The 72,089-nt window shown below is 36.8% G+C and overlaps 4 protein-coding genes, 1 long non-coding RNA gene and 1 other non-coding gene across 8 annotated transcripts; 3 read left to right on the top strand and 3 right to left on the bottom strand.

Annotated features, from left to right (window-relative positions):
• Nucleotides 1-507: 507 nt before the first annotated feature.
• Nucleotides 508-6,083, bottom strand: LOC5565444. 3 transcript variants are annotated; one of them, XR_002502624.1, is made up of 3 exons: nucleotides 5,831-6,083; nucleotides 633-1,183; nucleotides 508-525 (listed from the first exon to the last, which is right to left on the bottom strand). It is a non-coding gene; the product is annotated as an uncharacterized LOC5565444 (long non-coding RNA). The 3 variants fall into 3 exon arrangements; XR_002502623.1 differs by having other exon boundaries at nucleotides 519-537; XR_002502622.1 differs by lacking the exon at nucleotides 508-525 and having other exon boundaries at nucleotides 546-1,183.
• Nucleotides 6,084-11,300: 5,217 nt separating this feature from the next.
• Nucleotides 11,301-12,790, top strand: LOC5565445 (peptide methionine sulfoxide reductase). Its single transcript, XM_001649747.2, has 4 exons — nucleotides 11,301-11,439; nucleotides 11,510-11,709; nucleotides 11,781-12,041; nucleotides 12,334-12,790. Exons 1-4 carry the CDS (start codon nucleotides 11,428-11,430, stop codon nucleotides 12,566-12,568), a joined length of 708 nt encoding a protein of 235 aa, XP_001649797.1. The 5' UTR covers nucleotides 11,301-11,427; the 3' UTR covers nucleotides 12,569-12,790.
• Nucleotides 12,791-28,270: 15,480 nt separating this feature from the next.
• Nucleotides 28,271-29,305, top strand: LOC5565443 (peptide methionine sulfoxide reductase). Its single transcript, XM_001649748.2, has 4 exons — nucleotides 28,271-28,430; nucleotides 28,487-28,647; nucleotides 28,705-28,965; nucleotides 29,027-29,305. The coding sequence occupies exons 1-4, from the start codon at nucleotides 28,428-28,430 to the stop codon at nucleotides 29,259-29,261; spliced, it is 660 nt and encodes a 219-aa protein (XP_001649798.1). The 5' UTR covers nucleotides 28,271-28,427; the 3' UTR covers nucleotides 29,262-29,305.
• A 9,216-nt stretch (nucleotides 29,306-38,521) lies between these two features.
• LOC5565451 (gonadal protein gdl) lies at nucleotides 38,522-39,541 on the bottom strand. The gene is made up of 3 exons (XM_021854803.1): nucleotides 39,252-39,541; nucleotides 39,023-39,183; nucleotides 38,522-38,964 (listed from the first exon to the last, which is right to left on the bottom strand). Exons 1-3 carry the CDS (start codon nucleotides 39,464-39,466, stop codon nucleotides 38,687-38,689), a joined length of 654 nt encoding a protein of 217 aa, XP_021710495.1. The 5' UTR covers nucleotides 39,467-39,541; the 3' UTR covers nucleotides 38,522-38,686.
• A 4,770-nt stretch (nucleotides 39,542-44,311) lies between these two features.
• Nucleotides 44,312-44,384, bottom strand: Trnas-aga. The gene has a single exon. It is a non-coding gene; the product is annotated as a tRNA-Ser (tRNA).
• A 6,043-nt stretch (nucleotides 44,385-50,427) lies between these two features.
• On the top strand, nucleotides 50,428-67,771 carry LOC5565452 (MAPK regulated corepressor interacting protein 2). The gene is made up of 5 exons (XM_001649750.2): nucleotides 50,428-50,691; nucleotides 50,882-50,972; nucleotides 57,062-57,189; nucleotides 66,474-66,533; nucleotides 66,602-67,771. Exons 1-5 carry the CDS (start codon nucleotides 50,640-50,642, stop codon nucleotides 66,784-66,786), a joined length of 516 nt encoding a protein of 171 aa, XP_001649800.1. The 5' UTR covers nucleotides 50,428-50,639; the 3' UTR covers nucleotides 66,787-67,771.
• The last annotated feature ends 4,318 nt before the right edge of the window (nucleotides 67,772-72,089 follow it).

The following is a 72,089-nucleotide window of genomic DNA, read 5'->3' as shown; positions in this document are numbered from 1 at the left end:
ATAAAAAAATCAATTATTACAAAAATCTTTGGTGGAGTTTCAGAAAAAAAACCTGGTGTAATATAGGGAGCCGGATCTTATTCTTGGCACTTTTGATTCACTTCGGCAGTAGGGTACTTAGGAAGCACTGAGCTCATATTTGACCAGCATATGCGTCATATTGAAGTGCTTGTTATTGAAAAGTTTCAGACAAATCGGCCGAGAAAAACACCCCATGCCAAAATGAATCACGGAAGTGCCCAAGTAGCAAATTCTTGGACGAATCCCTAGTGCGCTTGAGAGATGCTTTTAATTAAAATTTACATGAAGACATCTTTCAACTTCATATGCATTTCTTTCGTTGTTTTGACTTCACTCCAGTGTTCATTGAATTGCTACTTCCATCTTTCGATCATCTCACGCTCATCTGTCAAGATGTTTGCTGCACAGTCTGCTCGGGAATGAAGCTTTTGCGGGATACATGGAGCTTTCAACCAATCCACTGTCATTTTGAACAGAGACTCCTCAATCAGGTATTGTGATGTACTAAAAAAAAGTCTGGTAAATTTGTTCTACATTAAGAATACATAGCAATAAATAGTCGTTTATTTACATCGCATTGAAAAACATTGGCAAACTATTCCTAGACTTACATGTATGAAAGATTCAGATACCGGTGAACCATCGTAGGTACGTTGTTTCGAGAAAGAATAAAACCTTTTAGTTTCGTTGGTCCGGTTGTGATGTATCGATTGTTTGCATTGTACTTTATAAACGTTCGCTAAAAAAAATCACATTAGGCGTTGATTTTATGGTTTTGTTTTGTTTTTTCGGTAGTAATGATGCTTTGTTAGCAAAATCCGCACATTTTAGGTCATGTATATGATAAAATTTCCAAATCATTGTATAGTACGAAGCATGTGCAAGACGATGGCGTAATTTTAAATGTAACGATTAATCCATGAGATTCTAATATTGTGGCCGGCACTTGAATACTGCTTAACCCAAGCCACTCGTTTAGTTGAGCTTGTCCTTGACGGCATCTTTGATTGAGTCGCCGGTCTTGTGGATGTACTCGGACAGTTCCGGTGCGCTGTCATCCACGTTGACCACTCCGAAGTAGATGCCGGCAGCGATCGCAGCCGCCAGTAGGATTCCCACAAACAGCAGCGAGATGAAGACGCTCATCGCACATTGGCAGCAGCTGGAATTGAGATTGATAAAGGGGTTTATTGTAAGGATATCTTGAAGCAGCTGATTAAATTTTTGCAATGTGGTGGTTCTAAGCTCAGTTATCTTTTTATTTCGCTTTATACAATTACTAAGTAGGTAGTTTAGACTGTGGTTTTAGACCATAATCATCAATCATAATCAGAATAAGTCTTGCAAAATTGTTTCATTTCAAATATCATTAAACATGAGTCTTGCTCACAAACTACACACGCGAGCTCAATAAAAAAGCTATGAGTAATGCGCCACATAACCTTGACACAGAAAATTAACATTAAGGCTCGATTTCCCGGGAGGCTAAAAAAATAGAAGTTGAATAGTACCTGTGTTGACCATTGGCACTGTATTTTCTGTGTTTGTCACAAGGCTACATTTACCGGTTGGTTACAAACATACATAGGTATATCCACTTGCACACGCCAAGCTAGCCAGCAACAAGTGGTAGATTGTAGATAGACGGTTGTTTCATCCTTTGTGATAGGCATATGGTACCATTTTACGCGTAAACCAACCTACACAATAAGGACAAAATTTGATAACGATATTCATTTACAGTCAAAAATCATCCTGGGCTACCCTCCAGTAAAGAACATTAATGATTTATCATAAAATCAATAAAGCAAAAAATTAGGAGGAACATTATTTTTTTTTTTTTTTTTTTTTTTTTTTTTTTTTTTTTTTTTTTTTTTTTTTTTTTTTTTTTCTAAGGCACTCCGTGCTCATGGCCACTACTGTGCCGGAATCAGTTTTTATCTGTATCTTCCTTACCGATACAGTTCTATTTTTAACTAATCTATATTTACATCTGCTTTCACTCTCTTCCGCTCTTTTTTGCTCTCACACCGAACAGGTAGGAGAGTGAGAGCTGTTGGTCCAATCGATTTCCATAAGCCATAGTCCATTGCTCTCGCGGTGGTTCGTTTTGCCGTGTTCCTGAGTCGTTTGAGGCTAGCTGCCTGCGAAGTGGGTCAAGTTTGTCTCAGTCACCATCTGAAACTGACGGAGAATGGATGTGCTCCCCTTCTAAGCACAGTCCTCCGTGCGGCGTCTTCTGGTGGCTGGACGGGTTATTTTTTGGAGGGGCTGGGAATTGAATCCATGACCTTCCGCTTATGAAGCGGAAGCGTAACCTCAAGGCTACGGACCCCCCTAGGAGGAACATTATGTAAAACTTTAATTTATAATGGTACATTTATATCACATTTATAATCCACTTCTAACTTTAAAAAATAGAACATATAGTGGTGAAACTTGAAAATATACAAAAGCTTGGTGAAAACATCATTTGGGTTGAAGTTCCTGGTTTTTATATAAATATAAATTTATGAACTTGTAGAGAAATGTTAAATTTAAGTTTCATGCAGTACTGGACAGCGTAAAGTACGCCTTGGCCGTTTTTCATATACATTTGTCTGGATGTCGGTATGTTAGTGATCTGATTGACTTCAAATTTTGACTACAGCTCATATATAACCTGAATTTTACTCAGCAGGAAATTCACAGTATTTCAAATATAAGCTTTCTTCTTTCACAAATCTACCATTTCATGACGAACGGCAATTTCATTAAAAAACGTTATTCTACAAACTTGTTATCAATTGATCAATTTGCAGAAGAATGTACTGCTTTGAGTATGTCCATTTATTAAATTAAATGGCATTTAAGACTTATCGCAAGATCAAAACTTTGCCATTTTTTTTATCCAAATTAATATTATTAAATTTAATTTATTAATTTTATCATGATAGCTCAAAAGGTTGTGAATGAAAAATTGTGTATTTCATGCTATGCAAATATATTCAAGCTGCGTTGGAAATTTCTGGTCAATCTGAGTTCTAGTAGCCGAGAACCAAGCCTCTAAATGAGTACTTTATTCTTCCATGAAACATCGTTCCCTCATCTAAGCGCAACATTTTTTTTTTCATTGAACTCAAAAATTTCTTCAAACGCAATAACTTTTTAAAGGTTTCTTTACAAAAAATATTTCAAGTTCAAAGTTTATCGGTTCGTCGAGCAAAAACAGACCGATTGTATGTAATAGAATGACGAAACGGCTAAGGAAAACGCAGTTCATTAAAGAATGATCATGTGTGTTGCTTATCGGTTAGAAATACGTATGATAAGTATGGATAAATCATGATTCCCCGAATATAAACCACCGATCGAAAGAACCTGCCAAAGAACCGCCAAACAGTATTAAAGATTTGACTCGGAAAAAATGCGACACATTGTATTGGGTGTAACCTTTCATCGCGTGGGTAAATATTAATTAAATTTTAATACTAGTTTAGAGTAGTTTAGAGTGTTATGTTTATGTGTGCAAAATTTTATCGCGATCAGTCAAGTAATTTTTAAGATGTCTTTGAAACCAGAAAAGCTACGCCACCAAATCTTGGGCGCGGTGATCGATAATCCTGGTCAGTCGCACAGATGGATCGGGAAAAGGCTTGGAATCCACCATTCCACCGTATCCCGCGTTGTGAAGATGTTTCTGGAGACGAAGGCCATCGAGCGGAAATCGAAAATGTAATACCCAGAGAAGGCGCAGAAGATGTGGCAGTACTTTAAGAATAACCCGAACCTTTCCACCCGAGACGTGGCCAAAAAGGTAAATTCGTCGAAGTGGTTCGTCCAGCAGACCATGAAGCGGACTGTGCTACGTGTTTTAAGGGCAGGAAGGCGCCAAACCGGACAAGTGAAACACGGTGGCCAAATTGCATGCGCGGAAGCTGTACCATGAGTGGCTGGTCGAGCCAGGCTGTCTCGTCATGGGATTTCCATATATTTTATAAAGATATGTCTTCTTAGGCTTGGCAAAACTGATGCTTCGACCCTACATGCTCCCTCTTACTTAGAGCAAAAATAGACCGATTATCAGTAAATAAAATTAAAGATATTCATAGATGAATGATAGTAAAATATGAAGTGAGCAATAGAAGAAGTTCTGAGAAAATCTGAAATTATTCCCTATGCATCAGATCTAAGTTCTGTAGGAAATCAAATTATATCGCTTGTTGTAATCTTGGTTAAATTTTTAAATTTAACAAAGGAAAGACTGAAAGCTACTGAATTGTCTGTAAGGAGTTTTAGGAACTTTTTAAGAAGACTTCAAGAGAACGCCATTGACAATTCTTATACTAAATTCTTGAAAAACTTTCTGATGGAATCCCTAAGAATTCAATCGAGAAATCTCTGCAGGAATCGTCATAGGATCTGTTTTATGTAATATTTACAGTAATTCCTAGAATAATCCGGAAGGGAATGCTTAAAATATACAAGGGGAATTTCTTGAGGAATCCCTGCCTAACGAAATGCTTGCACACTTGGCCAGGAACATAATTTAGCCAGACAAAACCTCTAGCGCTTTAGGAGTGCATTTTTTCAGGCTAGTGGCTTAGGAGACTTATTTTTTATTTATTGTTCTTTAATTTGATGAATTCAGATATCTCAAATATATCACCTACATTGGCTCAGAAGTTCCAGGAATAAACTTTTTCAACTATCTTAGATCTTTTATCATTTAGTTAATCAAGACAATTTCCCGTTTTGATGATCAGTACTTTGCTTCTGCTTGGGTGTTTTAAGATGATATTTCCAAGATGAAAATTGTATCTTGTTGAAAAATACTGAAAAGCTCATTGAATTAATTTTCTGAAGGCGCGCTGAACAGTATGAATCATTTTTTTCTTCGTCAAAGACTTCATCGCATCGTCAAATAAGTAGAGGTGCGTGCCACCTATATATCTTGTTCCTCGCACCAAGGCTATTTCCATGTTGATTCCGGCATAAAAGTGTCTGTCATCCATTTCATCCGTTTCAGCTACGGAGTGCTCACTTTATCACTTGGGAGCCGCCTATTTCCATTGTCGGTATACCTCCACAGTCTTGTATATTTCTTGTACAAATAGTGCGATATCCATACTTTCTTGTTGCTTGTCATATGATCAATGAAGAATGGAAGGGGGTGAGACATCTGTGACGCCAGTCAGACTGTCTGCAACCAAGTTTTACGAGGAACTACAGACTGTGAAATGGGGATGATGATAAAGACGGAAGACCAAACATTCATCTCAACAAGGCAGTATAAATGGGATCCTGTCATAAAGGTTCAATCTGATAAACGGCATATAAATTTCATGAAAATGCGATAACACAATTGAATTTTGACAAACTATTGAAAAACAAACGAATTTGAAATAAATCAATGACCAAGTTTGACACGAATGCCACAATAATGGTAAAGTGCCGTAAATAAATAATTATAATTATAGGTAATAATAATGACCAAGTTTAAACAAGGTCAAACTCTATTTAGATTGATAAATGCTACGGATGCTTGGTTTATAGTAAGTCAAATCAAATACCGCTCAACTAGCTCACTTAAGTGCAGCTTCCGATCCGACACTCGAATTTATGTGTGCATAAACAATTTGCAGTCGAGTTACCAACACTATCTGAGCAAAAGAGTGCAAAATGCTTCACTGTTTATTGCGTTTATGATGGTTCGCCGCTAAGCTCCTAATCGAATAAGAGACCAACTTTGGCACATGTTCGGTAGTCCAAACAATGCAAAATGTTGGGCGTTGTTTTGCTGAAGTTTAGGCTAAATTTAGTTTCTTACCAACAAACGACACTTCCTGCGATACACTTGCACATCGTGGCAAACGATTGATTTTGTTTAAATTTGCGGAAATAAACTTTTCACACAAACTCGTTTGGGGAATGTAGCACAATAATGTGATGTGTGTTTATCAATCAATGCTAATTTGCCTCTGCGATGGGGGCAACAAGGACACTCCACTCCGGACACTACCGGCAGGTTGTATTCGCGTGAATATCAAGGCGACGACTGACTGGACGATGAATAACCGAGAAGTCCGCTGCGTGTTCAGTTGGACGGAACCACTTTATTTACTGATGAAATGGCACTTACACCAATGTAAGTGGATGAATCGAGAGGGTAACTAACGGGCGGCCAAAGGGATTTAAATTCATTCGAATGCTCTTGTTTTGAGGGGTTCTACAGTGTTGTAGCTTTTTAATATAAATTAAATACAATTGATAAATGAATGTAAGGCTTGAATTTCGCAAAATATATTTTGAAAACTTTGCGCAGCTTTGCAAACTGGTGTTTGCCAGACAACTTTAATTGTGATGATAATGTAGGAAAAATGGATTTTCTTAGAACCTTTATACATTTTACACCATTTAGGCATAGCATAGCATAGCATAGCATAGACTGTACATGTCAATGGTTGCTACTCCGTGATTGATCCGAGCGAATATGAAATGGTTTGGACCTGGTTGAGCTTGTTTCATGCTTTTATTTTAAATCTGTCAAATATGTATGACTGCACATTTAAGCGTTACAACGGTGAGACGTAAATATGATATTTTAACAAACTATGGATGGTAAGTCACTCTATCTAAAGCAGTGGTCACCAAAGTGCGGCCCGCGGGCCGCATGTGGCCCTCGAGAAGGTTTCGTGCGGCCCGCGAATGGATTTCGAATATTATTGTGATGTGGCCCGCTTGTTATCCATAATGTTTATTCATGCTGATGTTTAATCCTTTAGTCTTGCAACTTTGTCATTGAAGTCATTGAAATCATGTAAAATGTTTCTGCGTTTATCCATTTTCATGGCATAATGAGTGATATGAAATTGACTTTGACTCATTCAAAGGTTCAAAATGTCTGACAAACCTAAATTTTATTAAAATATTAAAAGGAAGGCTAAGGGCCAGCAAAAAGTCTTCAAATCTCTAGATATCTCTCTGCTCAGTTTAAACAATTGAACCAGGATCTTGGTGTCCACAGAACGCTAATATTATTACAAAGATTTTTTTATTTTGACTTTCAAAATGTCTCCTATGTAAATCTTTGAAAATTGTGTTATTTGAAATATTTTAATATGGATTGCTTTTTGAATGGTTGAGGAGCCCAAACGCAAAGAGATGTACAATATTGGACAATTCATTTGTAACTTTTTCGACCTTCCATACAGAATGGTCAACTTTTGTGGGATAAATCTCAGTTATTTATAGTCCGAAATGAACAAAAATTACACAGCATTTCGGACATTACTTAAGCGTCAACATTTTCAAAATTTCAAAAATCAAAACTCAAGAGATCGAAAATAATATCAATCCGATTAAAGAAAATTTCGCAAAAAAAAATTCAACGATTTATCTCAAAATATAAGAGACCTACACAAATATCTTCTGCATAATTGCTAATCTCATATAAATGTACAACTTTGCTGAAGATACTATCAATCTATTACGTCAATTTTTTGGTTTGTGTAAGTATTGAAATTTGTCGACAAATGTACCGTTACTGATTTTAACTCGTAAAAGAAAAAAAAAGGTTACAAATATGTGTTCAAATTTAAGTTATGTTAAAATGTCATATAAATCGATCCTTAAAATATTAGATAAAACACTCTGAAGTAAACTGTTTTGTATTATTAATCATTAAATAAAGTTGAAAATACATAGTCCAATACTGTAAGTGATATATTAATCGAATTTGAGTAAAGTGTACTAATAAAGCTCTGTTCCAAGCTTTTAAAAAGTATTTGAAGGTGAGTTTTTTCGTCATGAATTATTTTATATTAGCTAACATAATTCAATAAAAACATGGCATTGTTTCTCAGTCACTTGTATCTTTGCTTTCAAACCCTTCTGCTTTGATCATAAAGTTCCCAGAAATGTATTATCCGTTTTCATAGAAATAGTGATTTTTTACAATCCCATTGAAATCTGTTAAAATTAATCCTTATAAATCTTGCGGCCCGCGACTTGTTTTGTAAGCGTTGAGATGGCCCGTGTTATCGGTTACGCTGAGGACCACTGATCTAAAGCAATAAAATAGTACTTCTCAGTGTGTTGGAAACAGTACTTTTCAATACTATTTTTGTACTATTGATCCCCTTTTGATCCTTGTTTGGAGCCGTGCTTTCGATTTTTCGTTGGACCCGTTAGTGAAAGCTAGCGGTGGTAATCCTTTATGTCCTGTCTTGGAAAAAAAACCCTTAGAAGGATTCTTCTGCTTTCGGTAATTCACTAAACATGGTTGCAACCACGATCAAAAGGAAGGGTGACTGAGCACCCGCAGTCCAAGTTGGTTTAAAATTTACCAATAAAATTGTTATTGGATTACGTTTCTCTAATATTTAAATCCAAATATGTTTTTAAATATTTTTAATTGGAATACTCGTTCTCTGAATGGTACAGAGGACAAGTTGTTTAATTTCATAACAGCTAATAACATACAGTTATTACTGAAAGTTATTTGAAATTTGTTTCCGAAATTTAAAGAGATCCAAACTTTTTTGTTTATCGTAATGATCGACTTCATGGTCATCATTAATAGGCGCATAAAACATCATTTTTTTTAGTCATTTGAAACCAAAGTTTTTGAAACTTTGGGTGTTTCTATTGAAACACAGCTGGGGAAATAAACTTTCATAGCCTTTTCAAAAGCTGACTTTCATAGCCTTTTCAAAAAGGTAGCTGTTGGCGCGACTATTCACCGCGCACAAAATCGTCATGATTGACGATCTTCAAACATTAGGCAGCGTTAGAACGATTAAACGGGGGTGGATCGACAATTGATGGCTGGGGTGCACTGACTTGGAGGGAAACAGCACTGGCGAGAAACTAATTCCCGACGCCAGAGATATAAGATACAGCTTGTGTATTGTGCGATAGTCGAACTATCAACTAACTTTGTTGTTCGTCGTAAATTTCTCTTTCGTGTCGATTTGTATGTGTGTAATTTAAGTGCAGTTTGTATGTTTAAAACAATCGTAATGATGGTACTATAGACTAGATGAGTATGTGTAGTGATTACAATATTAAGGTTCATGTCATCTCCAACAGTAGCAAATTAATTTGCTTCAATTTTTTTGTCATTGGTAACTTTAATTCAAAGCATCGCCCATGGAATAATTCGTGAAATAATTCTAACGGCAGAATATTATGTGATGAGTGCTCTTCGGAATATTTCTCAATTCAATACCCTGACAGCCCTACTTATTCTTCCTCTACTAGAAACTCTTCTACGGTTGATTTGGTCTTAACCGACTCTACTCAACTGTGTAGCCAACAAGTTACTCACGCTTATTTTGTTTCTGATCATGTCCCTGTTACATTTCAAATATCACATGAAGCGATTCTAAATCATATCAGCTCTACTTTCAATTATTTTCAAGCCGACTGGAATACATATGAAACATACATCGATAGTAATCTTGATGTTAAGATTTCAATGCAAATAAAATTTAATATTGAAAATGCTCTCGAAACTACTTTTTTGCAATTTTTCATCGTAATAGGCTGATTTTCATCACGCCAATCTGTCATGAAACGGCCTACTTTCCTGCACTGAAGTATGCAGTGCGGGAATAGGTATTACGCAACTGAAACCAGTGTTGTAATGTAACTGTTTATGTTGCGTAATGAATCATTACACAACAATTTTTCAGAAATTGTAAAATTGTGGTGAATGCATTCCGATATTATCTCTGATACCCTCAAGTGGTCTTCTACGAAATTACAAAAAATGTTGTACGTAACTCGTTGCAGAAACCGATTTTTACAGTACTCGTCGTAATTATCCTACTCGGCAAGCCTCGTAGGATAAATTTACGACTCGTGCTGTACATCATTCTGCAACTTGTTCCGTAAACTACTATTTTGAAATTTCTCATCGTAATAGGCTGCTTTTCATCACGCCAATCTGTTATGAAACGGCCTACTTTCCTGCACTGAAGTATGCAGTGCGGGAATAGGTATTGCGCAACTGAAACCAGTGTTGTAATGTAACTGTTTATGTTGCGTAATGAATCATTACACAACAATTTTTCAGAAATTGTAAAATTGTGGTGAATGCATTCCGATATTATCTCTGATACCCTCAAGTGGTCTTCTACGAAATTACAAAAAATGTTGTACGTAACTCGTTGCAGAAACCGATTTTTACAGTACTCGTCGTAATTATCCTACTCGGCAAGCCTCGTAGGATAAATTTACGACTCGTGCTGTACATCATTCTGCAACTTGTTCCGTAAACTACTATTTTGCAATTTCTCATCGTAATAGGCTGCTTTTCATCACGCCAATCTTTTATGAAACGGCCTACTTTCCTGCACTGAAGTATGCAGTGTGGGAATTGTCATTACGCAACTGAAACCAGTGCTGAATTATTCATTACGCAACGCTTTCTCATTACGCAGCTGCTTCAGCTACGTAATTAATCATTACACAACATTTTTTTCAGAAAGATTTTATATTACACAACATTTTGTAGAATGATGGTTAACGCATTCCGGCATAATTTATCATACCCTCAAGTGGTCTTCTATGAAATTGCAAAAAATGTTGTACGTAACTAGTTGCAGAACTCGGCAAGCCTCGTAGGATAAGTTTAGGACTCGTGCTGTAAAAATCATCATTCTGCAACTTGATCCGTAAACTACTAATTCCATTGTTATTGCAATTCAAAATGTGAAGTAAAATTCGAATCCGTGATTATAGACGATAATGACGTGAGAAAAAGGCAATTTAAACGCACTCGCGATCCTGCTATGAGAATGATATGGCATGAGTGGATTTTTTTGAAGAAATTAAAAAAAAAGGTTACAGTTTTGCTAAGCGAATGTTTATTTTTAAGTTCCAGTAAAAATATATATGTTTATAGAATTATCGTGTTTTCTTTATTTGTAGATCAGTATCATGAACACCATAGACCTTAAGTTTCATGCAACATTTCAAACAATTTGAGGGGCAAGGCTTTTTCCCCTTATCACTATAAAATTTCACCCATACACATAATCAATGAGTCCATACGCTGTATTGTTATGCTTTTCGTGCTACTTACGGAATGTAAGATGTAAGAACAGTCGTCGAGAGAGCTAAGCTGGCATTTCGTTTGTGAATGTTGGGGAGCATTCCATCGTAGCAGCGCAACTCTTGCTCTCATGGCCGAAGTTCTCTCAAACTAGTGGCTCACTGATAACGATAGCTATAGGTAGGTATGCCTGAAATTGACCGACCGAACCCCCCAGTTGTGTATAAATTGGAGCCGCTACGTCCGATCGGTACTCAATCTTCTTCAAGTTCTTGGAAGTAAAGGACTGACTACTTTTCCAAAAGTTATATATTTTTGAACTACTTCACTTTGTAATAAAAACTTTCAAGAACTTTGCATTCAAAATGGTCGCAACGGTAAGTTGTTAGCCTTTTTTTCTGGAAAGTCTAATTCGAAGAAATAATCGAAACTTGTATCTTCTCGCAGCACAATCTAATTGCCACAGAGAGGGTGGAGAAAATCGAGACTCAGCCATTGCATCATGTGAACATCCCGTACGAAAAGGCCACCTTCGGTATGGGATGTTTCTGGGGGTGTGACTCGTTGTTCGGAGCTACCAAGGGGGTTCTGCGAACTTGCGTTGGATACTCTGGAGGTACCACTCCAGCTCCGGTCTACAGAAACATGTAAGTAGAGAATTTACAGCGATCATAGTGACGGTTGATTAGAAAGAAGTTTTTGTTTCTTTCAAAAATAGGGGTGATCATACCGAAGTGATCGAGATTCACTATGATCCGACCGTGATCAACTTTTCCGATCTGCTGGACCTGTTCTGGAACAACCACGAGTACGGTTTGACGACCCGCATCAAGCGTCAGTACATGTCGCTTATTTTGTACCACAACGAGGAGCAACGTCGTATTTCGGAAGAAAGTCGTGCCGAGGAGCAAATCAAGCGAGCCCCGGAGAAGATCATTACCGAAATTGCACCCGCTGGCATTTTTTATCCCGCTGAAGAGTAAGTATCATTCTCAATCAAAGTTGGCTCTGCTGCGCTTCGAATTCACGACCAGGGCCAAGCTGCTTTGAGTTGCTACGGCAACGGCGCCGCTCACTAACATTAAACAAATGGCTTTACTCGCAATACAGTTAGAACACAGTCGAGCACGTTTTGGTTAGTGACGTCAGTAATTCGAAGCGCTGCCTGAGCCAATCACGTGCTATGGTCTTGCCGATTTTTTTTTTGTTTTGTCTGCTGGAATCCCGCTTGTAGCACTTCCTGATTTTTGTATTATTGTTTGTCATTCCAGCTACCATCAAAAATACCGTCTTCAAGGTCATCGCGATTTGGCGAAGAGCATTGGCTTGACGCCCGAGCTGCTTCACAAGTCCCATGTGGCGGCGCGTTTGAACGGATACCTGATTGGCGTCGGAGGTCTGGAACAGTTCGAAAAGGACACCGACCGGTTGGGCCTGAATACCGATCAGGCGCAATATGTGCGCGATTACGTGCGCGAGAATGAGGGAGGCGGCATTTTCTGCTGAGATGATTGACGATGCCCTGTGGAAGAAGGGTGTGATTATTGCTTTTATTTGACTGTTAGCGTTGTGGATAATGTTTTTATAAAATGTTATCGAGATTATTACGATAGGTTTAGGTTTATGGAACTAGGTTAAGTAGTCAGTTGTAAATCAATCCAATGGCTTCAGTGGATGGAAATTGCTGTCAAAACTGAATGAATGAAATACACATCTCTGTTTTAATTTAAATACTTGTTTGTTTGGAAGCATGTTGATGTTGACCAATCTTAATAATCTCCAATTTACGACAACTACGTGAACAAGTGCAATGGTGTGAATTTCGCTTGATGTATTGGGCTTTCCTAAGCTTTGTGGTACCGTCTGTGGCTATAAAGCAAAGCTGTGGATGTCTGGGCTCGATTCCCGGGATCTTTTCGTAAAGGTTTTTTTTTATACATCCTTGAGCATAAAGTGTTGTCATATACGTCCCAGCTCTCGATTTGTGCACATCGAGAATGGTAAGCTAATCCCAAGCCTCATTCATTAAATCTCTGTGCAACTTCGATTGTTCTGGTCAATCACGGAGTAGCAACTACGAATTGTACGGTCATTTATGCTTATGCTTATGCTATCAGCTTCATCCTCAAAGATTTAACAACCAATTTCGCCTTTTAAAATTTTAAATATGCATGATTTTTCGAGATGAATTAATTGATTCCAACTTATTGTTTCTAGTATCTTTCATCGAGTTTTCAAACCATAGCTATGCATAGGCTGGTATATCTTTCTGCTTTCAATGGCTAGAATAGAATACCCAAAAAGTAAATATGGAACATATTTGTTAGGTATTTAGGAGCTTCTTTGAATAAATCATACAAATCGGAAGAGTTGTCTCCAAGAAATGACTATCAAATGATGTTTTCTGATAGAATTATCAAAATTCTGCTTATTACTCAAAAGCGGTTCTATTAATTCGACTTTTTTCTTCACAACAGACTCTAATCAAAGTAGGACTGCCTTCAAAAGCGAATCAACGAACATGAGAAAACGAATCTGTAGCATGAGATATTTACGTGGGTTGTGACTACGCATTGGTCCCCCCAAGAAATTTTTGAATTAGGATAAATGCGGTTGCAAAAATATATAAAAACGAAAAGTTATCAACAATTGATATTGCCGATAGTAGGGTCAATGCTGAAATAATCCATGATAGTTGCTCCCAAACAGTTTCTGATAATTTAAAAAAAATTGAAGGGAAATAGCAGAGCTGTAAGCGATCCGGTAATAAAATAATAGTGACTGCTGTGAGTAAAATGATCAGAACAATGGCTTGTTAAAAGTGGCTGTAATACTACAAGAATCTTATAGTTGATAACCCCAAAGAGAGTCAAAAACGTAGATTTGAGTATGGTACCTTATTGCTTGTTTTAACAAATACGCGTATTTCGACTATCACTTCGCCTTCGGTGTGAGTTATTCGCTGGATATTCCACTTTTTTAATTACCTTCATTGAGATTCTAATCATAGGGCTCGAATACGTAATAGAGCCCAAATTTATGCCTAGACAAAAAAAAAAAAAAACTACCGTAATTTCGGGTGAATCTGATCATTTTTCTTTCTAAAATGTTGCAAATACCAAACAACTGAATGCAACTGAAAATGTAGCAAATACCAAACAACTGAAAACTAGTACGACGGTGAGCTTCGTTGGCTCATATACCTAAGTTTTTATACAGATGTGATTTTAGTGCTGAAAATTATCTCTAAAAAAATCTAGATGTCCCATTTCGTGGTGAAATTGATCACTTTTTGAAACTATTATTGTTAGTTTTGAAACCATCTTTACTTACTTAATTTGGGCTTCCTGGATCTAAATATGCTTGCTAAATTCTTACCAAAGCAAGATTTATGAATAAAAAAAATCAAGAATTCCACAGAAAACGCCTAAATGTAGGCAATTTCCAAAGGAGATTCAATTATTTCAACAACATGAGTAAATTGATACGAATTTCGATGATAGAATCTGTTTTGGGGATATATTTCAGCATCTTTGACACAATCGTTGACGTTGACACAATCTCCAAATCCTAGTTTAAAACTAGAAGTTTATAGATGTCTGTCAATATCTCATGGAAAACGATTATGGAATTTAATATTAAATAATCTTAAATATATTATATTTGTGTTTTGAATAACCGTTATACTGTGTTGAGTTTCAGATCTACATCTAATCTTAAGCGTACAAAAAATTTAACACACTATCAAGTTTACTACTGGAGTACTTTACATGTGATGAAAATGTTGATTTGTTTTTGATTTTAAACCGTGTATAGTCGGTGTACCATATATGGTTCAGAAAGACTAGAGTAGGGGATATTTTGAGCTTGCAAAGGTAAGTAAAAGACTATCAATTCTGATCTTCTTTTTGGGTTATTTGATACAGATATTTCATCGAATAGTTATCGAATACTGCAGGACATGATGCAAGAATCATGTTGTTATGAATGCTTGGAGTACGTTTTCCTAAAAAAATCACTAAGAGATACTTGAACCGATTTAAGCACTTCAAAAAATATCTTCGACTTACATATTTAAAAAAGATTCATTGAATAACTAGTAGAGTGGTTCAAAAAATCGTTTTTGCTCCACACCGCTCATTCGATTCTAGATCAAATTCTGAATGTCTTTCCAAGATTTTTTTTTTTTTTTTATTAACTAACATGTCAGCAATACTATCGTTTTCATTATTTTCTACCATCAACAAAACTTTCCGATGTACCTCTTTAAATAACGAGAATCGAAAATTTTCAAAACGATCAAGTGATTAGTAATTCCCAATTGCAAATGTTCAATTATCTTACGTTCATTACTGGATTCTGAATCAGTTTTCACTAAACAGCCACCATCCATATGCATCGATATACTACTGCTTTTCAAATCTTATATACACAGAAAAAAATATTTAAATTTCAATGTGATGTAAACTGAAGTCTACTGTAAAAATAAATCAAATTCGTGTGTTGTTACAGCATCATGTAAATTTAAATGAATATACATTCAATTTTCAATTAAAAATAGTTGAATATTACATGGTCGTGTAATTTTAAAGTGAATTCGATTGAAAAATAATGGATTGGTCGTTGAAATTTAGGTTTATTTTGATGCTCCAAATATGTGCATGAAAATAAACTTAAATTTACAACATATTTTTAGCTGTGTATCTTCATTTGATTGGCTTTCCACTCTTGACGAGTTCGCCATTATTTGGATAACAGTTTGACGATCCTGAAGACATTTTTTCATTAATTCCAAAACTTTAAACAAATGAATGAAAATACAGAGAAAATTACCTCCTCTATTTCCCTACGACATAACGTAAAAGAGGTGATATTATTTTTCTAAAATTCAGGAGAGATATGGATGATGTGCAAAAAAAGATGTGAAATTAATAATTCTTCAAAGAGTATAATATTCCACTTGAATGAGTGTCTTCTTCTACGACTCATAATGCCGTTTTCAGATTATCTCATACCAGCACTTTCGCCCCCCTTCTGGCTTTTTTACCCCCCAAATTCAATAGGATCCTAAAGCCCTGTCCCAATTTCAGTGCCAAACGCTTAAGTTTAGTCCAAAAACACATGTTTACTCAATTTTCTAATGTTTTCCGTTGGTTTATGCCCAAAAAACATTTTTTTAGACTTTGTCACATCCTTTGGCTTAAACTCAAATTTTGGGTGTATTTTGTTTTCCGTGTCCCTTACGAAATGTCAGATAGGAACAACCCCAGTGGTCGAACTAAAACCCCTGTGGTGTTTTTGTCGACTAAGCGAACGTCAAACATGATCAAAAGTGTCAAGGTTCGTTTATGGACCAAATTTTTAAATTAAAGTTTAAACATGATATAGCCATTATTTGAGCGAGAAAAATTGCTAAAGTAGTTACAGTAACATGCTTTTTCGTGTTATAAAATAAAAACAAGATTTCATTAAAAATTTTAGGACCCAATTTTACAAATTTTCGCCCCCTCCCTGGGCATAAAAATCACCTCCAGGAGAGCGAATCACTGGTCTAGAGAAACTACGTTCATTTACTATAGGTTGCATTGATTTTTGTGCTCTATTAGTATGAAACAAAATCGTGTGATACGGTGATCAATTTCACCCAAGTTTACGGTACCCTATTTATCATAGATATTATCCAACCTAATTTTGTCCAATTACAGATAGCAATCTAAACAATTGATCGAAACTTCTCTAGTGTCAAACAAATGTTTATCTTTCAGTTCAATAACAGTTAACAGGTTTGACCTCGGGTGCTCCATACTTAATTAAAACGAAAACCTTATAATTTTCACCCCAGAGCAATACATGATTGATTTAAATTAGTATTGCTAATATCTTCTTTAATCTAATGGACATCTAGGTATATCTCTCTGATATCAATTATTAGACTGAATGGCCAGTTTGGTTCGAAACATCATCGGTGGGAAAATTGGACCAATTTTTAGGTTCTGGTGATCACCTTATAACTCTTATTTGCAGCAAAGATGGTTAAACGGAAAAAGATGATCGACTCTTTATTTTGCCATACATTTTGCCGACGACACGCTATTCAAGTAACACTACTGCCATCTGTTGAGTCAAAAGCGCGTAAACATTATATTCAGCTAAATTTAAATAATCGTGCAATCAAAAATCGAAAAGTGGAAGAAATCAAAACAAACACGCTTGAAAAATGTTACACAGAAGTGAGTACGACTCACATAACATCAGGCTCTTCTGAACCAACACAAAATTTGAGTAATTTTTATACATACTACAAAATCTCGCAAACTCTGAGATAACGCTCTAAAAGCCATTGGTAGCCACGTGTGTAGCTCGTTGTTTCTGAGCAAAAGAAAGAATAAGCATCCAAACCAACAACACGGGCAGATAGATAACGATCTCTTCTTCCCCATAGCGTTGTTAAATAGCATGAAAATCCATTCAAATGCTCAGAAACAACGAGCTACACACATTGTTACCAATGGCTTGTAGGGCGAGAAGTTATGCGAGAAATGTTCATGTGCTGTTTTTTCTTCTTTTCCCGCATTTTATGCCATTTAGAGATGATTGGCAATATCGGACATCCTCGTTTGAGTTGTGTACCTTTTTTCAAGCGTGAATATCATAAACGAACACTTTAACATCTGGTGGTCACTAGCAGAACGTTGCATATTAGTTGGCTTTTGACTCACCAGGGCGGCACTATTCATGTCGCCTAGAAAAGATGGAAGTCGGTTATCTTTTTCCTTCTAACCATTTTTGTTTGCAGGCAAATGACCTTAACTTTTATCCACCTACTTATTATATTAAAATTCAAAATAATGGTATTTCGTCAATTTTTGACGGATTGTCTTCCTTTTAGCTCCGAAGAAATAGAATGGATGTCTAGTTGTTTGATGGGCATTGGAATTTTAGGAATTATCCACAAGTCCGGATTTATTTCGGTGGGTCCCTGGATCAAATAGGTTAAGGTTAACCAGTGGCTTAGCTAAGGTTTTCGGGGCCCGGTGAGGTATCATATTCGGAGGCCCTTTTAAAATAGGGGTGTGCGTTGCTAGGCTTACATACAATTAACATGTGACTAGTCAACATGGCTGGTATGCGACTAAGTATCTTAAAATATGAAGTTAGAGATCTCATGCCTGAAAGCCGTAAAGCCGTAAAAAGATACTGAACCACGTTTCAGTAAGAATTCCTCGGAGAATCCAACCAGTCATCTCTCAGAGGGGCTTTCTAAAAATTTTGTGGAGATTTCTAGTGACGTTACGCCAAATATTACTTCCTTGTGACTTGCTCCAAATATATGCTCCTTTGCGACGCCTATCCACCTATTCATTTGCAAAAATCTTCTATAGATTCCCTTTACCTTTTGAGTCGCATGACCGCTTTAGCCATAACAAAAATAATATAAAAATATATGTATTTAATGATTTCCTGAGAATGAAAATCAGGTGTTTGTTCCTTCAGTTGGTGAGGTGAAGTTTCCTTCAGTTAATAACTCGAAGATTTCTTCATGAGTACATTAGGCAATCCCGTAACAAACTTCAGTAGGAATTCCCCTCAGATTATCGTTCGGAATAGAAGAATTCATCCAGGATTTATTCCAAACTAGTGGTCCCGGCAAACTTCGTCTTGCCATCAAGTAGGCTGCTGAAAAACGTCATGGACGTCCCACACAAAACAGGCAGTTCCGTTCGCTCCCGTTTTTTCTAACTTTCCTGTGAACATCTTGAGTTTTTTATACACACAAACACGTCGGAACACTTCAGGATCATATCTATATGATAAATTTCAAAATCCGATAGCCCGTTCTCAAGTCATTTCGTGACATACAAACACCACTCCATTTTTATGTATATAGATAAACCCTCTGAAATTACCCAAGGAATTTTTTCAAAGATTAATTTTTCGAGGAAATGATCTTTCTCGGTACCGTAATTTCGGGTGAAATTGATCATTTTTCACGGTTTTTCTTGTCTGTTTTCTATAATGTTAACAATGCCAAACAACTAAATGCAGGAAAACAAATACAATGGTGAGCCTCATCGACTTATGTACCGAAATTTTCTAACAAATGTCATTTTAGTGTTAACAAATATCTCTAAAATAAAAAAATCAGAGGATCTCATTTCGGGTGAAATTGATCACTTGTCAATGCTATTATTGTTAATTTCCTAAACAACGCTATATGATAAATTTGAGCTCCCTGAATCCGAATATGCTTGTAAAATTCTTAACAATGCAATATTTATATAAATAACGAATAGTTAAATTACAAGAATTACGCGGAAAACGCCTAAATGTATGCAATTTCCTAAGGAATTCAATGATATCTAACAGAAATTCAATTATTTCAACCATATGAGCAAAGTAGTACGAGTTTTGGTGATGAAATCTGGTTTGGGGATATATCTCATGCATCCTCACAAACTTTCAGGTTTATACCATGTTTGAATCCTTGCTTCTAAATAAAAGTTCATAGGTGTTTGTCAATACTGCACCGTGCATGATTTTGAAATTTTACGTTATTTTCATGGTAATAAACATTCTTTAACGCAAAAAACTTCACTACACTTAATTCGACAATAGTTACGACAAGCAAAGTTCATTTACTGCAACTTACATTGATATTTGTGCTCCATTACGAATAAATAAAATCGTGTGATACGATGATCAATTTCACCCTTCTGATCAATTACACCCGATTTTACGGTACTCATCCAGTGATTCTTACATGGAATTCAGCTGTCTTGGTAGTGTAATTCTCAAAACACACCAAGCCGTTCCCACAGGGGACGTTTAGCCACAAGGAAGGACGTTTCAAGTAATACTGTTTCATATGGTATGCCCTCTTTAACATCTAATCCAATTTATCTCACATTTCCTTTACGGTACCTATCCATCTAGTATTCATTGCTTTCTTCTCCATGCTCCCTCTTACTCCGAGCAAAATGTTGACCGATATGCCGATAAACAAATTCAAAATATAATTATCACGGTCGATACCTTTGTATGTAAAATTTCAGAAATAACTTGAGAGTTTCTTCCGGGTTTTTCTCTATTTCCTCTTATTTTCCTCCAGAGTTTTTTTTTTATTTTGCGATATAGTCATTACTAGAAGATTTATCAAACAAAACCATGCAACATTTCTTGCAGGGTTTTCTATAGGAAATCCCTGGAAAATCTCGAGTGGAATTCTTGAAGGAAGTACAGGTACAATGTCTGTAGCACAGGATTTCCCAACCGGTGGTCCGCGTATCCCTAGGGAGTTCAACTTCAACTTTTAACTTTCATAGCGATTTTTGAAACCTATTTTGTGGATTCTTGATTTTTTTTTTCGTTAGTGGCTCCTAAATACCTACTAGCAAGTTTCTTCAAATGTTCAAAGCAATTGATGGACACTTAAACTTGTCTTTGTAAAATTTCTTGGCGGAAACTTTGGAAATCTTTGATGGAATCGTTAAAATTGTGTGAAAATAGGGTAAGTGTACCAGTTATAGACAAAGTGGTTCCCTATTTCGTCATACGTGATTACTTTAATGTCTTCAAATCTTGAATTTTCTTGTGTGTTGTAGTAGTTAGATTTGAGATATATCTTGATGTTAAAGCATTCGAAAATACTTGAAATGTGAAAATTTCCAAAATGTCCCATATGGCCAAATAAGGAACCACTATGGCCATAACTGGTACACTTTCCCTATTTCGTGATTCTCGAGGAAATCTTTATCCAACTCCTGTGAGTTCGACAAATTGCTGTGGGAAATTGGAATTCCCTAACTACCTGACTTGCAAGATTTTTTGTTGCATTTTGTTAAGATCTTTTTTAAAAGTTCTTTATCAGTCTCTAGAGGATCAAAGCAGAATGGTTGCAGTATTTGTGATGAATTATAGATATGAGTTTTGGGTGCATCTTGTTGAATCATTATGAGACTCTCCATAAACTTCAATTTCAAGTTTAGGGGGTTCCCGAGATGTTTGAAGAACTTTGACACGCGGGCCATAATTGTATCCCATTTATCCACCTGCATTCATGCAACACGCATGACATTTATCGTTCGTGGAAGATAACTAGCCATGAACGAAAACAAGACAGACACACACCACCCACTGTATGGCGCCGATCACTGTGCGCCAACACTTGTAACATTCGCTGACCCACTCTCATTCTGATGAAGAAACAGTAGCGAATATTTTCCATTTTCTTTGCTATGTTTGCAATCAAAGCGGTGTTCAATGATCCAATAGATTAGTTTGTTAAAGGCTGCATTACCAGAAAATATGAAAGTTATGACCAATTTTATGCAACACTTAAGTCACCCGAATGGCTCGATAATGTTGCAGTCTGTATGAGTTGCTGCTCTTGAATGCTCTCGTGCCACGTACCAAACGAGAGAGTGAATATTTACATTCATAGGGCTCTCCGATTGCGATGTGCCACGAACTGCTACACTCTCCGAATATGGTTCGATCGGCTTATTCTGATCAAAATTCAACACTGTCTTAAGGTAAAGGTTCAGTGAGCACGTAAACATAATGTTGCCACCCACTCGAGCCACCCGCTAAAGCCGCCTCTCGAGCCACCCAACAAGGCGGAGCACAATGTTATGTGCATCGGCCAAAAATAAAACATCATATTTCATATATACCTCCACCAACAAAATTATGTAGGTACACGTTTCATACAAAGGAATTATTGTCGATATGAATTCATCAACAACTTCATAAAAACTCAAAATCACAATTTATTTCATTTGGTAGTGAAAACATGTTTTTTGACCAAAATTATAAGCATTTTTCACACCATGCGTGTGTTGTTTACTATTTTTGGCAGTTTTCTCCTCTCTTCTCTCGCTTCTCACGGACGGAGAAAGTTGCCATCAGTATGCATTTGAATTCTACAGTCAATTGTACTGTATAATATCTTATATTCATTTTTGCTGTTAAATTGCGTCGTACATTGTTTTTCTCACGCATAAAAATGTTTTGCAACACTTGAGACATTGTACACCTTTTGAGTATTATGAAATTGTAAAATACGTGTCTGTAGCAAGTGTATGAATATCCAAACCATTCTAATTGCAAACAAAAAAACTGGCATCACTTCCAATCAGTGAGAGCGGCGCATCCGAATCATAAACAATGTTGGCTCAGTAAATTCGCGTTCCCGTGCTGTTTTCGAGCACAAATTGACTAATATAATTGATTTATTGCTCCCAGGAGCATCGTGCGTGAATAATCAAAGTGTTTCAAGTATCGCATTAGATTTTTGAATTGCTACGGTGAGTAGAAATACGATTAAAAGTGAGTTTTAGAACGGGCACCGAAAAGCCAGCAAACAATATCTCGGTGCGTGAAGAAGAAGTGATTCGGAAGTGCGTGGTATTTTACAACACAAATCACAGCATTAACTACGTATTTGCATTCAAAAACTGGTGATTTGTGAAAAACATATTATGGAATGCTTTCAGTTAAGAAACCACCGCTCTACAATAAGGTTAGTAACTTCAAATAATCATTTTTTTTGTGATCTCTCTCCAAAACACTGTGAGAAGTGTGGGAGGAGGGAGCGGAAAGCGAAGTGGGAAGTAAGGTGCCATATTAGAGGCCATTTTGGTACTCATGGGGATATGTCCTTAAACCCTGTGGAATAATCCCTGGTAGAATTTATGAAACAACTTTTGTGATAATCTGTAAGGGTTTTAAATTTAACGAAGGAAGAAGTGGTTCCAAAAAGATACAAAGTAATACTGATAAAATAACATGAGAACATTTCATGTTTAATTTCTCAAAAAATGTTCTACAGGAATTTTTTCAACCCTAGAATTCTTATAGGCATATTACTCTGAGATGGTTGCTACTGAAAACAAAATGAAAGAAACTTCGTAGGAAATCCTGGGATAATTTGCGGAGTATTCACATCGTTAGACAGGTGAACGATTTCCTGTAGCTAATTCTGAAGATTTTCAAATGTAATAACTAAGAGAGACACTAGAGGAATCTTTAAAATAATTGCTGGATGTATCCCTGGAGGAGTCTTTGCATGTTTTACTAAAGCTTTTCTGTGATGAATCTGTAAACCTAAGGAATATTCGCTGGAGTACAAATATTCATTTTGAAAAAAAAAATGTAGGCCGGCTTGGTTTCGAATATGGCGTTCCTGGCTTTCTTTGGCTTCAATTATAGGGGGCCTCCGGATATTTGATGATTTGATGAGTAGTTTCTATTATGAATATCATTCGAAAACATAATTAGACAAGTAGACCACCTTTGGTCTTGGGTAATTTCTAGGTGCTTTATCAAATCTCAGTGGATTTTCATAATTTCAACAATAAAAAAAAACTAAACATTCCTTAAGATCTTTTTCTATACAGAGAAAAATAACAAAGTCAAGATTTCCTTCCTCGAAGGATGATTCAAAACAATTTCTAAGATTCTGATTTATGACTGATTTAAAGACTTAGTGTTCAAGTCTACGGAAATTTATTTGCAATTTCTAAATTTATCATCGCATAATTTTCAGAAAAATCTCCTTAGCGTTCTAGCGTTTTTTATTTCATAAGAAAATAATTGCTTGCTCAAAATTTGAAGCTTTTATCTAATTTTATTCTAACGTGGTCCAGGAATATAAAAACAAAATCCCCATTAAATATTTTTAAGGAATGTCTCTAGAAATTTCTGCAGCAAGTTATCCAAAAACTGGTTTGAGAATTCAAAGATTTCCTCAAAAGTTCTCTCAGCGTACATGCATGACAGGTAGATGTGTTTTAATTTTGAAGATATTTGAAGTTGATTTTGTTTAAAGTGTTTAATCTGGCAGAAATTACAAAAGAATCCTAGGGCATTTTCTGACGCCTTTCCGTAAGACTGCTATGAATCTTACAAAGGATTTGTCAATAATCCATGAATTTACCATTTTATATGAAAACAGCATCTTATTTGCACCATATTTTCTACGTCTCAACTTTGAAGGACAATTTTTGCACCCGGCACATTCCGCGTTTTCTGTTTGTTTGCAAAATTGGACTATTTTTGTCCAATCATCATGACCGGTGATCCAGGCCGGGCGCGCACGTTATCAATAATGGCGAAACAATGGCGGCCATGTGTTGGTGGATTTGCGTACGTACTGTTCGCGTTCGTGCGCCCATATTGGTCGTCTTTGTGCCCGTCGGAAGCCGTTATCAGTGCCGGTTTTTCTGCGACTCATTCTTATGGTGGACAATTGCAAAATAGAGGGCATTAAAATCACGACGTGTGCGCCTGCTCTAGTGGAATGGTCTTCTTAACTATTTCGATATTGAGAGCACTATGGTAATCTGTATCCACGCCGGTGCTCTCAACGAGCAGCGTCCTAGTGAAAGCAATTTGTTCAAACTCAACCGGTTCAAGTGCAATGTCAGCGGCGCGTGTGAATTCATTCAGTTTAATGTGTAGCGGGAAATAGGTGTAAAATGCGCCGTCGGGGTAAAACGCACCACTCGCAATATCAACGAGGCTTGCCGAGGCAATTCAAATACTTATACAAAACTAACAAAGCTATCCGGCATGCTGTCCGAAACTGAAGAACAGGATATGTTTGACTAAAATTGTAAATTATCCACATTTAGTTCAAATATGGCCCAAAATACATTCATACATTTAAATTGTGATTATATTTAGTCATGTTTGCGTGATTCAATAATTTGTTTAATAGTTTAAATCATTTTAATTAATTCTAAATTTAAGGCGATACGTTATTAGTAGATGAAAAACCGAATAGTACTATACCATTTATTTCCACTAGAGTTTGTATCCTTTGACAGATACGCGTGTTTCGACCTCAACTGAAAGGCCGTCTTCAGTGTCGTATACTAAACTCGAGTCGAGTCGAGTCTAGTACACGACACTGAAAACGGCCTTATAGTTGAGATCTAAATACGCGTATCTGTCAAAGGATACAAACTCTAGTGGAATTAAATGATATAGTACTAAATTCGGGTTTTCATCTTCTTATAGGTATTCCCCTGAACAGCTCGAAGATTTATCGATTTTGTTATTCTACGCAAAACTGATGCCTATAATACCTTCCGTTTCTCTAAATACAACATGATTTCTCCATTTTTTAACGATGTCCGGAATTGAGTACTGGGGACCTCTTCCTATTCAAAGGGTTTTTTTTTAAATGCCTAGCTGGATTTTATTACAACCCATCCGCTTAGAATTGTGCTGCGCGTTATTATTCGCTGTTTATAACAGTTACATTTTTTGTCTCAATCAAATGACAGGTTTTCGTAGTATGCGACTTCCCTGTAAAATCAATTGGAGTAACGTATTCGACGAAATTCACAGTTAAACTTGAGTTCTTCCTTAGAGGGCGCATATTACCCCGTCTTCCCCTAATAATGCATCCTCAGACTCGCGGGAGATCTGACGTAACTGCATGCGGCGGTTAGAGGCGGTAAAGCTAAGTAGCCTTAGGCGATAGTAGCGTGCGCGCCGGTTGATCGTAGTCAGCTACCTTTGATTGGCGATTAAGACGACGATGACGAATGGCTTGCTACGATGGATTGATAGCGTGGTGGGAAATTTCATTCATCTACCGTTTTTGGGGACGTTTTTTAAGGCTTCCGGTGGACGTATTTAGACGGGAGTTCGGCCATTACGATGATTGATTTGGATTGTTTGTTATGGCGTTTCGATTAACTGAGGTCATCTAAGAATGATTAAAATAAGCGATTCTTGTAGTTTTAGATATCTTAATTCATAGGGAATGATTTGGACAACCGTCTGGTGAAATTTCAATTCAAAATTACTGTAATATACACAGAAAATTACGGTTAAAAGTCATATTTGAATGACTTGCGCGCCGTATCACTATCAACAACCGCTACGAGGAGATTCCCTCGATGAGAGAACTAGTAAAGCGGTGACGTCTACCGTCTGAGAGTAGTTGCGATCAGGTCTTAATGTTTTATCAAATGATAAGGGCTTTCCCTGTTTTAAGTTGAATGGGACTTAGATTACTCCAACGAGACTTTCGTATATTTTGAGTGCTACTTCAAACTACGTATTTGGTAAAAAAAAAACAGAAATTTACCACAAGCATTCTGATTACAGTCGAAGCTCGTTATAGCGACATCGCAAGGGACCGTCGATATATGGAGATGTCGCTTTAAAATCGTCGTTATAAAGAGGTTGGATGTCGTTATGGGGCATGGAGGAATAAAACGACCATAATATGTACTAAAATAGCTAAACGAATGTCGTTATATTGAGTAACTATTGAATATAACACTAATGTCGCAATAGAGAACGGTCGAAACAGAGAAATGTCGCTATAAAAGTTGAACTTAGTATGGGAATTTGAAGGGACCATTGGAAATGTCGTTATAGAGAGATTTGTCGCAATAAAAGTTGTCGTTAATTCGAGCTTCGACTGTACTTGGACTTTTTTTATAGCAGGACGTGAAGAACGTAACCCAAGTAACCATTAGTCCGTTAATTCGCCTTTTCATGTTTATAGGGCTATTGTACGGCAAATATATGGCATGTTAGCTGTATAGCTTTATAATAAACACTTTATTTCGCCTGTGTACGTATATAGTGCAACTATACATCTGACTTGCCATATATATTTGTCGTATAATATCCCTATATTGACATGCAGCCGAATTTAAGTGCTATTTGGTTACATGGAAAAACCAAGAAGCAGTAAGAGAAGTCTCCTGATTATATGAGACTTCCATGTTGCGGACATTATAAATCCAATTACGCCAATAACGGTCCGAAATACCTTAATCATAATGTAGATGTCCTACATACGCAGACGTCTGCAGAGTTGACCACAGAAATGCTGTGCACAAAAAACATCGAGTGTCAAACCCATTAAATTTAGGCATTCTTCTCTTTACCGAACGTATCAAATCCCTTTCTCCGCACGCCCTCAGCTTTTACCTTTATCACCGATGCAGTTTCCTGCCCTCTGCTTTTGTTTGTGAGAGCGCTCACAGATTCCACAGCGGAAGAGAAGAGTTCGCGTTCGCGATCACTGTTTAGATCGTGTTTACGATCGGAAGCTAAATTTCATTCACCTCGCTATTTTGGGTGGCTTTTTTAAAGCCGCTATGGGACATAATGGCACGAAAGTGGCACCAATGGATTCGGGATGCTTCAAAGATTATCCTAGTGGTCGATTCAGGGTATGTTGTCTAGGAACCACCTTAAAGTAGGGTTGGAGACATTTTGGACATATTGGCAGAATCTGGGCAATTCGGTTAGTCAATGAAACGAATTTGAGGTAAAAATTGTCAAATTTGGCGCTAAAATAGGGCTTTGAAGTTCGGGCTTGAATGACTTGAGTCCAACGAAATCTGAGACTCAATTTACGAGAAGCGGAGAACGCACGCGGGCGCGGTTGACTCAGCTGAGAAGAGCGAATGTATAGTTTTAGTTCGGTTGTTTCCAACTCGCGTGCACGCTACGTCATTCTCGTTGCTCTGTAGCATCAGGTGTTTGTTGTTTCACGCGAATTTGGGTAGCAAAATAAACGCCAAAAGTTTGGAAATAAAGTCAAACGTTTTTATAGTTTTTTAGTGGTTTTTAGTAAACTTTTTGTCTGTTATTCAAGTTCAACCTTAGCTCTTAGAAAAGCATAATCTTTGGATTAAAATTTTAGGAAAAATTTTACATCATTTGAAAGATATCAATCGCACGAATCCAAAAATATTACATTTTTCGAAATCAAACATCAATCAGACGTCAAAAATCACGATCGAAAATCAATTTAAATGATTCGATCATTCGCCGTTAAGTGCACCAAGTTTGTTTTGGTTTTTGTCTTCTTTAGCGAATTCTTCCTTCGCCGCAGCCTACTTGGTTCGGTCGCATGGCTTTGCTCTCTCAGCTTTCCCATACAGCGACATGTGCCCGGGGCCGGCAAATATCGAACACTCTCGCGCTTTTAGTGTTTGATGGTATTAGGCTAAATATTCAAAAATGACGACGGAAAACAATTGAATTCATTGAGGTCGAATCATTTTTCGTGTTGATTACTTGTACTTGTGACAATACTATGTTAAATGATAGATTTGAGTACAAGAAAAGTGATGTTTTGAAATAGTTTAATTCATAAATTGCGCGAACTCAGCTCTGCGCACCAAAATTACCCGGCTTCGATTAAGCTTACCAATACATTTCTAAATTAGTTCATAGACTTGGAGGGGATGAGTCTGACAGATACTTTGTGCCGATTAACTTGCTGCTAAGTGTCGCTCAATTTCTGGAAACTTGCGTTTGTTTATGTTTTTATGTTGTTTAGTTTGATTTGCTTGGATTAGTAAATAACTTTGAGTAGTTTAACATGGTAAAGTATGTTCTATTCCCTAAGAATCCTCCTTCCGACGTAAATTCGTATTTCAGGCTAAACTATTGCACCATGTGGACACTCCCTTCGAACAGGCCACTTTCGGAATGGGTTGCTACTGGGGCTGTGATTCCCTGTTTGGAGCTACCAAAGGCGTTTTGAGGACCAGAGTCGGTTATGCCGGTGGAACCACTGAGTCCCCGAGGAGCAAACATGTGTAGGTTGATCAATCTTATTGAGATAATAGATGTACTTTGAGCAAGTCTTCTTACAGAGGGGATCATGTTGAAGTGATCGAGATCCATTTCGATCCCGAGCAGATCTCCTATAAGGAGCTATTGGAGATGTTTTGGAACAATCATGAATATCGGGCTTCGGCTCGTTTGAAACGAGAGTACATGAGTATGATTATGTATCACAATGAGGAACAGCGGCAGCAGGCTGAAGCTAGTAAGATCGAACAGCAAGCCAAGGAAGGAGACGAAGTAGTTGTAACGGAGATCGTACCAGTAAGCCATCTGTACCCAGCGGCGGAGTAAGTTCCTAGAAAACTTAACAACGCATGATTAAAAAAAAATCAACAAATATCATTCTAGCCACAATCAAAAATACCGATTACAAGGCCACGTGGACTTAGCCAAGGGACTGGATTTGACTCCGGAGTTGCTGCAAACTTCCCATGTGGCTGCTCGACTGAACGGATACTTGGTAGGAGTCGGTGGATTGGATCAGTTCGAAGCGGAAGTGGGAACGCTGGGATTGACCGAGGAACAGGCGCAATATGTGCGTAATTACCTCATCCAAAACGAAGGAGGGGCTTTATCATGTTGATTTGATGGAATGGAATACACAATCTACGATTTTTCTGGTTAGAAGCATCTTTTATCATTCAAGAATGTATGACGCCAATGCACTGCACCGGGATTGTAGACTGTGATATCGTCCTCCCAATAATAGTACATAATATTTGGGTGATGGCATTTCGTTTCGCTCATTTTGCTTATCTGAAACTGTTTTGTTATTATTTGGATTTGTACATCAACAATATTTTGCCGGCGTGTGCTTATCAGTTGATTGTCACTTGAATTAGATCAAAATTTTCGCAAGACGAGAGCTGCACTGATGTCGTAGTATGAATATAAATCATTTCTAGTGTGAACTAGATTCAATTTGCGAAAAATCCCAGAATCAGTCGTACTACGCAATTTCGGCTAGATCACTGATGAGGGTGAATGGCCGGTCGACTCCTTGTTTATTATAAAATTCGTCATAGAATAGTACAAGTTCAATGGTGGTAAAAATAGGCACAGGCAAATTTCTACAAGTAAGTAACTGATCCAAGCTTGCACCCAAAAATCGAAGTGGATGGTTTTCTCAGCTGTTGGCGATCGGATTGGTGGTCGAGCTTTTTTTCTCCTCATTTTGAGAAGTATTTGTGAAACACATGCAAACTTTATACATGTATTAAAACGATTATGCGCCTGTAGTAAGAGTTGAAATCTTTTAGGAGGGGAGATCAAGCAATATTGCATGAAAGTTTTGATTGAATGTATCTTTTAGAAAAGTTGAGTGAAAAAAACTCTATCATTTGTTGTTGCTTGCATGCCTTCAATCTGTTTTTCGAAAGTTTAATTTTTATCTAGCATGAGCCCTAGATACTGAACGTCATCTGATCAATTTATTGGAATCCTTCTCATTGTAACAACATGACCACTTGAAGGTTTCAAATGACGAGCTTTTGGTTTATGTGGAAATATGCGGAAATATATAATACTAATATTAGTTGAGTTTTGGAAGCATTAGAAGAAATCTTCCATATTTTCAAGTATGGAGAAAACATATCCAAACTCTTTTGCAATCTTCTACAGATGACACGCAGGCTTCGTCCTTTGGCGGAGAGGCCTGTGTCATTTGCAAACAAAGCTTTTCGAAATCCCTGAGGTAACTCAGGTGAGTCAGATGTGAAAATAGGGGAAGGGGTGGTAAAATGATCACCTTAAGCATATCATCTTGTTTCTGATAGAAAAATGAGGAACTGGTATAGTTCTATTGCACAACATCAAAAATAGGGATGTAATCTATAGAAGCGACACAAATTCAGACTAAAATATTTTAATTTTCACATATTTTTATCACTAGCTAATCACGATGCAAATGTACATTTTACCTGCACTATGTGGGTAAAATGAACAACTGTTGGTGGTAAAATGAACATCATGCAAAAAACGTTAACAAAACAAATATTTTTGAAAATTTTCGTTGCATTCCCGAAAATATATCCATTAATTATTGTAACCCATTCAAAAAGAAATCTAAAGGTATCAAATTTGACATCATTTCATTACAATATTCACATCACTGTAAAACTTCAAGACTGCCGAGCTAAAAGTTACGTCAGTTCTAATTTTCAAACGTGGTTTTCTAAAATTTTAGTTTTCGTTGATATTTTTAATTCAATTGACCTCCGTATCAACCCGAACATTCCGATTTATGCTCTAAATCGTCTGTGCGTGATAAAAAATCAATCAAAATTGGTTTTTCTCGGTAAAAGGCACGGTGTTCATTTTACTACCCCTGTTCATTTTGCCACCACTTCCCCTATTGTACAATATTGGTCCCAAAATGCTGCCTTGAGGAACACCAGCTCTTACAGAAATTATTTCAGACTTGCAGTTCTGATAACTAACCTGAAGTGTACGCTTTAACAGAGATCTTTGGATTATTCTAACAATAAATGTTGAAAAATCATTTTCTTTTCAAAATGACAATCAGGCATTCATTGCAAACACTGTAGAATGCCTTTTATATGTCTAGAAGAGCAAAACCAGTAGAAAAGCCTTCAGATTTCTTGGAACGAATCAAATTTGTTACACGTAAAAGTTGATGAGTGATCAAATGTACATGTCGGAATCCGAACTGTTCATTTGCAAAAACTGAATGTTCGTTGATGTGGACCATCAATCTGTTTAAAATGACCCTTGCAAAAATTTTACTGATGGAGGAAAGCAAACTGATTGGATAGCTATAAGCTTCTCCGGTTTTAAAGTTGGTACAACCTTGGCATTTTTCCATTTGTCAGGAAAATATGCCAACGGAAAACAATTGTTACTTAAGTTTCTCTATTGAGATTCTGCCCAGAGGATTCAAATATATTAAAAAGAATTACAAGAGGTATTATTTTTAACTTTTCAATTGAAGTTCTGCCGGGATACTAGAGAATACTATAAATAATGCAACCATTTATATTTATCCCTACGGCTTTTCCATAATTTTATTAGAACAGATATTTAAACCTATTAGGGCCAAAATGCCTTGAGATACCTATTTTATTCCAAAAAGCTGTGGATTTTTAAATTTACTTTTTGGGGTTTTCAGATAAATTAGGAGTGAAGGTCTCACGCAGTTACAAATGGTCGGTTTTACCCCATTCAGGCAATATTCACCTTTGGGGCCTTGTCCCACAACTAAATATCTACAATCGATATTTTACTTCTCTGAAGCATATATCCCAATTCTTCTGAAGTATGGAAAGCTAATTGTACAATATTGTAATTGTTGTGTTTGTACAATTTTTTTTACCATCATCCTTAAGTTAGCATCTGCCAAGCATAGATCAAAGTCAATATTGATGAGCAAAATTTTGTTTTTGATATTTGTTATGGAATATTTAAAATAATCATCACCAAAAATTCTTCGGAATGATATATAAATATTGTACTTAAGTACTATACCAGATAAACACAAAAATTGTCATTGTCATGACAAAGGTCTGTCTTTCCCTGAATTGTTAGAATGATTTAAAGTTATCTGAAAATCATACACCTTAGAATATTTATTGGACCACTGAATATTGAAGCCTTCCTCTAATAGCTGATGTTCCTCATGGCAACTTTGTTACCCTAATTCTTGTTTACGGCGGTTCTAACTTTCGATCGAATCCTATTCGTTCAAAACCATGGCCCGTTTGATTTTGCTGGCGTAAACGGGAATGCAAAACTGCAAACTCAAGCAGTCCAAGTTGGTATAATATTTGGTAATAAATTGTTATTAAATTACGCTTTTTAATGGATCCAAATATGTTTTAATTATTTTGAATTTGAATGCGCGTATCTTTCGAACGTAAACGAGAATAGGGATGTTTAGGGTCAATATTGTATAATATGTTCACATCTGACTTGCGAGTAGTGTGTGATCCTTTGACCGTGACGCTTGCTCCTGCGGGGGCGGGTGAAGCGGTCAAGCAGGATTAAACGTGTTAGGCGCGCAGTGCAGTTGGGGGGGAAAAGAGTGGCGTGATTCGCGGGCTTATTTAGTAGTGTGTGATCCTTTGACCGTGACGCTTGCTCCTGCGGGGGCGGGTGAAGCGGTCAAGCAGGATTAAACGTGATAGGCTCGCAGTGCAGTTGGGGGGGAGAAGAGTGGCGTGATTCGCGGGCTTATTTAGTAGTGTGTGATCCTTTGACCGTGACGCTTGCTCCTGCGGGGGCGGGTGAAGCGGTCAAGCAGGATTAAACGTGATAGGCTCGCAGTGCAGTTGGGGGGGAGAAGAGTGGCGTGATTCGCGGGCTTATTTAGTAGTGTGTGATCCTTTGACCGTGACGCTTGCTCCTGCGGGGGCGGGTGAAGCGGTCAAGCAGGATTAAACGTGTTAGGCGCGCAGTGCAGTTGGGGGGGAGAAGAGTGGCGTGATTCGCGGGCTTATTTAGTAGTGTGTGATCCTTTGACCGTGCCGCTTGCTCCTGCCGGGGCAGGTGATGCGGTCAGAATTGATCATGTTACGTGTGTAGTGTAGTGAAAGTGTGTAGTATTTTGCGGTAAGCACAGTGCGGCGGCGGGAGAAACAGCGTTACATCCTGGTAAATTCATTCTTTATTATTATTTACTCAACTATTACCCTATGAAACTAAATACGTGCCAGGGTCGAAAATTTATTTTCGATTCGGGAAGTGTAAAAACATTTCAGATATCCATTTGATATTTGGGTGTTTTTATGCGGGGCTTACTGTATATGAAAATGACCTCAGAATGTGTGTGTATTTACTGCCATTCTTGAAATGGGTCGTTGGAATTTCAGTAGAGCTATCACCTTTCATCTCCTGGGCTAAAATTGTCTGCAGATATAAAGATATCGAAGGGTATCAATAAATACATGCATACAATTTTCTTCCATAAAAGCACTGCCGGTCAGTGGGAGGTGGATTGTACACACACACACACACACATATGTTCACATCTGACTTGCCAGAGTTACTTCAGGGATGTTAAAAAAAAGTTTGCGTGTGTGTGCTATCAATGAGTACATCCACTCTATGTAGGAGCATACAATAATCTGAATTTATTATTTCCAAATCTAATTAAAGCTTTACTTAAAAATACTTAAGTAGTACAGACTTTGGATTACAAAACATAGGCAATCGCCCAAACTTCATGGTTTCTAATAGAGAAGAAGTGTTATACATAACGCTCTGCTCGAATAGAATCAGTCACGAGTTGACGAATTGGCATGTATCAGATGAGGAATCATTATCTGATCATCGCTACATCTTCTTTGAACATTCAAATGTAACTGCGCAGACTTTGCGTTTTAGGAATCCCCGGTCAACAAACTGGGAACTCTACACTGAATTGGTTGCGTCCATATTTCATGGATATCCTCCATCCATTAAGGGGGGTCCGTAGCCTAGAGGTTACGCTTCCGCTTCATAAGCGGAAGGTCATGGGTTCAATTCCCAGCCCCTCCACAAAAAAAAACCCGTCCAGCCACCAGAAGACGCAGCACGGAGGACCGTGCTTTGGGGAACACATCCATCATCCGTCAGTATCAGATGGTGACTGAGACAAACTAACCCTCTTCGCAGGCAGCTAGCCTCAAAACGACTTAGGAACACGGCAAAATGAACCCCACCGCGCAAGAGCAAAGGACTATGGCATATGGAAATCGATTGGACTGAACAGCAGAGCTCTCTCCTACCTGCTCGGTGTGAGAGTAAAAGAGTAGAAGAGAGTGAAAGCAGATGTAAATATAGAATAGTTAAAAATAGATCTGTATCGGTATAGTGGATACAGATGAACTGATTCCGGCACAGTAGTGGCCATGAGCACGAAGTGCCCTAAAAAAAAAAAAAAAAAAAAAAAAAAAAAAAAAAAAAAAAAAAAAAAAAAAAAAAAAAAAAATGAAATGTTTTTGAAGAAGCATGTCCTCTGCGGTCTGTGAATACTACAAGGGGGACCCCATGGTGGAATTCCGATCTGACTAGACTCAGGAAACAATGTACATAGAAGGATTGGAACAAACGCTGTTCAACTGGATCAGAGTCGTTCAAGTCGGCTCGCAAGAAATCAAGAAAGCATTCGCTCATAAGCAATCCTGCTTGGGTGTTGAGGGTGCCTTCCATAACGTGTCTTTCGATGCCATATTGGAAGCTGCACGAAACTATGGGCTGCCAACAATGATTACCAATTAGATTCATCAAATGCTCAAAAACTGTCATCTCTTTCCGACATTGCGTCAAGCAGCGATTCGAAAATTGAGTGTTTGCGGATGCCCCCGAGGGGGAGTCTTATCACCACTTTTGTGGAATCTCGTAGCAGATACGCTGTTGAGGCAACTCAATAATAGCGGTTTTCCAACTTATAGATTTGCCGACGACCTTCTAGCTTTGAAAGTTGGTAAGTGCATAAGCACTATATTCGACCTGATGCAAAGTGCTCTTCAGGTAGTCGAGAGTTGGTGTCGCCAATATGACTTTCAATTAACCCAAATAAAACATCTATTGTTCTTTTTACGCAAAGACGAAACCGCGATGGAATTCGACATTTAGGTCTTTTTGACACTGAGATTAATGTAACTGATCAGGTAAAGTATGTCGGAGTCGTTCTAGATTCCAAACATTCTTGGACACCTCACATTGATTTCAGAGTCAAAAAAGCTCGCATGGCCTTCGGTCAATGGCGGCGAACCTTTGGTAAAACTTGAGGCCTCAAACCCAAGTACATCAAATGGCTTTACACAACAGTTGTTCGACCAATATCGGCATATGGATGTCTTGTGTGGTGGCAAAAGGGCGAAGTGAGAACAATCCAATCAAAATTAGGCCATCTCCAAACGATGTGCTTGATGGCGATGTCTGGTGCATTCTCTACAACTCCCACAGCAGCGCTGGAGGCCCTTTTCGAAGTTGCGCCACCACACATACATCATAACAAACAAGAAGCACTTTCTTGCTCTTACCCTTTATGGGTACTAGATCTACTGGAGAAAAATCCAATGAATTGTAGATCTACACACACTTCGTTGTTTCCACTTTTGGTGAATTGGGACAAAAGTGTCCTTGCTCCAAATGATCTCACAATTGCTTGTCACTTTCCTTACAGGACATTTACAACACAATTCCCCTCACAGAAGAGTGGACGTCTGGTTATTTGTAAATAAGTATATCAAACAATACAGTATGTTACACTGATGGCTCTCTTCTTGAAGGTAGAGTTGGTGCTGGTGTATATTCTCGTGAGTTAAGGCTGAATCAATTTTACTCACTTGGTAGAAACTGCACCGTTTTTTAGGTGGAAATATTTGCTTTGTGGAGTGCAATCAGCACTTCAACAGCGCGTAATGGGTAAAGTCATATACATATTTCTGTTTAGATAGTTAGGCTGCTATAAAAGCTCTTGCTTCGACCAACTCAAGGTCGAAGCTTGTTGTCGCATGTCGAACTCAAATTGAGGAACTGAATTCAGTCAACCCTATAAACCTTGTATGGGTACCTGGCCATTCTTCCATCTCTGAAAATGAATTGGCTGATGAGCTAGCTCGCGATGGAGCATCGCCTGACTTCATTGGCCCTGAGCCGGCTATTCCAATTTCGAAGTGCTGGGTGAAGCTTCAGAGAAATTCTTGGGCGGCAACTCAGCACAAGCAATATTGGAATAGTTAGGAGTCATGTCGTCAAACAAAATTATACATTACTGAGCCATCTCCAAGGGTGGCAAAGTATTTAACAAATCTGGCAAAGTAGAATTGCTTAGAACGTTGACAGGCCACTGCCGGCTCAACTATCACATGGGTAATATTCAGCGTGCTGACTCATTTGTCTGTGATAGTTGTGACTCCGATTATGGAACTTCGTATCACCTGATATTATATGTAACTGTCAAGTTTTTGCGCAAATGCGATACCAATTACTTGGTAAACACTTATTAAGTGAAACTGAATTCAGAAGCCTGAATCTTCTGAACATTCTGTTATTCTTAACGATCAACGCTCCGTCATCGTACCATGATGAATCAAAATCCGGACGGTACCAATATCCGGACACTCTGATATTATTCACTGATTTACATGTGAATTTGAATAATATGGTGAGTTTAATTATTCACATCTTAGATTTGTAACATTGTTCATAAATTTACAACGATTTCTCATCTAGTAATCATTGGCAGAACATTAATAAACATAAAAACATAATTGTTGCCCCAGTCAGACACCGTCTTTTCAAAATGCAGTTTTTGTGGCTCAAGTTAGTCAGCAAACGGTTATTCATTGAAAAGTATAATTTTTGTGAATTTTTGTGATCATTAGTGTGTGAAAACTATTTAGTAAACAATTTAAGCATAAATAAGTGTAGAAAAGAAGTGTAATATGGTATTTATCGAGCGATTAGTGCGTGTCCGGTTCGGTGAGCCATGGTTTCAAAATCCGGACGTTAAGTGTTCGAGATATATTTTGCCTAAAAAATAACTGCACGTGAAGAAAAATGCAGAGAAATATTGTGGGATCGCAAGAGAAAGGATATATTTGGTAGAAAAATAAGAGAATTGCGGTAAAATTGCTCCTATCGCAATGATTATTGCAGGTAATCTGAGTCTACCTACAACCAAGGAAAGTAAGTAACCGAAACATGAAACAATCTTCACTGCTCACAATTACAAGCATTATTATGTGTGTCCATGCAATGAACTTAATAAATACTACATTTGGCCGAATTTTGGGTGCATTTATTTCAAAGTCATAGTGAATTTAGTTAGCTAAAGTACAAGTGTCCGGAATTTGATTCAAAAGTGTCCGGCTTTTTGATTCATATGTCCGGATTTAAAAACAAGACTTGTGAAATTAATATGGTTATTTTAGTAATAATTTTATGATTTTAATAGAAATACTTGTCGTTTTCATAAAGATAGATGTCTAAACGATTCGTGACATGGTTATAAATTATTCAAATCAAACTGAATTGAATTGAAATTAGTATCTGAACATTTGACACTGCTTAAGCGTCCGGGTATTGATTCATCACGGTAATCATCGTCATCATCGAAACTTCAAAAGCAGTTTTTCTGTTCAAAACTACAAATTTTTCGATGAAATTGTGTTCACTGTGTTTCGGTAGTAGAATAGAATGCAGTGAACACACTTTCCTGTAAATTTTCTTGATTTTGAACGAAAAAACTGCTTTTGAAAATTCCGAAATCAATGACGGATCCTGCCCCCTTAAGGCTAAGTAGCCCGTCATTCGTTTTGTCAACAATGATGACTTTTCAGCTTGCATTTCAAAGTGATAAAACTCAGTCTTGATAGTTTATATTGAGTTGAAAAAGTATCACCGTACGCGCTAACATGCATAATGTATGCTGATACTTCAGCTGTGTCAGTGCAAAACCAACTGATTTTCTTTGATTCGAAGTCGTGAGATGAATTAGCAACAATCATCAACGACGCGTACAAATTGCAATGACAGCCTACTTCGCCTTAACCCGCTGTGGTAATGAGCTATATGCTCTCTTTACGCTCATGCGTTTTGCAATGCCATTTCTAGGGCACTGTTCGAACCCATTGTGGTACGGAGCTAAATGCTCTCAATTGGCTTATGCGATCTTCACTCTTCAAGGGACCCCACTCCTATTTCCTCCCAACTTTTCCTTCCCTTTCCTCTCCGATCGGGTATATGATTAAATAGGCTCAAATATGGCGATGGCATAAATCTCCCAACTGGTGGGGAACGTGCCTTTGGAGCCGGCTTTCTGATTTCTGATACCTAATATCTAGGACTCGTACAAGATAAAAATCAGCTAATCAATTAAGAGAAAATTAATGTCTGTTTTATGCTCTAGAGATTTTCGGCCGGTAACCGGTTTATTTCGCCTGCATCCGAAGTCATTAATTGCATACTTCAAATCAACAAAAGTTTTTCTTACGAATATTTCACTTCGTACAACCATCAATCAGTCTTTTCCCAAATTGCGGAAGCATCCTCAACCGAATGCTATTTGTTGGGTTCGAACTTCAACCTCGACAAGCGGAGAATAAAGTCCAGTAGGTACATTTGAATTTTAATCTCCATCGGATTGTCCGACACGTAAAACCCGGGCACGCCAGCCTTCTCCAGCGTTGACTGTTGGTCTTTGACTTTCTGGTCCAGATGGAGCACCAGCTTCATGTCGGTTTCCTTCATATTTTTGGAGTGTTTGATCTTCATCAGTGCGATGATGTGCTCCAGCTCTTCCGGGTCCTGAATTTTCGACTCCCATTGTTTGACTTCCACTACAAAATTGGGATTGATTTTCAAAAGGTAAATGCCAGTTAATTATAGAAAACTTACACTGATGATCGTTCTCGACCTTCTCCCGAACCTGCATCAGATGCTTCTCGGTCACATGTTGGATCTCCATCAAGCCCTTCACAATCTCAAAGATTGTGTCGTTCAACAGCGAGTTGGCCAATCCGGCCAGAAGCTCGTACGAAATGCGCAGTTGGAATTGTCTTTACGAACAAATTAGTGCAATTTGCATACATAAATAATACATTTTTCAATATCAATGGATACTTACTCTGGTAGGGTAGCGTGCATCTTCTTCAGCTGTTCCAGCAGAAAGTACAACTTCCGCTGCAAGAACTCCTGACTCTGGTATGGTTCCTCCACCAGGGCCAGATCGGTGGTGCTTTCCTGACTCTCGGCTTGCGAGTCTTGCGAGAGGCCCTCATCGTCGCCGTCGGTCGTTTCCTGGGTGCTGGGTAGCGCATCTTGAGGCTGTTCGGCGTCCATTCTGAGGGCAGTCGATGTTCGTGCCGGTGCGTTCCAAGCGGAATGTTGGTAAACAATTTTTGTAGCCTGCGATGACCATTCCAATTGGAATGAACGAGTGCGAGTGTTCGTGGTGAGTTTGGTGAATTTTGTGAGATACGATTTGCACGCGGAAGCACGGAGAGAAGAACTCTGATGTGGGGATCGGTCTGAAGGTTGGGACAACTAGTTATTATTCATTTCTTAAATAAAGTCCTTTAATGTTTTCATGGTATATGAGCAGTTTAGTAACCTTCCAACATTTAGGGAAATTCAGAGGAATGCTTGTAGATATTATTTATATGTTATTCGCTTGATGATGGCCAATAAAAGTTCCAAATAAGTTTGAGAGAGCCTATAACCACAGATAAACAGACAACAGATCGAAATCACACTCAACTACCATGATCCAGAATTATATTTCCTCAAATGTACAATTACTTGAGTACCACGACTCCAAACCGTATTAGTCCGGCATAATTTCATGCGGGGTAATTGTGTTTTCGGGGTAGCAGCATTCAGGGTCATGGCCTTCAGGTAATGGGGTAGAAACGCTCCCTGAAGGCCAGCGCCCTTGACGATGACCTACCTGGCCAACCGCACGCTATGATTATCGGCGCGGTAAAATATTGGAGAATTCCTGTCGCTAAAAATGCTAATATGTACTACAGTTAACTCTCCCTTACTCGATATTCCGTATCTCCATATCGAGATAGAGAACCATAGTAAAAGTTGGTTTCCATGGCTAACTTGATGGTCCCTTAAATCGCAGTTGCACTGGTTTTGTGTTCTGTAACTCCATACCTCCCTAACTCGATGGTCCCTTCAATATCGAGTAAGGGAGAGTTGACTGTAGTAAAACCTTGGAAGATTCGATTCACTTTCTAATGAGCCAAACTCTCAATTAGGTTATATCGCATAGTTTCAGAAAAAAAAGACCTTTAAGTCTGCCATCGAAAATGCACTTCAAACTTCGAAAACGCTCCTTTAGTGGAGGTAGTTCCAATAGTAGAGGAAGCGTGTTTTGACATGTTTCGCACTATTAAATGATTATGTTATATATTTCTATGATGTACGTTGCAAACTGAATGTAAGTGACCGAATATCATCCATCAAATTTTATTGTTAAGCTATTAGTGGAGGGTCCCATAAGAATTAAATGGATTGCGCCATTATGAGAACCATACTAAAACATACCTTCACTAAAGGAACAGTGTTGCTATTTTTGGTGCAAGGATTTTTGCTGGGAGTTAAAAAATGTGAATTTTATGCATTTGAATCATAGATGGATTTGAGATCTTGCGACTGATACGTTAAAATCACATATTTCGTGCTTTTATCAGCATATTTTAGCTGTTTTCACTTAGGTGCACCACTAATGGTACATTTGCCCTATCTCATAAAAGAAAGCTTAAATCAAGACTCTAACCTGTTTTCCAAGTGATTTTATCGATGAGTGTGACATGGATAATAAAAATAATAATATCAGTTGATACAACCAGTTTTGCGCATTTATTACATCAATCGAATTTCTTCAACATGTGGCCAAATAATGTAGCTTCGTTTTTCAAGATTTTTGTCGACTTTTACTAATTACAAACTAGAGCAAATTATCCTACCTCTAAGCACTACCACTACAACATCACAGTCTTATGTTCTTTCTCAGCGAGCCCTTGGACGCCTTACTTCTCCCTGCCGACGGCGACGACTGCAGGAACTTCCGATACTTGATCTCCGTTTCCGGAGAAATCTTCCCCCGGGCAAAGGTGGTCCTGATCGCTTCGGCGTCCTCTTCGGTGGGCATTTTCATCAGACAAAACCGATCAGCCAAGTCGCGCTCGTAATATCCTGTTTCCGGTGCTGGGTTGGATTTGCATTCAGCAGCGTCCTTTGGTGCTGCTTCTTCAATGTCGGAGAATCCGGGTGAGACAACAGTGTGACCAACGGTTCCGTTCTTCGATCGAGGAGTTGAGGTTGCTATCGACTTCACCGTTTTCTTGCTATCGCCATCGATTGAACATCGAGATTTTTCCAAGTTTGAGTTGTTTTCGTTCTCGTTCACTTCTTCCGGGTAGTCGACCTCGATGTAAGCCGTATAGTAATGTGAATCGTCTATCTGGGGAGAATTGGCAGGGTTCTCCAAGGACTCCATCGTTTGCCGTAATGTCCAGGATATCTTTATCACTAACGTTACCAGAATGGCACTGATCCATTCGACTACTTCCATCACGGATGCGAGGAAGATTGCTGGGTACGAACTATACTACGTAGGTAACAAGAGTTGAACTAGAACTGAACTGCGTCTATTTTCGTAAGCTAGCTGAGGGCGGGGGTCGTCTAGCAGGTAGATTGGAATTTTGTTAGTTTTTCGAGGGTAAGATAGAGAAAGCTGTGGAATGTGAAACTGCAAGAATGCATTCGGACGGGGGTGTGTGTTGGTGATTGCGATAAAGAGCAACAGTTCCATCGAAGGACTTAGCAGCAATGGGCGAATGGAAATGCTTGCAGAGTTCTGAGAAATGGACTTGCGAGAAAAAAGGTTATCTTGAGATATTTTTGTGTAGATTTCCGATATTGTATCAGTTGTAGCTATTGGATAACTCCAAATCCAGTTTTAAACCAATGTATTCAACATGCAAATTTTTGAAATATCAATTAACGTTAAGATGAATCTAAGCCAAATCTCATTTTTTTAGAGCAAAAATCTAAAAAACTGGATCGATTGGTCACTGGCTGGTAGTGAACAATTGATTAAGTTTTCAGCTTGAACCATTGTCTGGTTCTCTAGATTTGTGCTTTAGAAAATTTGTGTTTTGGTTTTGATTGATATTCACCTTAACCAAACATATTGAAATATAGGTAACTTTAAATATAATTTTTTCTGGTTTGGCTTTGTTTATGATTCAAGTTTTATCAAACCGATAATATCAAAACGCCTGATGAACTCCAGTGCATTGCAGAGCTATCCAAAATGTTGAAATATTTTTAATTTTTCAGTTTATTTGCCAAAATAGTAAATTATCAATATATAACACAGCGGAACTGAAATAACCTTTTTGTGTGTCTTAAAGATCAATGTGTATTTAGTAAATTTGAGGCTGCCGAATGCATTGCCCCTCTCCATCATGTTCCAGCAGGTTACATTTTTTGCTATAGGTTGTAAACGTCATTTAAAATACTGGTATCATTGCTGTTTGATTAAATTTAATTTTGATTAAACTCAACTTTTGTATAAGCCTACCTTGATTAAAACTTTCCAATTTAATATCGATTTGAAGGAATTTTGAAAATGATTGCGGTTTCTATTCAAAATTTATAGTTTCTTTTATATGACTTTTATATCATACTCTTCCAAATCATAAAAAAAATTTTTTTTGTAACGAATGCATAACAAACTTTGTTTATTGGTGTCCCTAAACACTGATTTCTCTAGCAAATTAAGCACACAAATCAACATAAAAGCTGGTAAACTTGCATGATGGTGTACTGAAATCGATAAATAGTTGTTGTTGTTGTTATTTATTAACGACATTTTACAGTAAGAAGTGCATTCATGTCGGGCATAAAATTACATGTTCAATTAACGTATAATTTTCAACATTTTCCATTAGCTAATATTTTCGCCAAGCGCTTATCTTGTCTTTTGGAGCGATTATTAAATTTATACTCCAATAGTGTAATTTCAACTACCCATATCTCAAACCTCAGACGTGAAACGATATTATTGAAAATAACAATAAATTAAGTGACTACAACTTCTAGAAGTAAACAAGAATTTTGACACGGCGGTAGACTGAAAGTTTGTGAGAATGCTTGAAAGAGGTGAAATTGATTTCATCATCAAAATTCGTACCGAATTACTCTTTTTGATGACATAATCGATGATATGTTGGATATAAGAAAAAAAAAACTTTAGAAATTGCATACATTTAGGCGTTCTACGTGATATTTTTGGTTTAATAAATATTGTTTGTTTAGAGTATGGTTATATTATGGGAGCTCATATATAGTTTGTAGACTGTAGAGTTGCTTTCGTAGCAAACAATAATCGCATTAACAAGTGATTAACAATTTCACCCTGAAATGGGATCCCCGGTTTTTAGAGATAATTTTTAGCACTTGGTGCTTCTTAAACTTATACTGGTGAGCTTGTGATATAAGTGTGTTGTGCAAGTTAAGTTTAGTATATGTGTAAATTTCGCAACTCTCTTAACAATGATTTGCATGACTTGGAATGTACTAAACGAAGATCGTTATCTCACATGAGTTCCACAATCAATTTATATATATATAGGCATAAGTGTGGGAAACATTTCAGATCTCGCTCCAGTCTTTTTTTTTAATGCATTTGAGTCCTATAACAACTGGATTTGGATTTGCTATGGAAAAAAATTCATTTGCAAGGAAAATTAACAGAGGTCGCCCAATAACCCATTAGTTATGGGACCCGAATACAATCTAGAAAGAGGACTGGAGCGAGAATTTATATAACTGTGTCATATTTGGCATATTACATCGTTCATGTTGTTTGTAATTTAAAGGTACGAATGTACGACTTGTAAGAGTTTAGTCTTCATATTCACTATTCAGCCTCAGAGATCATGAACTGCATTTTAAATATTACCGAACATGAGTGATCATTGTTACCCTAAAATAACAATATCATTCAATATTTTAACAAAACACAAACTACACATATTTTTCTTAATAATATTTCGGTTAAATTTACTATATATTTAGCAACTACCGAAAAGCTAAACATTACATATAATTTGCAATTGGATTAGATGGACAAATTGATGAGAAGATTTGCGAAAAAGTTACACGTCTTCTCAGTGAGAATCGAACTCACGACTCCCCGATCTCTAGTTGGGGCGCGTTACCACTACGCCATGAGAAGACTCATGAACGCAGAAGTTAACCTGAATTCGATTTCAGCTCAATAATCACGTGGTTCTTTTTCGCAAAGTGCACCTCTTTCGGAAGAATTAGATGCCCATCCAAACACAACGCTTTCTATGTATATCCAATGCCTAGCCCGAGAGCGCATTGTTTTTTAGGTATAGGAATAGCCCACTACACTAGCCAGCAACTGCGCTGACTGAGGTTTCTATTGTTCTTTTGTTCATAATTAAAAAAACAAGTATTTATCGAGCAACGGACTCAGTTCCGTAACCGGTCGTTTGAGAACGTCGTGACCCATTGGAAGCCCACACAATAGACAACTTAATTTTTTTTATTGAGTTTGAGAAAACGTTAAACGTCAGAAATCAACTTTGCTGGTACTAGTTGACTCAACATAATGTTTACTCAAAATTTTTTTCATTATATCTGAAAAGGTTCGTTGTTGCTTTACCGACCTTAGGTGAAGATGAATCAAAGCCAAACCTCAAATTTTCAAGAGCATAAATCTGGAGAACCAAACATCCGACTATGCTGAAAACTAAATCAAGTGGTCACTAGCTTATGGTGACCAATCGAATAAGTTTTCAGCTCAAACGGGTATTCGGTTCTCAAGATTTGTGCTCTTGAAAATTTGAGGTTTGGCTTCGATTCATCTTCACCTTAAAAAACACAATTGGTCGGTGTTCAGACAGACTGAACCTGAAGTGCTTTTTAACGGTTTCAGGAAAACGTACTCCAGACATTCCAAATATCAAAATGTTTGCATTATTTGCTGTAATAATAGACTTTATCTATTTAAGGGCACATCTATATAAAAATAAAATCGAAAAAATCAGGATTGATAGAATCTTCAACATATCTTTAGAACGCCAAGCAATCATGTAGTCCGATCTGTCTGAACACCGACCAATTCACTTGTTGAAAAAATGTAAAACATGCAACGTTTCTATTTTTGAGTGGAATTTTTAGGAAGTAGCGAGATCACTGATTAATGTTGCCCAGAATTACAGTATCTATTTTTAATCGAATGACTGATTGAAAACACAACAACCTTAAAACAGAAAGGGATCTTTGAAACAAATAGAAACAGACTCCGTATCAGTGTGGACGTTTGGTAAGAAGAAGAGAGAAAAAAGGAAAGAGGAAGTATAAAGAAACGGAAGAAGCTTTCACAATTCGAAACCAAAAAATATTCCTATTGCTTCTACCGCTTCGATTCATATTACGGACACTTAAGGCCTCAGTGGCGTATAACTCATCAAAAAGCATATAAAATAAATCATATTGTACGATTCCTTCTCGTTATCGAGACTTCAAAACTTATTCCGGACGCTTCCTCACTTATGCCTCATATTCCGGTCACTTTGATTCGAATTCCGGACAACTCGTGAAAATCATGTATAGAAAAGTCAAATCATCAATTGAAATGGTCAAACCACTAAAGAAATGTCTAAGTGAATTATAAACTTGCATATATATCTATGAAAAAAAATATTAAAACAAGCCTCGAAAGTGAGAACTTTTGAACGGCACAAATTGAAACATTTCGTGTGAACTGTTCCCTATACAAAGTGTCCGGAATTTGAAGCTATCCGTAATATGTAAAAAAACGGTAGGTGTAAAATATTTGAAAAGTTATAACTAGATGAAAATTAAGTCAAATTATCCTTGTCTACAGTTGCATAGAAATTATTCATCATTTCAATTGAATGTCATCCCATTATTCTATTCAGAATATGTTGTTTTCATTCGTATGGAAGGAAAACATCTTTGTATCTAGAAAGATCTTTTCAAATTTCTAACTGTATTTATGAAAAAAATGTTCACGGATCATAATGACGGATCCTTTATCTGAATGATGCAATAAATTTCACGATTCGAACCTTGTAGCAATGTGTTCTATTCGAGAATTCATCATCCTTCGTCGAATGAATTGTTGTTGAGCGGTTCCACAGAAAATGACGACCCAAATTTCATTTTTATATTTTTTGATTTTGATGAAATTTTGCACATGCTTTCTTTATGCCCAAAAATGCCTTTTTGCATCATCGGCTCGCCATTTTGACTCTAGCCTTACTTTTGAGAAGGGCCTAAGAAAAAAACCTTAATAATTTTCAAAAAATTATAACTTAGAAACGATTTGTCCGATCAGTTTGGTGCCTTCCGCAAAGTTTTAGGTTATTGTTGGGACTATCTGGAAAAAAAATATACACTGTAAAAAATATGTTGTAATTTATATATCGAAAATATAGCTTAAAAATCAATTTTCTCAAAAATCGTATTTTTGATTTTTTTATATTTTTATATGTTAAAGTAGACAAAAAATGAAGTCTTTTGCACAGTGGGTCAAGATGGAGAAATCATGGACAAAAAAGTTATGATTTTTTGAAGAAAGGTGAATTTTTGAAAATGGTCATAATAAACTTTTTAAATATTTTTCAACTCGATTTTATGAAAGTACGCAAAATTTACAACAAAAAAGGTACACGGAAAAATCAGGCTAACTTTTACCGTTTTAAAGATACAGCGATTTTAATACAAAATTATGATATAATTTTCAATTTTCGGTAAATTATAATATAACTTAGAAACGGTTTGTCCGATTAGTTTGGAGTCTTCCGCAAAGTTTTAGGTTATTGTTGGGACTATCTGGAAAAAAAAAATACACTGTAAAAAACATGTTGTAATTTTTTATATATCGAAAATAAAGCTTAAAAATCAATTTTCTCAAAAATCATATTTCTGATTTTTTTTTATATGTTAAAGTAGACAAAAAATGAAGTCTTTTGCATAGTGGGTCAAGATGGAGAAATCATGGACAAAAAATTTATGATTTTTAAAAAAAAGGTTGATTTTTCAATATGGTCTAAATAAACTTTTTGAATGCTTTTCGACCCGATTTCATGAAAGTACGCAAAATTTTCAACAAAAAAGGTATATGAGAAAATTTTGCTAATTGCTACCGGAACATTTGAAAAGTTTATTATGACCATTTTCAACAAATACCAAATACCACTCAAAATATCTTTTAGATAAAAAAAACAATGAAAAAATTATTTTTTTAGCACTGTTTGACTATAAAGCAAAATTCAAAGCAATAACTGGTGAATTTTGAGACTGACTGAGACTATTGAATATATTTGTGCCGAAATTTATTTTTTTGACTACACTCTAAATTAATTTCATTTTTGAAAATTACGAAGATCCGATTTTGTATACTATTTGCCAATAAATCAAAATTTAATGCAATGACATATTTTTTTAGTGACTATAAATTTTATTACAGAAGTCTGGTGAACAAGTTTGTTCAGAAAATAAAATTTATGAGCGCATTTGAAATTTATTTTAGTTTAAATACTACGAAAAGCCCTTTTTTAATCTTTTGCCTGCAAATCAAAAATTAAAAACAATTTATTCGACTTCCACGTTCTCCGACAAACGATCTGGAGACAGTTTGAAATTGTTTTACTTTCATTTCTTGGCGAATAATGAAATTGTATTTGTATTTTTGTCATGGATTATGTTTTAGTTTTTAACTGGTAATAATTGTTGAACTTGAATGTGTATAAAGTGATGTATAATTGGGATCTGTTTTTCCTGTTGATGTCATCCATTTAAATAAATAAAAAAGACAACTTCACATCAATCAGCTTACAGAAGTCCATTGAAAGTTTCTTGTTGTGAATAGAAAGTTTATATTATACATAGATTTATTTCATTAGAATTAGGAAAAAAGAATTTTATTACTTATTGTTTTTAAACCAAAATTTAATGCGATGAAACGTCAATTAGTTTATTCCTGTACAAACATCTTAGGCAAATAAACTTAGGTAGAATAAAAACATAGAGTGGTGATTTAAAATAATAAAAAAGGTTAAATAGTTGGATATTTCCTAGTTTTTTAAGTAAAATAAATTTTGAGTGTTATCTAAAATTCAATTCTTGCTCAAACATGTTCAGTAGACATTTAAAGGTAAATTATTGTCAAAAAAAAACATATCATTGCATAGCATTTTGATTTACAGACTAACAGGCTAAAACCTTGATTTCTGAATAGCTCCTTAAGTTGAAAATCAAGAAGCTTTATTTCGGCTCTGACGCATTGACTAGACTTCTACAGTCAAAGCATTGTCGATGAAAATACATGTAATTACCATGAATTTTGATTTACAGGAAAGTAGTTTAAAATAAATGATTTTAAGTACTGTTTAGGTTAAATTAATTTTGATTGTTTTCCAATATTTATATTTCTGCTCAAACATGTTTTCTGAAATTAAATTTATGTCGAAATAATTGAATGTTTTTGCTTTAAGTGTAGAATAACTAGCAAATAATTTAAAGGGCTTCTTCTATTTTGAGGATAAAACAAGATATGAGTGTAATCTAAAGTTTTTATTTTACCCCAAACATGTTAACCAAACTTATATAAGCAAATAAATACTAAAAAATATGCAATCGCTCTGAATTTAGATTTATAGGCTAATAAGTTCATAACTTCAGTTTTTTTTCTGTTTTTCAGCCAAAAAAAAAAATTAGAGTGTAATATATTTTTTTTTCTTTCTACTCAAATATAATCACTGTTTTTGTATAGTCAAATATATTACTAAGAAATACATGTCATTGCCTTACAACTCAACTTATGGTCATACAGTTAAACAAAATAAGTTTCTTCAATGATTATATTTGGTAAAATAAATTTAAAGTGTTTTCAAAATTTACTATTATTCCTAAAGATGGTGAATTTCAAGAAATTTCATGCCAAAAAAAACATACGATTGCTTTATGTATTGATTTTAAGGCAAAGAGGTTAAAAATCTAAAGTTTCTCGTAAGTTTTTGGCAAAAAATGTTTTATGTGTAATCCAAAATAACTATGTCTGTTTGAATATGTTTACTGGAATTGTACCAGCAAAGTTATACTGAAAAAGCTAGATATCATCGCTATGAATTTTGATTAATAAGCAAACCTATCGGCAACCTAAAGTGTCTCGTAGTTTTCAGTGTAAAACAAATTTTGAGTGTTATCAATTATTTATATTTCTACTCAAAAATGTTCATTGGACTACTTCTGTCAAATTGATGTCAATAAAATCACATGTTATCGCTTTGAATTTTGTTTTATGAGCAAACAGGTTGAAATGAAGTGTATTTTTTATTATATTATCAGTAAAATAAATTTTGAGTGCATAAAAAACTCAACTCCTGCTAAAACGATTTCACTGCACTTCTACAAAAATTTTCATGTCGAAAAAACTATATGTCATCGCTTTGAATTTCGTTTTATTGTTGAATGTATTTTTCACAACGCTAGGAAGTGTCTATTGTTCAATAACTTTGGGTAGACGCATTTATTAAGAAACTATTAAAATTGACGTTGATCTTGCTTGATACTCGGTTCCATTGCTGAAAGAATTTTTGAAATCGCTTCGAAAACAACAAGATATGTATTGTCAAAGTTTGATTTCCGACGTTTTGAGGGGATTGGATGTGCAGATGTAAGGTACATTTGATCATGCTGTGGCGCTTGGTGAGTGAATTCCAAAATATAATTACCACTGAGTGGAAGATATCAGATCTACGAACTAGTTCTTCAAACATAATATCATTATACTTCGAGTCATATTCAAGTTATTTGTGCAAATCACTGTCCTCAAAATAGGACGCTAGGCGTTAACGGGTTAATCAGAATATTTTGTTTTCATTCGTTTAGAATGTTGGTTTCTTTGTACCCAGAAAAATCTCTTCATATCTTCAATTGTATTTGTAAAAATGTGGGTAGGTACGGTTCACGAGTCATGATGACGAATCCTTATTTTGAATGATGCAATAAATTTCACGATCTAAACCTTGCGACAAATGTGTTCGGTTCAAGAATTCATCACTTTTCTTCGAATGAATCCCACTGGCATTGTTGTTATCACGTGAATCAGTGCAATTCCGTTCATCACCATGCTTTCTACGCCTTCTAGCCGCGCCAGGAGAGCTCTGAGAGCGTGAGATTTCCCTGCTGCATTCGTTCATTTTCAGAGTCCCTCACATCAGACCGAGCTCGCTAGCGTGGATCACAGCACGGTAGTCACACTCTTGAGCTGGTTGATTAAGTTTCGATTTACTATCGGGAGACCGCGTACGTCGCACTCAATCTATATGACTGGTTAAATTTGTCAGTCATCTGAACTCGACGATTACCAATAGTAGTTGTTAGTACTGTGTTCTAGTGAAGAACCGGAACTCCGGGTGTTCAGAAGAATATGTATACCGTGTCGAAAGGGCCCAGCAAGCTGGTGGCAAAAACGCGACGAGGTAATTGAAAGAAACCGGTGTGTGGCGAAATCATCATCTGATGGTCACAGCGCAAAATGTTGTGCAATCGATTTTTCTCGTGACCGGAAGAATGCCCTGCTGTGCTATGAATTCAAATTTTGCAGTGTGATTTTTGTTTTGTTTGAGGAAGTGATTTGATGCGAAGATTTTTTGGACGTCCCACCCACAGGTATTCCACAGAACTATGAAAAGTTCGAGCTGATGCGTGATCTGGGCAAGAAGAGCAGCAACGGAGACTGTGATATGGCCAGTGAAGTGAGGTGAGTCTACCGATAGACCGTAGTTTACATAACAACTTCCTAACCTCAAAACGTGTGCCAGACTTGAGGATGGGATGCACTTTTGTGTTCTGAGTGGGATATATCCATACCGCTTTCGATACCGCACGAGACGACATACTTTTTGGCTCCTGTTTTTGTTGTTATGTAACGCTAATGTGTGTTGAGCGGAAAATTATGAGACTGACTTGATGAACTCCACAACTGTTGTCGGGGGGGAGACGAATTCAGGAGTTCAACATACCCGCTGCGTGTTTTCTCTCTTGGAGTTTTATGATGCGAGCCGGCTCCTCGTTTCGTAATCGTTCTGCAAATAGGGAATGAGTTGGCTGTTTGCTCAAGTTCAAGAATGGTTTGGTGCACGCGGTAGCTGTGCTCTGTTGGAATGGGTTCACATCTGGACATTTCACCTATAACATCGGAGTGCTAATTCAATTATCAGGTGCAGGTCAAGCGGAGGTAATATTCCATACATCAAACATTTGTTTGTGAGATTGGGAGTGTCTAAGCCGGATCGTGATGATAACAGCGGCTACAGAGTGTGACGAAAAAATTATAAAAATTCGGAGAGTGGTGTCTTTTTTTGCTTTTGGAAACTTGATGAAAATGACTTTGTGTTCATTTTTTGTGAATAAGAATAATTTATTTAATTTGATTTAGCTATTTTTTTTCTTGTGAATTTTTATTTTACCCGTTGTTTGCCAAACCATTTTAATAATATCCATTAAGCTATTTTTTCGTGCTTAGGAACCAGTGCAATTTACATTGCTGTTGGCAGTAGAAAATTGGGCGTTTAATATCGTGATAGAAGAATAATTACAAACTAAAGAAGGTTTTGTTGTATTAACTGTTTTTTGCAAACGAAGATGAGCACGGTCAAGGGAAAACGTGTCGTCTAGTTGGCTCAGGCGCTTGGCATCATCACGTGATTGTTTGATGTACTGAAATAGCTCTCGTTGGAGATAGAACTATTTTCAAGAGCAGGTTACTACACAACAATGAATAAATTGTAACATTACATCACTCACTTCATAAAGTTTGCGTAACATCAAGTTAGCATTATCAATTACTTCTTTTTGTGCATTTTTTGTTCAATAATTTGAATGTTATTTATTTCACCATTTCTCGCGTGACTTTTCAAAAGGACCTATCTAATACTGAGAGTCTTTATTTGTTTACTTTATCTTCGATCAATAACTAAGCCATATTCATATTTTATGTTGCCTTTTTTTGTTTATCAAGCGAGAGAGGGACTGAATCTCTCATCGTTACATAGGCCGGTGGTAGGACATTTGGCATAAAGTCGTTTGACATGAAGCCGTTTGGCATAAAGTCGTTTTTAATGAGTCTGAAACCAAGAATTTCGTTTTTACGTTTCTTTTGAATCTCTCTGATGACACTAGGCTTGTTTTGGAGTTAATCGATATAAAACTACACTTTATTCAACAACCATTCACTCTTGAATAAATTTAAGCATATTAGTAAAGTTATTACCAATAGTATTTTATTATTTATCCAGATATTACCCTTTTTTGAAATATCAATTCTTCTTTGGAGTTTCGCTATTGGAACAAATTTTTGCACTGAAGATTGTTATATATTAAGCACAAATTTACCCTTCTTTCAATTGTTTTATTTTATTTTTCTATATATGATGTAACCATAATTATAGGTATAAAACTGTTGATTTAAAATTTCAATAAATTTCTCCTTCCTTTATGCATAGGCTGTTCTTTGGAGCTATATTTTTTAAGTATTTTTTTTTTGTTTCCAACTGACAAAAGGGCGGCAATCGATAACGTTGATCTGATCAAATTATCAGCAAGAAGAGAAATCGATTACTGCAGTTACATCGATGGGTTGTGCTACTTTTCCCCGAATGTCGTTTCCCCGAACGCCAGTTCCCCGAATATCCCATCTCCCCAATTAGCCCACTTCCCCGAAAAGTTTTTAGCACTCATAATTGTCGTAACTTTATACATTTCAGGGTGGTGAACGAACTGACCATTTAATATGCACCCTTCTTTATTTAATTGGCGGTTCTTTCGAGTTTTACCGTCCTCAGCATAGCCAACATGTGTATAGCCGAGAATGACAGAATACTTCCTCTTTTGACTGTTTATCGTTCTCTCTCGTCTCCACTTTTCGGGGGAATAAGTCATTGCCGTAATAGTTTTTGGCGTCCATTCTTCTATTGGTTTAATTGTAAACTTTGCCTTCTTTTAAAAATAGGCTTTTCTTTATACTTAAACTGTTTTAAATTTTATTATTTAGTAAAGCTAAATGTTAACCATTTTATATTTTGCTATTTTATCAATTCTTGCCAGCTGTGTTGTTAGAATGATAATTATTTAAGAACCTGCCAATATTCAACATATACTTTTTTTGGGGCAAACGCGTGATCTCCTTCCTAGATATGCTGGAAAAAATATTATTTCAACCACAAATTTCCCCTTTTCTCGATAATAGACGGTATTTTTGATGTACACTTCCAAAATTAGAATTGAAAAGTTTTGCCACAAATATTTTCTTTTAAAGATGTGTTGTTCATTTGAGCTATGCTGTGAAAAGATTTTTGTGTGTTAGAGCCTTAAACATTTTAAACGAAAAATAATCTGCTCTCGTATATAGGCTATTTTTGCATTAAGTCGCATTGATAGATCTTTGGATTAGAGCTTTTGATATTTTGCAAAAAAATAATCCATTCTCTTATCAAGTAATTTTCATCGAGTGTTACGTCCAAACTGGGACAGAGCTTGATCTGCAGCAAAATATTCTATGAGCGTTCCCTTGATGAATAACTGTGAAAGATACTCTATGAGATGTAAAGATCCGTCGCGAGTTTTATTTAGTCATGCTCTCTTATGTAACAACAATTTTTGAAATTCTTAGCTTGGATAATCAACGCTTGTTTAGAACCTACCAAAATGCTATGGGTTCGGTGGTGTTGATCTCGGTAAAAGCTTAAAAAATGCCGATATTTACTTTAAGTCAATCATTATGGCAAACGGCCATTATGCCAAATGACCATTATGCCAAACGGGGTACAATCACATAGGCCATTTAGTAAATTTCAGCGAGATTTATGATGCAAGTTATGAACAGCCAAAATTATGTGATATTACAGTTTATTTTTTGCTGTGTATGTTGCATTGATCAAAACGTTGATGAAAAAGTAGTTAAATTTTTAAAAAAATATCATCTGAACTGCCGGTTGCATGAACAAAAAATTAAGACAATAGATAGCATTACACTACTGGATTCCTGGACTCTTTGACTCTTGGACTCTAGGGCTCTTGGACTCTTGGACTTTTAGACTCTTGGACTCTCGAAATCCTGGATTTCTCGACTCTTGGACTCTTGGATTCTTGTACTCTTGGACTTGGACTTGTACTCTTGGATGAGTTCCTGAAAGAATTTCAGGAGTAATTATCGAAGGAATTCCGTAAGAAACTCCTGGATGAATTTTCGAAGCATTCTTGAGAAATTTATGTAGAAATCTCTAAATGAAATTCTAGAGGAATTACTTCTAATTAGGCTTTTAGAGATTTCAAGAAGGGTATCTAACGAATTTATTGTAACAATTTTAGAGGAGTTTATAAACAAATCCATGGAGATATTTTTATATAAATCTCTGTAGGAATTTTGATGAGCTGAAAGAAATTCTCATATTCTTGATGTTATTAATTTCAAAAGAAGGTATGTCATGAAGAATTGCTGTAGCAGTGGTTTTCAAATCGTACTCCCCAAAGCATTTAGTGCACCGCGTATACTTGGCAGATACTCGCGACACTTCTAAAATATCTTCTAATGCTTTTAAATATCTCAACGTCTTGCTTGAAAACAAACTACAAATGAAAAATGCATACTAAACCAAGTAACAAAGGCACCTAATCTAAAGGACAAAATATCTGTGAAGAACCGATCACATTTTGAACTATGGGGTCTATTTTGTAATTCGAGCGAATTCACGTGACTCGTCTGAGGTCATTGTCGATCAAAGTAAGCATACATATTTCAGATGTCACCCGTCGACTCCCATAGTAATCCAGTCACATAGAGTGACAACTGTCGATAAACTCGAGTGACAGAGCCGAGTCGAGCGAAATTTTTGGTCGACAGTGACTCCAGTCGAGTCGTTTTTGATCGACTCGACTTATAAAATAGGGCCCTATATTTAGTTATCTAAATTTGTGCTCTGGACGCTAAAATGAATGTTTCAATTGATCTTCATCTTTAATGTTATCGACATTATAATGATAGAACACAGATTTTTCCCATTTCTAGACAAAATTAGGAATTACTATTTCGCTGCACAACACTCACTTTTATCACAAACTTCTCAAGAAAGTCAAGGAGTTCCTCCAGTTATACTGTAATCGATTTTGATAGGATAGAGATCTGTTTAGCACATTTTAAAGAACTCGAGCAATATTCTTACCAGAGATGTCTCCACTGATTTTAAGGGTACCCTCCAAAATTGTCGTTCAGTTTTTGCAATGTTTTAACCAAGATCTTTTTTGAGGATACTCTTAGGAATTACTCCAGATTCTTTCTACAATTTCTTTAGAAAGTCCAGCAGTCTTTGTGAAATTTCCCTGAATTTATCAATAATAGACATTTTTCAATTCATATTTGTAAAAATTCTTAAAAAAAACCCGGAGAGTATAGCTTAAACAAATCCTATAGTAATCTATAATGAATCCTCTGTAAAAAAATCCTGATGACTTGGGCAGTGCTTTACAAAGGCCCAAGCTGTCTGATTCGTTTTTCGTGCGCCCGTAGTTTTTTTTTCGGTTGGCATCGTTTGCTTGGGTAGTGCTTTGCGAGGCCCAAGCTGCCCGTTTAATTTTTCGTGCAATTTTTTTTTTCATTTAGTACTTTATTTGCGCGCCTTAGGGAGATTTTACCCATTACTCAACATTGCCGAGGCAGCAGACAAATTGAATCAAGACGCGTTTTGGGCTTCAAAGTGAATTGCGAAAACAAATATGTGAATGTTTGTCATAGTTCAACCTTTAATTAAACAAAAATAAAATTTCCGAGGTTGTGTATACCTTTCGTTTTGCGTGGACTCCCCACCACTGTGGGGAAATCCAGGCTCCGTCCATGACAATACTGAAAGCTACTTGTTTAAAGATTTATTTTTTACCATTCAAAGTATAACTATCGGTATTGTTTGAAAGGCGCCAAACATGAAGAAACACACACTACGCAAAACACAGCTTAAGTTAAAAATCAGGATGAACCTTTGCGATGTTGTTAGGTGAAACTCCTACCACATGGTTCAAAAGCCATCAACAAGAAAGACAATATGGAACATCGAATTCATATTCAATTTCACGATTCTTTTTAACAAATTCATCCATTCATTGTACGTATCAGACAGATAGAGTGCAATCAGAGGTGAATTAATCGTTACTATCCCAGAGACACAGCTCAACGAAATACTTTTATCCAGTCAACAAGATAAGATTTCGGATTTCGAGTAAATAAGCATGCACTCTCAAAACTTCCCGGTGACATATTGGTCTTCGAGTCTGCTTTTTCTTCTTCTTCACTGCCAACGCGGAACACAACTTTCCAAATGGAAAGAAACCCGATCTATTTTCGACACGCTCTTGGTAACCGTCAACATTTCCCGATCGGTTCTCTAGTGCTATGTTTGTCCAACCAAAAAAAAAAAAAAACTTCACTTTGACTATTGGTAAGAAGAGAGCTGCGCAGGGGATGCCTTCATCACGTGTGCAAAGGTCCACATGTGTTTGTACGCGAGCGCTTGATGCGATAAGAGATAATTTACATAACTACTAACTTGTCTTGCCCTTGTTTCTACTGTCTTGTGTTACGGATGTTGTGGATCTCCGAGGTTCAGACCAGAACGCGGTCAGAAAAAGAAATGATTGACGTGTTTATTTTAATCTGCTTTCTATACGAGGAAAAAGAAACTGTCGCTACCGCTTCCGTTAATTGTTACATGCTAAGGCTCCGTGCTTAATCAAGCTAACAAATCGGTTTTGATAGATGATTAGCATTATCTGATGTACCTTCTTTCCGTTTTTCACTTGCAGCATACCCCGGCCGGTGTTTCAGACGTCGAAAAAGTCGTCGGCGCAATATTTGCGAGCGCAGCAACAACAATCTGAGCCAGAGCATCTCAGTCCACAACACGAAGAGCTGATAAAATATATCAATGACTGTGAGTATTGTTATTATTGCTATAGCGTCTGCGAGGGTTCTTTTGAATGACTTTGAATTTACTGTTGTTGTTGTTGAGTGAGTGGCGTCACATCGGTGTCCTCTCTCTGATATTCAAAGTGGGAGCTGTACACAGCACCAAATGAGAGCTAATTTGTTGGCAGTTTATTGTTTTATTGATTGAAATGATGTTTTTGCTTTCTTTCACGAAAGCAAAAGATATCAAGGTTTGATGAAAGTGATTTATTTTGGCAAAGAGATGATGTTTAAAAAAAATATAATCCTCTATTTTATATGTGATTGAGTTGAACTTCTCTGAGTAAAATGGTAATCTAAATAAAATCATGAATAATTATTTTCACATTTCTTCACATTCTAACATTTTTGTTCTTCTTGATCTTGAGACTATATTAGAATCGAAGCCCATCATGTTTCTCAAGCAAACTTCAAAGATCTTTGAACTATTTTGCTACGGAAAACAATTTTATCAACTACCGAAAAGCTAAACATTACATATACTTTGCAATTGGATTAAATGGACAAATTGATGTGAAGTTTTGCGAAAAAGTTACACGTCTTCTCAGTGAAAATCGAACTCACGACTCCCTGATCTCTAGTTAGGGCGCGTTACCCCTACGCCATGAGAGGACTCATGGACACAGAAGTTTTCCTGAATTCGATTTCAGCTCAATAATCACGTGGCCTTTTTTCGCAAAGTGCACCTCTTTCGGAAGAATTAGATGCCCATCCAAACACAACGCTTTCTATATATATCCAATGTCTAGCCCGAGAGCGCATTATCTTTTAGGTAGTGAAATGCCACACATCACTCTCCACCGACGTGGTGGATGAGATTTCTATTGTGTAGGCTTCCAATGGGTCGCTACGTTCTCAAACGACCGGAGCAACGGACTCATGTTCCGTAACCAGTCGTTTGAGAACGTCGCGACCCATAGTAAGCCTACACAATAGAATTATTAGTTGAAAATTCTGCCGGGGGACATGTGAGAATTCTGCGTGATATTTTGGGAAAATCCAACGCAGGATTATGAAAGAATTGTTTTAGGTAGATTCTGGTATAAATCTTCATTCTTTGACCCTGCTCCGGAATCTGTGAGACATTTGTCCAGGATTATAATATAATAATAATATATTATAAGAATCCTGTTCAGAATTCGGTCAGAAACACATCCTGGGTTAGGTTGAAACCCTGCCCACTATTTTGTGAAATTTTGGCTCTGATTATTCTGAGGAATCCTGCTAACTGTTTTGGGACAATTTCGTCCGAAGTTTTTCGTAAAAAAATAATGTATGTATGGTACTGGATTTCGTTAGAAATCAAACCTTTGTGACTAATTAAGCACTTTCTATCATAACTTATTGATGTTTGATTGAAGTTCACTTGTTCTTATCAAATTTTGAAGAAAAACTTGACAAAGTGTTCTTGTGACCCCAATACAATTTGTCAAAGTATTAAAAAGTATTTTTTATTAGGAACCCCAAATTGATTCTCGCAAGCTTGATTTATGTGTAGGATTATTTTCAACACTTATTAACTCTTCCAAATTTTCCATTACTTTCAAATTTTCAAATTAGATCATTTTGAATCATTCATGTAATCAAATAATTAAGAGAAATTGAAAACTAACGTAATAAAGCTTGAAATTCAAGCGAAAAGTTTTATACTGATCTAGCTTCGTTCTTATTTTAAATAAGAAGAACAAACAACGGGTCAGCTATGAGAAGATGTCTTCAAACTCTTCGCGGGCGGCATAAAATGACGGGCCGTACATTGGGCAGCCCTGACCTAAATAATACGTTTCATATAAAAGTGAAATTTTTCAATAGTATTGAACTACTACCTCAAACAGTCCTCAATAGCTGTCGAATACCTCAATGAAGTATTTTTGATTTTTTTAAACTATTTTTCCAACACCACTATAATACCAAATTGCAGTATTGACTACTGAACAATACCTAATTATGGTATGATACCAAAATATGGTATTCATAAGTTATTGCGAGTTATTTTTTTCCTCGGGTGTTGATTAGCGCACCGTTCGTTACGTGTACATTTTCGGGTGGAATTCAGCACACTTGGGCAACACCAAGCTATCGAGTGCCATCGCGACTGCAAAGAACAAGAAAGTTTCGATATAGGGCGAAATTTTCCGAGTAGTGCATCTGGTCATTCGAGTGAAGTGATTTCGAGCAGGCAGGGTGAACAATGTAGTGTGTAGTGTTGTGAAAAACTCAATTTCTCATAACTCACGCTTTGATTTTTCATGCGTGAGTTTTCAATGACGCAACTCAGCAGTCAAAAAATCACTTTTTTGACTCATTGTCTCGTATTTCCACAGTTTACTCACACACGGCAATAATTTCTTGTTAGTCTGGTAAAATTATAGTAATCCTTTCTAACGTAAACAACAACATTCGGTTTTCACGAGTTTTGACGGGTGTTGCGACTGAATCATTTTTTACGGTTTGAGTTGATTGAGTGATTTTGCATCAAAATCTCAAGCGTGAGATTTGCGTAGCAGATCTCCAATGAGTTTGCTCTCACGGGAGAGCGTATTGATTGAGATTTGAGTGTGAAGATATCAACACTGGTAGTGTGCAAAGTTCAATGAATATTGTAAGTTATGCAGTGCAATCAACCGCCAGTACTCCGGTATCTGAAACCATGCGACGACTACCAGTGTACTCAGAAGTGTACGAAATTCCCGTGTCATCTCAATGGTCGGATCCTTATGACTTTCCTCGTTCTACACCTTCCATGTCTCAATACAATCTTTATCAAGTCCCACAATTCGTGCAGAATTGTCTTTTTACCATGAGCCTAACTCAGACTTATGCTCCACCACAGAGTTAATCATTCAATCCTTTTTCAAGATCGAATTTCCCAGTACAAACCCAATTCATGCATCGTCCAACGGATGTCTGTCGTCCAAGATCTGAACCACCGGTAGCCGATCTGCTTGGTTTAATTTGCGTAGGACACCTGTTCAAACTTCGAACCCGAACCCTACCAATAACCGAACTAGCGACTTTCATGGTTCAATTCTATCCAATCAAGGATCTAGCGCGAACCATCCGCCAGGTAAGAAACAACAACAGGTCAACAGGATGTAAACCCAAGATCAGAGAAGAATGGATCCAGTCCTCCAAAGACTTCAGTAAGGAAGTGCAAACCCAGATTCGCACCTATATTCCTTTGAACGATAAGTTCATCTGTATCAATTGCTGGAGACTGCAACATCTGTGCGGGTTTCAAGGGTTTCTTACACACCGCTGTCCATTTTGTTCAAAAAACGGTCCAAATAGTCAATTCAATGAATTCAGATCAGTTGGCCAACCTCTCCATTGATGTGTCGCTTGGCGAACTTGGATATGAAGAGTTATAAATTGATCGGGACGTGCCAGCATCGGACGTCCCCAGACAACGATTCTTTCAGTCCTTCAGGATAGTCAAGGCAATAGACCGCACATTAAAACCTTTTTTTTTTTTTTAAATTTCTGTTCGCTTCCTTCTAGATGGCGGCAACCAGAAAGCTTTGGTTTCGGCCAAAGTTACTTCTTTTTGGACAGGTCCTAAAACCAAGATTTTCCCAAGCAATCTTACACTAACCAGTGCCTCTGGTGATGTACTGAACGTGGTAGGAAGTAGGATGCATTAACCTTACTTCATTCTAGGGATCAAATCAAAGTTTTAGAGATTACCATTGATGAAGACTTTCCTGTAGATTGCATTGCCGGGATGGACTTCTTCTCTGCTTACAACCTCCACATCATGTGACATCTCACAAGGCACAGATATTCTGTTCCTTGTGGATTACGAGGAAAACTCTGACAGTAACCCACCTCGTTGAGCTCAGCTTCGAGCAGGAAGCGGTACTGAAAATTGTTAACCAGAAATTCAAGCCAGCTATGTCCGACCAGCTCTAGGTTGCCTGGCTAGTTCGACATTCTATACAACTGACGGATGAGTATAAAGATTCTTCGACAACACGGGAGAAGTCGACAATATAGTGCCAGACGCATTGTCCCGTAGCATTTGCGCTATTCGAGCTTCCAAGCCAGGAGTATCATCGTATGAGACCCTGATCGCTAAGGTGGAGGAAGAGCCGGATAAATACTTAGATTTCCATTACGAGGACGACAAGTTGTGGAAGTATGTACCGGTCGACAAGGAACCTTACGATTTACGGTTCGAGTGGAAGATAATCCCGCTGCCTGGAAACCGGTAGCGTATCATTGAGCAAGAACACGAGAGAACCTTTCACCTAAGAGTAGAGGTCCGAGGTTCGGACATGCATTCAAAAATGTGCCATTTGTAAGGAAAGCAACCAAGGGGCGATCCATTAATTACGTAAGACAATTTTCGGGGGTTTTCAACCCCCCCTCCCCCTATGGTAAGATTTTTTGTATGAAAATTAAAAATAAATTGTATGGCGCGTAAGAAATCTCAAACCCCCCCTCCCCCCATAAACCCTTACATAATTAATGGACAGCCCCCAAGCGACGGGCCTAACGGTTCCAGGTATGAGTTAGCAGAAGCTAGCGGACCATCCCTGGCAGATAATTTCTGTGGATTATATAGGCCCGCTGCCCAAGAGCAACTCGGGAAACATTTACTGGTGATGCAGCAAGTGGTGTCAGCTTCATCAGTGCAAAGGATAAAGGCCGGAAACCTCTGTAAGATTCTCCGGGAAGGATGGTTTCTGAGAAACTCCATACCCGAAATCGTGTTAACCAATAACGCGTCAACATTCCCCTCGGAGTAATTTAAAGCTTTATTGAAACAGCACGGGATAAAGCACTGGACCAAATCCCGTCACCATAGCCAAAGAAATCCGGTAGAAAGATTAAAACGGTCCACCAACGCCGCAGTGCGAACATACTGCCAAAAAGACCAGAGAAGTTTTAAAATCGCTGACTTACACAGAAAGAAAAATCCATGTAAATTTCAGTGTATAATCATGCACATGAAGCGAATGCCAGATATGTCGCAAATTTACACGTCATATCGTGTAAAATTACAATGGGATCATGTAAGTTTCCACTATATGTCGTGTAATCTATCATGGGCTCTAACCGATTACGCGACAATTCGCAAAAATTTACATTATGTTGATGTAATATTACACGATATGTCAAGTAAATTTGAAACAAATCTGGCGTTCTCTTTATGTGCATGATTTCACGCTGAAATTTGCATGGATTTTTCTTTCTGTGTAGAACAAATTTTCAGCCACTGGATTCACTCCGTTCTTCGTAACGAGAATGCACGGGATCGCACGAAGTGGAGAATATCACCAGAGAATGCGCTGAAAATAAGAGTACTCACTCGATGATCAGCATGACAGCCAAACCAATATTCGTGGTGAAATCTACTATCTTGTCCGTGTAGGCGACCGGCGCTCAGCGCTACAACTTGCGCAAACGTGTGAGGCCGGACGACTTTCAAGTGGGTCATCAAGTGTACCGACGCAATTTCAATCAATCAAATGCTGGGGAATATTACAACGCCAAACTGGCTCCCATGAATTCACCGTGCAAAGTGATTGCAAAACATGGATCTAGTTCCTACGAATTGGAGATCTTGAAGGGAAAAATCTGTGTACATGGCCAGTAGAGCACATCAAACATTCAATTCCCCCTTTCGCCACGCTTGCAACGAATTCTAAACTGTTTCCAGTTATTTTCAAACTTAGATTCTTTAGCCAAAGAGCAGGGGAGCTCACTCTCCGAGTCACTCAGCAACTGCTGCGGCGCTCTCAAGTGCACTGAGAGGTTTTGCATGAGAGGTTCACTGCCCTCTACGCCTACTTGTCCCATGTTCTAGGTAAACCTTATGTACAAATATGCGTAGAACGGCAGTTCAAGCCTTCTATGTGGCGTCTATTGTACCTCTCAGTGGGAGTAGGGACAAGCATAGGAGGTCTTTTCCCGTCAGACAAGGATTAGATTAAGGACTGTTCATTTTATAAAGTGGACACTTTGTTTATGCCATATCTTTTTTATTTATCGATAAAATCATAACCGGTTTTCTGTGCATCGTTCAACTATTATTCTACAATGTTTTGAAAATATAAGATCTTACAAAATGCTTTTGGTTGAAGAGCTAAACAGTTTTTTCAAGAACTCCCAAGAAAAGCTGTTCGTCAAAGTTTAACATTATTTTTCGTAAAGCAAAAATCCTCATTTTTATGAACAAATTGTATGTTTGTATCCTTTACTATTCTACAAAAGAAATAGCTTTAAAAAAATCAATTATATTCCACTATTCTCTGACATTAGGTAACATTAGTGATTTATCCATTTATGGCCAAATTTGCTGATACACAATCCTTTCACTCCCAGCAAAAGAGAAAAGTAAAAAGCGTGTTCAAAACTAGTTTAGATTACTAAAAAAACTATATTTGTGTAAGCAAGAGCTAAATCGTGGGTTTAAACCACAGTCTAAAGTATAAATTTTACTCTTAATGGTCGTTTTACTAAAAACTCTCATACTTTTAAAATCATGTACGCATATTTATCGATCTACAGCTAATTGTAAACGTTTTTCTCTGAATATTTCAATTGGTAATCTCAGAATAACATATTATGAAAATAATATGTGGAAAATAAAATCGATTTTGTCAGAGCAGTGTTGCCAATTCCGATGATTGGCATTGTGCTTTGAAAGATCTTCTTAAAATAAAACAATTGTTTTTCTATTGTGCTTCAAATGTAACGTGGGGACTAAATAAGTAACTATATGAAGGCGTAAGTTATATTTTACATTATTACTATATTAGCACTTCCGCCAGGACGTACTTTAAATCAAAAAAATCTTTTCATATCAGTATCCTTCAAATTTGAAATATTTTTGTCTAAAAATATCGGGGAAAAATGATTTTATTATATCTGTAAAATTGTTGCTCCAAAACTAACCTGATTTTTTCAATCAGGCTTCTGATTGCTGCTGCTTTCGAAGAACAAGCCTTTTTTGAAAATAAAAAATATTATTTGTTTAATTTTCCAGCCAAAATCTAACAATCATTGGTTTTGATAAACTCCAAAAATCGACCGTTCGAAACGTTGTTTCATATTCGTGTGAAATTTAATTATTGTGGAGAATATTTTATTATTACAACATTGTACAATATTAGTCGAACGATGTACCGAAAACCGATTGATATTTCATTGAATAATTAAAAAGATACAGCATGCACAAGGTGTCCACTTTATAAAATGAACAGTCCTTAGACAAGGATTAGAATTTCAACGACCGGCCGATTCAAAATAAGTTTCATTCCATTTCCAACACAAACCGATCGTGAGAAAAACCTAATGTTTCTTTTGAATGAAAAGGTGGCCTAAATAGGGAATTTCGGAGCGACCAAACCCAAGAGGAGTAGCAGTATTGCCTTTGAATGGTTTAAGATTTCTATTGTGAACGGGATGGAAAAAAAAAGCAGTTCGATCCACTTGCGGAAAGTTTTCCTCTATTGCCAGTAACTAGAGGTTGCTATAGCTTATCTATTTAGGTGGAACGAACATAAATTGTCGACCAACATCACTCCTGTCGAAGGCAGAGTGATACGAATCCTCGAAGAGTTCGATAAACGGTTGGTAGTCCTCTGTGGAACCTTTGGTGTGGGAGAAGTAAAATAAGTCCCTGTACCCTAAAAGCGTACACCCGCTGTACCGCGTTACGAGTGAGAAGTCCTGGTACTGGCGTGCTCCTTAAAAGTGCTTAGATGCTGGTAACTTCAACTTGCCAGTACCGACTGATAGACCCAATCTAGGGAACAGAACAGCTATTGGAGGATTAGACGGAAGGAGTACAAATGGAATGTGAGAACTTCCGTGAGATCCTACTGCGGCCTACAAAGTGTTATCCCCAATCATTTTCCGTCGTCTGTGACATGTAGTAAACGAAAGCGTTGAAAAAAAGAAGGTTTCGTTGACGATTCTAGCTTGTTTTAATCCCGCCGGGGACTGCGACATGGTGATGTTCTACGTAGAGAGCCGGCTTCAAAAGCCTGGGATCGGTTTCCAACAGATCCAGTTAATTTGTTTGCTTCGCGAGTGAGGTGGACATTGCTATCCTGCAATAAAAGCAAATTTCTAGGTTTCAGCGTAATCAATTACAAGCGATACCCAGTTGTCATAACTCTTTTACAAGCTAAAACCCTTCGTTTTAAATATTCACTGATTCAAGTCATTAACAAATTTAGATTGAGTAGGCAATAAAAGATAGCACTGTATTGTGAGAAATCGTTCAACGTAATTCTCAGCGAGAAGTTATCGATTTTTATCGAGCCGTAGCTGAAATAAAAACAGAGGAATGCGGTACATGTCGAACAGATTGGCAATTGATCCAGTTTTATTCGCTAATAAATGCTTTGTTCTGAAACTCGTGCAGTTTTGTACACTCAGCGTTTGTAGATGATTTTATGGTTGTTTTGTACATACAAGATACTTTATTCAAATTCAGTTACTAGTGAATGTGTATAAATTGTTTGTTCCATGACTCATAATTTTCCATGGTCTAAGTCCTCAAGCTTCCTGATCAATATAGCTCTAGTTGTTATTTTAAGGTGAAGATGAATCAAAGCCAAATCTCAAATTTTCAAGAGCACATATCTGAAAAACTGAAAATCCGTTTAAGCTGAAAACATAACTTTTAGATTTGTGCTCATTGAGAATGGTAAGCTTATCCTAAGCCCCATTCGTTCACTATCTGTGCAAATTCGATTGCTCTGGTCAATCGCGGCATAGCAACTACACGAATTGTACGGCCATCATGCTCATGCTCGTATAGCCGTAGCGGGAAAGGCGAAACTATTGAGCAAGACCAAACTTAGGGTCGTGGGTTCGAATCCCACTGGATGAGGATCTTTGAGGGTTGAAAATTTTCTTAACTTCTCACGGCATAGAGTGTCTTCGCACTTGCCAGCTCCTCAGCTGGTAACTGTAGAAGTGCTTATAAGAACACTAAGCTGTGAAGTAGGCTCTTTTCCAGTTGGGACGTAACACCAAAGAAAACGACGATCTTGTAAAGTAAGTTGGTTAAAAGAACAAAACCGTTTTTCAAGACCAATAGACGCAAACCGAAAGCATGATTACCAAATAATTGCGACACGCTACAGACAGCGAAAGTGATTATTTCTATAAATAAATTGCGAAAACATCTGGCTTGCTTTGTTTTTGCCTGTGACGATCACGAGATATTTTTACAACCTTAACTGGTAACTAACGACGCGTTTCTGTTTTTTTTTTTCTTTTTTTCAGCATGGAACATGGTGGTGGCATCCAATCCTTATGACGTCCCAGGATCGCCAGATAGTATGAGTAATACGAATTTTCATATCCCTTCATAAAATCTCTCAATCTGACGTAAAATCGTTTTATTTTTCAAGGTTCCAACACCTCCCTCTCATCATCCTGCAGCACCAGTTCGATGTCATCGGATGGTTCCAACAGCAGTACCACCACCCTGTACTACAACGACCCGCCCAGTCCGGTGCTGGTCGATTTCAAACCGTTCGATCTGGAATCCTGGTGGGGGAGGAGAATATTCAACAATATCACCAAAAATCTGTGAAAGTCTGAGTTGTAATAAGTAGTAAACGAGACAACACAACAAATCGCATAAGTAACCCACACAGTTTTACACACAAAACAAACTAAAAATACTTAAAACTATTGTGAAACTAATCAACCTAAGGATACACTGTAAACAAAAAATCTGTGAAAGCAATTTATTCGGAATATTAGCGATCCCGATCGGAACCCTAAAGCAGAGCACAGTAGGCGGAAATCAAATGGTGCAAATTATCAGTTCAGAATCAGTATGCTAGAGCAGCACATAGAAGGAGAGTAGCCTAGGCATTATTAGGGAAAACATCAAGACAGGAACGAGAAGCGGGGTGCATGTGTATTGACTTCTAGGGCGTGTTTCTGTGATCAGTTTTAGCAAGCATTTAGGAATGTCAGCACGATTGAAAGCGTACGTGGTTGGATAACTGCTGGTTTAGTTGACTATAAATTTATGTTCTTCTTCACTAATCATCATCAAATCGGTTCCTAGTTCTCTTGCCAAAAATCAATTGTTTTAGCGCGGTATCATCATGTCCATTTGTCACATTAACCTGGACTGCGGCCTAAAATTTCACGCTTAATTTGTATTTTATTTGTTTAAGTAGGAACAGTAGCTAGTTCATAGGTTGAATCGTTCTCCATTAATTAGTCATATGTATCTCAAATTGGATTGGGAGAAGGAGTACAAACCGTGAACCGTAGGAAAGAGGGGGCGGAAGTATGCAGAGTTGTGGCTTAGGCAGACTGGGCTGGTTATAATAGCTTTGAGCCTGTGGAGCAGATTGAGCTACTTCCAACGGAAGGAGACAACACTCGGAATAGCTTTGATTATGTGCTGAACTAGTAGGATGCATGAAAGCGATAGCAACTGTTTGTGAAAAGTGATTATACTGAAATAGTTTTAGTGATTAGATATGTTATGGAACTGAAATAAGAAACTGATGAAGTCTATTAAAGCATGTTTGATACAAAACACTGTTGACAACTGATTGGAGAGGTTGTTCTTTGAAAGAAACATTCCATTTCATAATCCATCTACAGTACTGGACAGAGTAGTGCACGCATTGGACGTTTTTCGTTCCGAATGGTCATCTCGATTTCTAGTGCACTTATTAAACTGGAACTTTAACGAGAGATACCTTCAAATTTACTTAATAGAAAATTTACTGCTCTTCGAAAATTTTACATTTGGATAATATTGGGAGAAATTTAGTTCAATAGAAATAGTAAGAGAACAGAATTATTAAATTTAGTAAGCCTCATCGGTTCTAAATATAAAGTTATTCTGTTGAACTGGTTGTGCTAAACACATCACAAAAAAAAAAACAATATGATACATATGTATGTAGTACAATAATAATAATAAATTGAAGTACACCCGATTCTGTTTTTGCACGGATTTTTTTTACACGGCCGTGCAAAAGAAGTTTCCATACAAAATTTTTCACCAAAACCTTATTTTTGCATAAAACGTCGAGAACTGGTGTTACTTTTTTGGCCCAGTTTTTGAAATTTTGAACTGAAAACTTATTTTGCACGGTACGCATCCCCCGTGCAAAAACAGAATCGGGTGTATATTGTTTTTTTTTTGTGATGTGTTTAACACAATCAGTTCAACGGAATAACTTTATAGCTATGGGCAATAGAAATGGGAAATTAAAGATTAAATTGCTGTTAACAAGCTAAGGTAAAAATTTTAGGTCAATCGTAGCACTAGAAACTACACGCTGCAATTCGGAAATCGACCTCAGTTACCGGAATCGCCGAGAATCTGACAGCTGATCTCTTGGTAATCATTGGCAAATCTTGGTAAACTTTTATCGGATCTCGGTAGCATTCGCCGAGATCGCGATAAAAAAAAGATTGCTGAAACCTCGATAAAATAAAAACGGAGGTTTGGCATTGAAAATTATCGAATTCTTAGCTGTTGGGTTCTCGGCGCTTCGTTTTTTCTGAGGTCCGTGAAATAATTGAAGCTTGTAAATTCCAAGCTTTGAAACATTCTTGAGATAATTGTTTATTCGCCAATTCGGATAATTTAGCAAGGTCCAGCTGTATGAACTTTTAGGAATAAGCTGGGATCCGTGTTAGCGAGATTTATTGTTGGAGAACGCGTAGGCGGACATGAGGCAAGAAGGACACCCGGGGCAAAAGTGCCACCTCTAATTTCACGTAGTTCAAATCATTTTTTTGATGTTTAACGCAGGATAAGAATAAATTGAGTACTAATTGAGGGTTGTGTAAATATTACAGTTAAAAATGTTAAGTACAAAAAATTAGAAAAATGTATTTAACTCACCAACGCAAAAAATGCGAAATATTATAAGAATGTAAGACTGGAAAACAAGGTTTGACTCCCAATAAATATAGAACATATTTATTTTTCCGCACAGTATTGATGATTTTTAATTGTTTAATATAGCTGTGAGGAATTATTTTTTCGAAAATAATTTTCTTTTGAATTTTTTTTATTTTCTTTTGACATTAACTTTTACATATATAAAAACAGTATGTCTTATGGGGCAAGAGGGACACCGCAATTTTCTCATATAAAATCAAATGAACTTTTATTTTTCTTGTTTAATATTGCATTAAATCAATGCTTCCTACTAAATAAAATCAAAATAAACCATCTTGGACATTCAAAATGGTTTCTGAAATTTTTCACTATTATTGTTACAGTCAAATAAGATGAAAACTAAATTAATTTCGTAAAATTTAACTTTTTAACTATAAGTCAACTTTTATCCCTCAGTTTTTATCTTTACTTACTCTAGAATTTATCGTTTAGGTGGGGAAATAATAATACACTAAATTTGTGGCATTTTGCTCTGGTGGTCTTCTTGCCCCATACGAGTGGCACTCTTGCCCCGTGCCTTGTTGAAAAACCTCATAAGAAGGGACATTTTCAAAAATCTCAAATCATCATGTAATTCTTATATTTTTGAAATCTATCGATAACATCATTTAGAACAAGAGGTGAGCTTGCCCCTACACTGGAATAATCTTTAAAAATTGTGCTAATCAACCATGATTTGAACCTATATATCTTAAGGTGTCCTTCTTGCCCCCAGCCCCCCTATGCTTATTTTCAAAATTTTCTTCTCCAAGTGGCATTTTTGGCAACGCAAAAATAACACTGCGGAACACGTTTTTGTCTCCAGCACCAAAACACCGCTATTCACTTAATTAAGGGTTGCTGAATCCATTGCCGTTTTCAGAAATATCATAGCACGTCTAGTTTTTGAGATATCGACTGTTGAAAATGCAAAAAATGACTATTTCAGCCAACTTGCATGCAAGTTTGCCAGCTTGTAAGGTAATATATTGGCTTAATTTGCCACAGAATTCAAACTTTATGTGTATAACAATACTTATCATCAAAGTTTGTAATACTTTCGATACGGAAAAGTTATTTTTTGATGGTTTAGAGAATTGTTGTATTCTGCACATATAGAAGAAACGAAGAATTTTGTATGGAGACTGCAAGCATGTTGAAAAAATCGATTTAATCGAAATTTAATCGCGCAATTTCAATCAAATTATATCTGAAATGAAAGTTCAAGTTCTATTTTGCATGTTTGGTGGATTAGATTACAAAAAAGTTTGATAAATTGTACTTTAAATTTCATGTAAACATCAATAAAACCAGAGTTTTATACAACTTTGGCGACCTGTAGTTAAAAATTGTGACGTGCTGGAACATTTCTGAGAATGGCACCAGATTCAGCAACCCCAAATCTACTAGAGACACATAATTTGGTCCTTGAGACACGCAAAAATGCCATTTTTGTTACGCTGTGTAATTATTCACATGAATGCAAAAGCAAATCCCACAATACGATAACGCAACGAGTTAATCCAGTATTGGAGTAGTTTTCCGTTGTGTGTATGGTAGCGTGAAATGTTTCAGTCACCGAATACGTGCTTGCTCTATTCACCGCTTGGGGCTGTGCAACGTTATTCTCACTTGCGATGCGGCTAGATGGCTTATGAATGTGAGGATTGATCCAACAAAATTTCGATTAAACAAATTTAACTAATTTAGGAAGGTTGTAGAAGGTTCGAAAGGATTCCAATCATTAACATGAAACATATATAAATCATCTCATGTACTTCAAACTATGAACCCAACAAATAAATAACACGATCTTTTCTCATCACCCTTACTTGCATTAATTTTGAATTTACAAATTAAAATAAACAAAAAACTTTTTATCTTCTGAGTTGCCCGAACGATTGAATTAAATAAAAATTAAATAAACAAAAATCTTCTGGGTTACCTCTTACCATTATCATATCAATTGAAAAATCGTTGTGGCTTTATAAGTTTTCGGGAATTTCAGGAGATCGAATAAGGACTGTATCAAACGTTTCCAACTCTCCCAGAAAAGTTGAGCAAATCTTACATTTTTTATGGCTCTAAGTGCTACACATATATTTTAAATACAATACCAGAATGCAATTTTTTTGATATAATATTTTGAAGTCATTCAAAATAGTTAGAATTTGTCTTACATAATTTGACACGCCTCAAGAAGTTGAATTTGGCAATTTTTACTACTGAGTACTAAGATGGCTGTTTTTTTAAATTGAATAACTCATTACTCGTGGTAAAAATGGATAAATTATGAGTGAAATTATGACATTTTTTAGCAGTAGTTTGCTAATTTACCAAAAACGATTTCATTTGCATGTTAGCTAATAAACAAAAGCTAAGAAAGTGCTGTTTTAAGCAAACCACGTTCATGCCAATAACGACCGCTACACAAGAAAAAAAAATTAAATGATTTTCAACATCTATTTTGGGCAATCTATTCGATCTATCCTTAAAGATCAAACTGATTTGATTTTTCAGACCCATTTAAAAATATACAGCTTTTGGAAGCTTCTGTTGGTATTTCAAAATCTGTTGTTGATATTTTTCCATTTTTTCGTATAAATTCTGTCTGCAATTAATCAATGGATTGCCAAAAATGTTTCAAAAATCGTATTATTCGTGTAAATTTGAAAATTTATTGCTTTATTGCCAAGAATTTCGGTACAAAAATATGCATTAGGCTTGAAGAACAAGCATATTGAGTGTTGCTTTATGAAAAATATAGACATTACAATGAAATATATTCTCTTTATCCACTCAAAATCAATATAAATCACTTCGTAAATATATTATACTATACTATAATATACTTACATTTAAAACCTGATTTTTTGACATGACATAACTTACAACACCAATTTTATTTACAGATAAAGTAAGCGATTGAAATATTTTATCACCATTAACGTGAAGATGCATCGAAGCCA

This window comes from Aedes aegypti, chromosome 3, assembly GCF_002204515.2.
Source record: "Aedes aegypti strain LVP_AGWG chromosome 3, AaegL5.0 Primary Assembly, whole genome shotgun sequence".
NCBI lineage: Eukaryota > Metazoa > Arthropoda > Insecta > Diptera > Culicidae > Aedes > Aedes aegypti.
Note: the sequence above shows the minus strand (reverse complement) of the source record. Positions and strands in the feature narration are given on the sequence as shown.

Excerpts from the sequence above, each read along its gene's own strand:
- LOC5565443 (XM_001649748.2), top strand. Across the intron at positions 28,648-28,704 it reads TCCCCGAGGAGCAAACATGT|AGGGGATCATGTTGAAGTGA; the intron begins GTAGGTTGATCA and ends GTCTTCTTACAG. Across the intron at positions 28,966-29,026 it reads CATCTGTACCCAGCGGCGGA|CCACAATCAAAAATACCGAT; the intron begins GTAAGTTCCTAG and ends ATATCATTCTAG.
- LOC5565451 (XM_021854803.1), bottom strand. The coding sequence starts at position 39,466 with ATGGACGCCGAACAGCCTCAAGATGCGCTACCCAGCACCCAGGAAACG. Across the intron at positions 39,184-39,251 it reads ATGCACGCTACCCTACCAGA|ACAATTCCAACTGCGCATTT; the intron begins GTAAGTATCCAT and ends TTGTTCGTAAAG. Across the intron at positions 38,965-39,022 it reads GGTCGAGAACGATCATCAGT|TGGAAGTCAAACAATGGGAG; the intron begins GTAAGTTTTCTA and ends CCAATTTTGTAG.
- LOC5565445 (XM_001649747.2), top strand. Across the intron at positions 11,710-11,780 it reads GCTCCGGTCTACAGAAACAT|GGGTGATCATACCGAAGTGA; the intron begins GTAAGTAGAGAA and ends TTTCAAAAATAG. Across the intron at positions 12,042-12,333 it reads ATTTTTTATCCCGCTGAAGA|CTACCATCAAAAATACCGTC; the intron begins GTAAGTATCATT and ends TTGTCATTCCAG.
- LOC5565452 (XM_001649750.2), top strand. The coding sequence starts at position 50,640 with ATGTATACCGTGTCGAAAGGGCCCAGCAAGCTGGTGGCAAAAACGCGA. Across the intron at positions 57,190-66,473 it reads GATAAAATATATCAATGACT|CATGGAACATGGTGGTGGCA; the intron begins GTGAGTATTGTT and ends TCTTTTTTTCAG. Across the intron at positions 66,534-66,601 it reads AGGATCGCCAGATAGTATGA|GTTCCAACACCTCCCTCTCA; the intron begins GTAATACGAATT and ends TTATTTTTCAAG.